This window comes from Lampris incognitus, chromosome 4, assembly GCF_029633865.1.
Source record: "Lampris incognitus isolate fLamInc1 chromosome 4, fLamInc1.hap2, whole genome shotgun sequence".
In the NCBI taxonomy this organism is placed as follows: domain Eukaryota; kingdom Metazoa; phylum Chordata; class Actinopteri; order Lampriformes; family Lampridae; genus Lampris; species Lampris incognitus.
Window position 1 is genome coordinate 54,181,080 of NC_079214.1, and position 72,089 is coordinate 54,253,168.

Sequence of the window (72,089 nt, forward strand, 5' to 3'; positions counted from 1 at the left end):
GCAAGACACTGAACCCCTAACTGCTCCTGATGAGCAGGTTGGCACCTTGCATGGCAGCCTCCTTCATCACTGTATGAATGTGTGTGTGAATTGGTGAATGTGAGGCATACACTGTAACGTGCTTTGGGTAGACTAGAAAAGTGCTAAATAAATGCAGTCCTTATTAATGTTACATATTTACCATGTTCACATACCTGTTGAACCGGTCCGTTCCCTATCCTGAGACAGCAGCGCTTCCGAACGACAGTTCGTATCGTTTTAGTATAATGGGCTACCCCAACTCAGTAGGTGCTCTTTCACTCACCTGAATTTTCACATATTTCTCAACTATTCAGTTATCATACACAACACTTTTGTCTACAGTTACATGAGGCTAACAATCTAATTAATCAGAACACTTGCCTCGAATTATACAGTGGCTTGCAAAAGTATTCATACCCCTTGAACTTTTCCACATTTTGTCACGTTTCCACCACAAACATAAATATATTTTATTGGAATTTTATGTGAAAGACCAACACAAAGTGGCACACAATTGTGAAGTACAAAGAAAATTATACATGATTTTAAATTGTTTTTACAAAAAAAAAAACTGAAAAGTGCGGTGTGCAAAAGTATTCAGCCCCCCTGAGTCAATACTTTGTGGAACCGCCTTTTGCTGCAATTACAGCTGCAAGTCTTTTGGGGTATGTCTCTACCAGCTTTGCACATCTAGAGACTGAAATGTTTGCCCATTCTTCTTTGCAAAACAGCTCAAGCTCAGTCAGATTAGATGGAGAGCGTTTGTGAACGGAAGTTTTCAGATCTTGCCACAGATTCTCAATTGGATTTAGGTCTGGACTTTGACTGGGACATTCTAACACATGAATCTGTTTTGTTTTAAACCATTCCATTGTAGCCCTGGCTTTATGTTTAGGGTCGTTTTTCTGCTGGAAGGTGAACCTCCGCCCCAGTCTCAAGTCTTTTGCAGACTCCAACAGTCTATTTGGCTCCATCCATCTTCCCATCAACTCTGACCATCTCCCCTGTCCCTGCTGAAGAGAAGCACCCCCAGAGCATGATGCTGCCACCACCATGTTTGACAGTGGGGATGGTGTGTTCAGAGTGATGTGCAGTGTTAGTTTTCCGCCACACATAGTGTTTTGCATTTAGGCCAAAAAGTTCAATTTTGGTCTCATCTGACCAGAGCACCTTCTTCCACATGTTTGCTGTGTCCCCCACATGGCTTCTGGCAAACTGCAAACGGGACTTCTTATGGTTTTCTTTTAACAATGGCTTTCTTCTCGTCACTCTTCCATATAGTTGTCCTGTGGACAGATTCCCCCACCTGAGCTGTGGATCTCTGCAGTTCGTCCAGAGTCACCATGAGCCTCTTGGCTGCATCTCTGATCAGTGCTCTCCTTGTTCAGCCTGTAAGTTTAGGTGGACGGCCGTGTCTTTGTAGGTTTGCAGTTGAGCCATACTCTTTCCATTTCCGGATGATGGATTGAACAGTGCTCCGTGAGATGTTCAAAGCTTGGGAAATCTTTTTATAGCCTAACCCTGCTTTAAACTTCTCTACAACTTTATCCCCAATATTCTCTTAACAAACCTCTGAGGCCGTCACAGAACAGCTGTATTTGCACTGAGATTAGATTACACACAGGTTGACTCTATTTAGTCATTAGGTCAACATTCGATCATTCAGCAATCATCAGGCAACTTCTGAAGGCAATTGGTTGCACTCAGAGAAAAGGGGGCTGAATACTTTTGCACACCGCACTTTTCAGTTTTTTATTTGTAATTTTTTTTTTTAAATCATGTATAATTTTCTTTGTACTTCCCAATTGTGTGCCACGTTGTGTTGGTCTTTCACATAAAATTCCGATAAAATATATTTATGTTTGTGGTCGTAACGTGACACAATGTGGAAAAGTTCAAGGGGTATGAATACTTTTGCAGGCCACTGTATGTGTGATGAAAATAATGATAATGATGTCCATGAATAATTATAGGCAGTCAGATTATGTTGTAGTTACATATTTCATTTGCTTATTTATTCTAGAAAATACTTAAGATAAACTTTTTGGGCAGCACGGTGGCCCAGTGGTTAACACTGTTGCCTCACAGCAAGAAGGTCCTGGGTTCGAACCCCAGGTCCTTTCTGTGTGGAGTTTGCATGTTCTCGCCGTGTCTGCGTGGGTTTCCTCTGGGTGCTCCGGTTTCCTCCCACCATCAAAAAGACATGCATGTTAGGGTTAATACTCCTGCCTGTGCCCCTGAGCAAGGCAATGGAAAGAAGAACTGGAGTTGGTCCCCGGGGGCTGCAGCTGCCCACTGCTCCTATACAATAGGATGGGTTAAATGCAGAGAATGAATTCGTTGTAAGAATACAATGACAAAATAAAGTAGCTTTCTTTCTTTTATTTCTTCTTTTTTTTCCCCCAGAATATTTTCAACCGTTTTTCCTAAAAGTCGATTTGCTGTTTGTAGGTTTTGTTGTGATTCAAATGCATTAAAAATTCTCCAGAATGCAGGACATTAAGTGTCCGAAACTCAAAAAAGAAAAAATTACAAATGTACAGGTATAAAATAAACCCACCGTACTTATGCTTCTGGACCTCAATTAAAATGTTGCCCTGGCTACGGCCCTGGCTAGTGCCCCGCTCCTCTGCTAGCGAAATCACGGATTGAATTTTTTGTCTACATTTCTCAAGTGATCACCACAGAAATACTTATACTGCATGAATTGTGCAGAATATTGTAGCAGGCAGACTGGAACGAGGATCCCTCACACGCTTGTTCAAACTAGTTTCAGTTTTAAAACTAGTTTTAAAGTAAACTTGCCTTGAAACTAGCATTTTGGCCATTGTATAATCATTCCACCAGGGGGAAAAAAACTGTCATATAATGAGTGGTAAACAGGCCAGCACAGCGTTAGACATAGATAGGGTACCACCCTTCGATCCGAGTCATACTTGGCACCCCATGAAAGTGCTGCTTATGCATGTATCAGCCCCATCAAAGAGGAGAAAAGGATGGGGGATGGTGTCTTTGTGAAAAGGAGGGGGGCGAGGGTTGCTCTCTGAAGCACACAACCTCATTATTCAGTCTATAGAACAGCACATCCACGCCATTGTTCTTCAAATCAGCCCAAACTCGCCGGGCTCATCCCGAGCCGCCAGAAACAGAGCTCCTTTAGGCTTTAAAGGTGCTGCCAATGAGCTCTCCAAACTGATCAGTCAAGGGTGCATTATTGGCTTTTTTGGCACTCTTCATGGTCAAGTAGGTTGATATGATTTCTCTTCAGAAGATCTTTTGTCATTAGCAATCCTAAATGATAAAAGGCTTGGTGCATATGTAGGGGAAAAGTATTTTACTGAAACGGTGCAAACAGTGTCATTTTCTTCCCCTCGAGGTGGAGCTAAGTGGCTGCTTGTAGAAGAAGTGTGATAATGAGCGATACGTAGCGAGGAGTGTGTGGAAGCTCAGGCGACACGGTGAATCATTGTCAGAAAAGTAAACTGATTTCATCACACAGGGAACAGGGATAGATAGATAGGCTGCTGTGCTCCAGCATGCCTTGGAGTGTGCAGTACAAATAATGGCAACATGGAGAGGCCCGTTCGTGTCGGCCTTCCCGCCAGGGATTCATGTAAATATGCTCTAACTATTCTTCTGCAGCCGCATCAATCATGGCGGATATGACAAGGCCCCTTTGTTCCAGACAAAGAGAGTAAACACAGCTGGAGCATGCTGGAGGAACCTTTCCCTCCCCTATCTTGCCACTACACCTGTCGGACACACTGCATCAAAACCTCATTTAGAGCCCTGATTATTCTAATGACACCAATGTCTTTTCCCACTCTAGTCATTATCCGCTAAGCCCACCCTCCTCTAATTAAAGACCCAGTCAACACATGGTCAAGCATGAAAAGGATCCTCCTACCCCCACGTATAAGGGAATCCATTACCTTGCCATTTATCATTCTGTTTATTTTGTCATTATTTAATTAGCAGTAATTTCCCTCCATTTTCTATTGCTTGATGTCCAATTACTACACTATATCAAGTGAACGCATGTTTCTCTCTGTAAAACGAAGAGCCATAAAACAGTTATTGATACAGAAAACCCTAATCAGTTATACAGATGTTACAAAAACACATTTTTATTTGGGTGCTTTGAGCCGCAGGAGGCTTTGTTTTGTTCCACTACATTACATTTGAAGCTATCATAAGGAGCGAGCGCTATTCAAATTAAAAATGAGGAATTTCTGAGCTATTAATATGGTCTGCTTTGGTCCAATTAACATTTATGAACATCAGCACCTCTCATCTAAAGCCAAAAGGCCAGAAAGCTAAAAGCTTAAATGTGTGATGTCATCAGATTTAACGTTTTAAGCTGCTCCATAAGCAATAAAGGAGAACTTCATGAAAACACACAAAGCTCCTCAAAGTCTCTGTGCCAAAATGTTCTTTATTCCAAACATTAAAGAAATATAAAACACCATACGGGGATTTAATCACGTCTACAAATCAGTGAACTTTCTACATGGAGAGCTTTGTGTTAAAATTGCGTTCTCAGTATAAAATCTGCTCAAGTAAATATTTCGATACTGAGGGCAATTTTTTAGTCAGTGAGTATTCAACCCCTTTGCTCTTCACAGCTCACAATAGCCTTTCTAAAACGTATGTAAAAAAAAAACTAAAACCTAAGATATACAATGTTCACAAATTTCATCAAGTGTGAAGATATCAACATGTGTGCCACAATATGCCAACGGTGACATAGTGTACAATCACACTAACAAGATAAGTTCATATGCCTGTCTGAATACATTATGTACATATCACAGTAAATATCTACTGGGCATGGAAGATTGTGTTTTCCACCAAATTATGAGTGTTTTTACTTTACCTGGTCAACAGAGAACATTACAAATTAATCAAAAGCAGATCCAATCATGAACAAGTTGCACCTTGTTTTAAATAGATAAGCTAAAATCCACAAATGGCTGCAGTTACACTAAAAAAAAGTTTTTCTTAAATCTCTTAACCTACTAAGTGTATGCTCTGTTTAGCCTAGCATAACAACCTTTATTCAGCTAAATGCAATATAAAGTGGTAGGACGAGCAGTAATCCCTCTAACAAGAGTGTAATAGCATTTAGTATTTAACATTAGCAGTTGCATGGTCAGCCAAGATTCCATCATTGCTGCAAAAATAAAAGGTACTGTGAAGTTAATCAATGTAGGCTACATGACCCAGTTGACTTTGTGGGGTTAATGCATTGTTGTTGATATGGAGAGTACTAGAGTGGAGAAAATTAAATTTTGATTCAGCAGACTGGCTGGAATTGTTGTTGGTCTAATGGGAGGGGAGAGCCATTGCATACAGACGCTCCTGACAGAGGTCACCCTGGACTGCACTGTTTCCTTTACTGGCTGCCACCTTCCACATGACTTCCTGTGTGAGATTTGGTCTGCCTTCTCCAAATGCTGATCCCTGTACTATCTGCATTAGCTCAACCATTCTGCAGTATGGTGCTTATGCAACTCTTCCTTATTTCAAGTCTTAGCTATTGTTTGTACAAAGTGTGGTACATTGTGTTATTTGCTTGTCACAATTTCTACATTTGAATAAAAACATGTGGAAATACTTTTGATGATAGCATTTGTTCTTTGGCAGATTCAGATTAACTAAATAAATTATATTTACAGCTGTCTGTAAAATATTGCCATGTAAGATTGATCTCATTAATCGTTAAAGAGTCATAACGCATAATGACCATCAAGACATGATTGACAACAAAGAGTTGAACATAAAATTTGGAGCCATCAGACTGTCTCAAAACGAAACATGGACTTATTTGACTTTGGCTAGTTTTGGTTAGCAACATAGCCCCTGACCAGTGCTTGCAGATATGTGTAACATAAAGAGCATCAGCTAAAGCAGAGGGTGGAATTCTGCAGTGGCACTAAGTTTCAAAACTTGAACTCTATACTTTGGCTGATAGCCACTAAAATTGTCTTGGGGGAAGTGCAGAATGAAAATATGCTTGTCCATCCAAGTGGTTCAATAGCATATTAGCTAGCTGCCAAAAGCAGCCATCCGTGTAGTAATAATCTGTGGGTCTCAGGCTGAACACAGGGTCACTCCCAAAACTCCAATTGAGCACACATTTAAAATAACACAAAAGGCCCCATACAGCGATCATATTTTTGCATTCAGATTTTAAATCAATCTTCAACATACAAGATAGAGGAGACAGAAATGAATAGCCTCCAGTAATGAGTGCTCCCTCGCCACAGATGAAACTCCAAATATCAAATGCACCATTTTTCTTACTAGAACTATAATTTGGTGCAATACACTAGCTGTTTTGAAATATAGACTCTAAAGCTACTGATGATATCTGGACAAATACTGTTTATTCCTTACAATTTCATAATGCAGCCTTTCCTGATTAATAATCAGATCAGATGTGCCCTAGTGTCAGGTATGTCAGGTAGGTAAAGAAAAGTAAACTAGAATGACTCACAAATATTTTCCTTGATTGTGATTGAAACTTTTTTGGAGCTCATTGTTGTCTCCTATGTCGCAAACCTGACCAACCTGGAATACTTTCCTTAAAAGCAGTTTACAAAAAAATGTACTATCTTAAGATAGTTCAATCTACTAGGACAAGATTTTAAATATGAACCCAGGAGATGTATGAAGGGCATCAGTAGTGAAAACTGAAGATAAGATTGGAACATATGGCAATTTGTATCCAAACTGAGTGATGTCTGCCAAATTGGAATAAAGATTTTACTAAACAATGAGCAAAACCCTGAAAACAGTCAATTGCTGTGACCATAAGGCCTCTGGACTTAACTCAAGACAACCTCATTTAACTCCAATGCACTGTTTACAAATCCTGTCAGGAGAAAGAGAAAAAACATCACCCTCTAGGTAGAATAAATAGTCTCTCTCTCTCTCTCTCTCTCTCTCTCTCTCTCTCTCTCTCATCTCTCTCTCTCTCTCTCTCTCTCTCTCTTCTCTCTCTCTCTCTCTCTCTCTCTCTCTCTCTCTCTCTCTCTCTCTCTCTCTCTCTCTCTCTCTCTCTCTCCTCTCTCTCTCTCTCTCCTCTCTCTCTCTCTCTCTCTCTCTCTCTCTCTCTCTCTCTCTCTCTCTCTCTCTCTCTCTCTCTCTCTCTCTATATATATATATAAAAGTTTGTTAAAAGAAACACTCAATAGTAGGGAAAGTGCTCACAAATAAGGAGCAAAACAATCCAGTGAGTCAAGTAAATTCTTTATGAGACAGAACAAGCCTGTTTCATGCCATAAACAATCGTCAGCTACCAATAAAGCTAGTCAGGAAAAAACATACCATTTACTTCGTCATGCACATCACATGCACATCGTCCCAATAGGGAAGGGAGAGGTGTGACATTCAAAAATTTGTGATCACTAGTGGTCCGGGGGGGGGGGGGTATTTGTCTATTGGCATGATTTATTTGTAATTACAAAATAGGTGCTTATATCTATGTCTGCAACTGCTGGCCAATTCATTCCTGTTATTCAACGTGGACATTTCTGGTTTGCAAATGATAAGATATTTTTCAGTTAGACATAGATTGCACAAAGCATATTCAACCAGTAGTTGTAGTAAAATGTGCAATCTATGTCTAACTGAAAAATATTTTATCATTTCTCCCATTAGAGAAATTGAAGTATTCCTTAAGAGGCTCAACTGCTAAGTTCTACAAAAGATGGCAGTCTATTATCTCATATGTAAATTCTCTTACCCCTCTGGACCCCAACTGATTATCAATGAATGCATTCCTTGGGGTGAGCATTCCGAGCATCTTTTTTTATTGCACTGGCCTCCCTATTTTATTTTATTTCATTTCATCAACTCCCTGTGTATGTGTGTGTGTGTGTGTGTGTGTGTGTGTGTGTGTGTGTGTGTGTGTGTGTGTGTGTGTGTGTGTCTGTGTGTGTGTGTGTCTGTGTGTGTGTGTGTCTGTGTGTGTGTGTGTGTCTTATTTACTTATTCAGTTCTCTGTATGCATTATTTTTTTCTTCTTCCCGGTTTTCTTTAAGAATTTGGGATGAGTGGGGGGTTGGAACATGGTGTTGTTGTAGTTCTCTGTTCTAATACACCAAACAATAAAAAGGGAAAATGCTGTGAAACACTGATCTGTTCTTTGTGTCTAACATATATATAAAACACTGGTTTCCAATTAAATATATATATCATTGCATATCTGTCTGTCTGTCTGACGGGGTTGACGTTTAAGTTGATGGGGTTGACAAGTGCTCCCAAAAACTTTTTATACAATGGAGCCATTTTGTGGATAACAACCACATATGCCCACATAAGGCAAACCTATATGTATTGTTTTTATCTGTACTTCAGGCAAGCACGGCTAGAAAGAGACTGTCAGTGGAAGAGCAAAGAAAGGGAAGAGATAAATTAAACAGTGACCCAGACAGCAGAAGTGAGATTCTAGAGAAGGAAAGACAAAGGTGGAAGAAGAGCGTTCAAGACAAAAAAAGTGAGACAAATAGGAGAATTAAGTCCAAGGGAGCAGAGGCATCAGAGAAGGTATTGGAGAGATGCTCAGAAAAGGTCTAGAAAGTGCAGGGCTATGCAGAATGTAGTGCAGCAAGTAGACACACCCCAACATAGTCAACTAGACCAGAGCACTGAAGAACCAAGTATGAGCAAACGTGCTCTTGGAAGTGAGAGGGAGAGAAGAAAAACTAGGAAAAGGCATTCAAGGGAAATAAAGGCTTTGAAAAAGAAAATTAAGAAGGTAACGAAACAGCGAAACCGACTGAGAAAACAAAAATGGCGAAAAAAGAAGGCTCAAATAATTGACAGATCAAATGATGACCAAAAAAGAAGAGATAAAGCGCAAATAGACTCTCCATCGACAGAAACTGCAGATGATGATATCAGGAAGCCAACTTAGAAATCCTAACATCAAGAGAGCTCTTCTCTTCCACAGTGCTCTCTGCCAAGAACTTAACATGAAAAAACAAACTCCTGTGTCACGGAGACAGGCAACTGACAAATCAACTCATCACCAACTGACATTACGAGGCAAGTTTCTAAAGAAATATCACCTTCTTCATAAGATCCGCCAGTTTGGTTTGACTTACAAGTTAATGAGTGAAATGAAACAGACAGCACAGAAAAAGGCAAAATTTCTCCAGGGTATCAGCCAGACTGTTCAGTTCTTCATGAACTCTTCTCGCATGACAACAGATAAAACTGACACCATCACAAAGAACAAGATTAAGCACCAGCGAATTATTCTGACTGACTCCATGATCAACCTCCACAGTGAGTTCATCAACAGGAACCCAACTGTGAAGCTCAGTTACTCTTTCTTCTGTGCTCTGTGGCCCTTCTATGTTACAGCACCAAAGGCATCTGACAGGAAGACATGTCTGTGTCAGTATCATGAAAATTCATATTTAATGCTTTAGGTTCTATGTTCATCGGGTGTTGTAAAGTCGACCAAACTAGAGGACAGCTTTCAATTAGTTTGTAGCTCTCCAGCAAGTGAGGCCTGCTTTCTTTGCACTTTTTTACGGTGCTAAACAAACACACAATTCTGGCCCCAGAGCAAGGTGGAATCAGTGTTGAATGGAGGCAGTGAGAGCGAGTTCAAGAAGAAACAGCTAGTGGGATCCACTTCAACATGAAACTTAACTTGCAGAGTCTTTCAGAGCTGGTCCATCTAGATGAGGGGAAACTATGAAGTGAGACCACAACACATCTACGCTTGGTTCACAATCAAGCAAAAGCATACAGAAATTTATTTGAGACCTGCAGTGAGAACACAGTCATCATACATGTTGATTTTTCAGAATCCTGAAAGTGCAAGTATGCCTCTGAAGTTCAAGCCTGCCATTTTGGCCAGAATTTTCAACAGTTGAATCTTCATACTGGAATGTATTATACCAAGGGTGAAAAGGTCACATTTTGCGGTGTCAGAGTCTAAGAGACAAGATGCTGCAGCGATCTGGACATAAGTGGATCCAGTCCTAAAAGATATTCAACCAAAATTTCCATCAGTTACCACTGGGCACTTTTGGTCAGATGGTCCCAGTAAGCAGTATAAGAACAGGAAGAATTTCTTCCTCCTTTCTGAGGTACCACCCACACTGGGCTTCAACAGAACCATGTGGAATTATTTCCCAACATCCCACGGCAAGGGTGCCCCAAATGGCATTGGGGGAACAGTAAAAAGAACCGCAAACAAATTGGTTCTGCAAGGAAATTATGTGACAGATGGAAAAGGGTTCTTTGAAAAGACCTCAAACAGTCTGAATGGTGTTCAGCTGTATCACATTGAGGAAGAAGACAAGGAAAAATATGACACACTTCTCACGCAACAACTCAAACAGGTTCCATCGACAATAAAAAGACAACAGGTCATCCCACATCAAAATAGTGCCCGCCACAAACCGCTGTCATGCCTTTGCAGTGAGCCATTGAATTGCCAATGCTTTACCCCAGCTACTTTCTGTTTACATGGCTGCACAGAGGAACAGCAGACTGATCTGAGGGCCAGGAAGAAAGGTCCTTTGGCCATGTTGATGGAAGAGATGGAAGAGGGGATGGGGGAAATAGAAGAGTTGATGGAGGAGGAAATGGAAGAGGAGCCACTGAAAGGTCCTGAGGGCACTAAAGTCGAAATAACTATTCACAGCATTGAGGATGGAGACTGGCTAGCAGTGGTGTATGATTACCACTGGTGGCTAGCAAAGGCGATTGATGTAGACACTGAGCACCAAGATGTGAAAGTGGAGTTTATGCACCCCCATGGTCCAACAGCATATGTTACCCCAAAACATGGGAGGATGGATGCCCGTTTCTGTCCAGTCAAAGACATTTTTCTGAAACTAACAGGGAAGGCATGTCCACTCCAATCAAGCCATACAAGAAAGCTCTATAGCATAGCTCCTGATGTAAAGGACTTCATAGAGCGCAATTGTTTTAATAAAAAAACTGTTCCCTTACATGGTTTGTTAGCTCAGACCTTTGTCTATAAATATATCCATTTCAAATTAATGTAGTATTTTTTTAAAAATTAAGACCTAAATATGTTTTGTCCCTTATCTCAGAATCAGTGATTTATTGATTTTCAATCTAAATCCTATCGTTCTAATATGGGGGGGGGGGGCAAATGAAATGCTACCATAAAAAAACAAAAAATTTAAAAAAACCACCACCTTGTCTTTAAATCTCAAACCTCCACTTCTGGTAATTGGCCATTGGATGACCAGCAGAGATCTTGTTCAGACTACAGGCTGAATTCCCTCAATTTTAGTAGACCTGCCCCTGGGAGGGCAGTTATCGAGAGTGGCATCTCTATAATCAAAGCAACAGAAATACCCGTCCACTAATTTGCAAAGCTAACACAGTTCAAAGACTGTCTAGATGCATGCTCAATAACCCAGGTAAGGAATAATCAAGACATTTTGACTCATTTCAGTGAGGACTGCCTTAAACCTGTACTTTGAGTACAAGCAAATGACGTGTAAAATGGCAGACTACAGGAATCATCTGAGATTCAGCCTCAAGTGCAGACAGAGCAGGATTATACCTAAGGGTCTGCAAATGAAATCTTCTGTCAAGGGCCACCAACCAGCAAGATCCTCCAGAAGGCACAGAGTCAGCTGTTGAACAAACAGGTGAGACAAACTGATTTTACCATTGACACTTTCAAAGCCAAATAGAAGCAAATCCAACAGAGACTAAGATTGCCTCTAGATGAGACCACTTTCCAACAGAGGATTGAGTTCATGGAGAAGGCTCGTCTAGCACCAGGGCATTCACGACTGCTCCATTTTAGTAGTTGTCAGCTACTCTCAAAAAGTGGCCGAGTAGTGGATTAAACGCAGGAGAAATATCATATTTTTTTTCATCCAATAACAACAATCAATTTTCATCAAAAAGTTCTTAAATACAACCATCCATCCATCCTTCCATTACCCAAACTGCTTATCCTGCTCTCAGGGTTGCGGGGATGCTGAAGCCTATCCCAGCAGTCATTGGGCGGCAGGCAGGGAGACACCCTGTGCAGGCCGCCAGGCGATCACAAGGCTGCCACATTCACACCTAGGGGCGACTTAGTATGGCCAATTCACCTGACCTACATGTCTTTGGACTGTGGGAGGAAACCGGAGCACCTGGAGGAAACCCACGCAGACACGGGGAGAACATGCAAAGTCCACACAGAGGAGGACCCGGGACGACCCCCAAGGTTGGACTACCCCAGGGCTCAAACCCAGGACCTTCTCGCTGTGAGGCGACTGCACTAACCACTGCGCAATCATGCCGGTACTGCGCCACCGTACCACCACTGCACCACGGCTTAACTTATGTAGGCAGGACCAACCTGGGGGTAGATGAAATAATAAAATCCTCGATTGGCTCTGAGAGGCTGTTTACAAATAAGCCACGATCTGATTGGACTAAACTCCCAGCAAGCTTGTCTGAGCTGGACTTGTTTGACTTCAATAACGACGCAATTGCAGCAATGCTATACAACATTTTTACCTTAAAATAACAGCTTCAAAATCATTTTGATGGTATACTGAGTTGTAATAGAGAGAATAGGGCCTCTTTCATTCCCACTTCATGCCCTGAATGCCTGTTCTTGCACTATAATTTGGATCTGCCGCAAGCGATATTTATTTTCCTAGGAAGGCAAAGTCAGCGTACCATCAAAATGATTTTGATGCTGTTATTTTAGGGTAAAAAAAAAATTGCATGATGTTACTTTAACTGTTGACTTTCAGCAGAGTGTATCCATGGTTGTCGTGGTGACAGCAGCTGTCTTAAAGCCTTAAATTATCTTGAACTCAATGTTTAATTCGTCTGGCCCTTTTGTATGTGTCAGCCCTGTGATGGACTGGTGGCTTGTCCAGGGTGTCTCCCCGCCTGCCACCCAGTGACTGCTGGGATAGGCTCCAGCATCCCCGCGAACCTGAGTAGGATAAGCAGTTTGGATAATGGATGGATAGATGGATGGATTATGTAAATTAAAGGGTGTCGCCAACTAGATGTATTTACATCTTTTGAAGTTACTTTTAATGTGGGGGGAAAACAAATTAGCAGAGCAACTAGCGTCGAATGAGGAATTTTACATTACAACTCTACAGGTTAATGATTGAATATGGGTCACTTTCTGATTGAGGATAATGGTATAAAATACTGCTCCACTGTCAGCTGTGATTTGTTTCCCACATTAAAAGAAACATTATGAGAGATGAATGAGTTGCTGAGCACAATTTAACTTATGTAAATGGTTAACGTAGATATTTAACACATAAGTGCATATTTCAGATTGATTAAAGTAAAATTAAAAGCTTTCACTGCGTTTTGTTCATGTTTTCAACAGCTGCCATCACTAAAGTCACCAGTTAACACTGTTGTTAAACCAAAACACAGGAATAGTGGGAATATTTCCTTCTAAATAACTTAAATTGTGTTTGTTTAACATGGCATAATGTAGAACATTATTCTGTTTATTTAACATGGCAAAACGTGCAAAATGGTTGTGCCAACAAATCTCTTGGGACCACAGCACTCCCAGCTGCATATCTGCTGTAGATGCATTGCTACTACTTTATTACTGCACTGTGCTAAAACAACTGATGAACGATTAGTCTACAACTATGCATACTGTTGTCTAGTTGTTTTGATAGTCGACTACTGTGTGAAACCCCTGTGTTGCACATCATGGAAGGTCGAAAACCAGGCAGCAAAAGAAGTTCTACCTACTTGCTGCACACCGAAGATATCGGCAGACAACAGACTGTACCCTCATTGGCAGGCAGAGAGACAGATGCCAGACACACACCGGCAATGTGAACAAGTGGATGTAGAATCTATCTGACAGACATCCCACCCAGGCAGAGAAAGACATTCTTGCAAAGGGGCTGAATTTTACCGTCACGCCAAGGCAAGTCCTGCTTGCAGAATTGATTACAACCACAGAACCAGCAATCCGTACCAACCACATCACAGACCTGGAACATCTGATACACATTGGACCTTACCCAATTTCCCCTCAGGGATGAATAACGTATTTCTGATTCTGATTCTGAAGTGGAGCGACTGGGGACGAAAGTGTCAGTCTGCCTCGGCAACATGAAGCCACCGCCACATCATCCAATATCATCAGAGAAGAGAGGCATGCATTCACAACTCTTAGTAAGGACAATAGCATAATCATCCTTCCAGCAGACACAGGTAGTTGCACTGTTTTAATAAACCATATAGACTATCATGAAAGTTATGTTACTTAGCAACATAAATATTGATGAGCCCCTGACATGAGATCCAGGTAGTTGTTACAAGAGAAATGTGATAGATTGTCTCTGATGCAGTTAGAACAGGACACTGCCATTACCATGATTTTGTACCATAGATTATACCCAAGGGAAGCTACACCTAGTCTGTATGGTTTACCTAAGATACATAAACAGGATGTGCCATTATGGCCTATTGATAGTATGATTAACCCAGTGACCTATAACATCTACAAGTTTCTGGCATATATTCTTAACCATGTTGAGGCAGAACTGAACATCAATCACATCCGGAACACTATCGATTTTGTGGATAAGTTGAGGAACGTCATCATGGTGGAGGATGAAACAATGGTCTCTTACGATGATATGTCCCTCTTCGTGTGCATTCCCGTTGCAGAAGCAGTGGAGGTAGTGTGTATGAAATTACATGACGACACCACCCTTAACAACAGGACCACCTTTAAAGGTAGAATGAGTAGGATTTACCTAAAAGATCAATGTATAGACTCATAAGAAAATAATCCTTCTAAATCGGGGTGCCCAACTACAGGCCTCGAGGGCCGCAGTGTCTGCAGGTATTTGTTGCAACCATGCACTACATCACCTGATTTAACTAATTCCTTTCCCTCCTTGGTCCAAGAGGTGAGCTAATTAGGTCAATCAGGTGGTGTAGTGAATGGTTTGAACAAATACCTGCAGACACTGCGGCCCTCGAGGCCTGGAGTTGGGCACTCCTGCTCTAAATCATCACTGACCCCACTAGACATGTTTGGTGATATACCTGCAGACACCCTGTGTTTTCTTATTTTTCTTATTTTGCTGTGTATGGGACCTTTCTGGGCATTAAACTTTGGGCAGCAGGACTCTATAAAAACATAGTGACCAGGTGCCAGATCGAGATCATAACCTCTCATCCAAGAGGACGCTACGACGATGGCGGACAGCGCTGAAAAGATGCAAATATAGCAAGGGGAATCACCAAGCAGACAAAGCTCATTCCAAAATGAGAGTGCATCTAGGGTTGGCTTTCACCCGCTGGTGAGCACCAAATGAGAGGATGGGGATGAAGAGCGACGTGGAGTTGTGCCTGGGTGGCGTAGCAGTCTATTCCATTGCCTACCAACACGGGGACTGCCAGCTCGAATCCCTACGTTAACTCCGGCTTGGTCAGGCATCCTTACAGACACAATCTGCTGCGTCTTCGGGTGGGAAGCCAAGCCAGATGTGGGTATGTGTCCTGGTGGCTGCATTAGCGCCTCCTCCGGTCAGTTGGGGAGCCTGTTTGGGGGTGAGGGGGAACTGGGGGGAATAGCGTGATCCTCCCACGTGCAATGTCCCCCTGGCGAAACTCCTCACTGTCATGTGAAAAGAAGCAGCTGGCAACTACACATGTATTGGAGGAGGCATGTGGTAGTCTGCAGCCCTCCCCGGATCAACAGAGGGCAGAGGGGGTGGAGCAGCGACCAGCACAACTTGGAAAATAGGGTAATTGCCCAAGTACAGTTGGGGAGAAAAATTGGGAAAATTTGAATTTAAAAAAAAAAAGAAAAGTAAAGAAGCGTGACGCGGAGTTAGCCTGTACACTGGGATGTGTTCTGGCAACTGCTCCCAGGGGGCGTGTCCTTCTGGTGATGCTGAGCCGGGGGGAGGGGCCAACTTTGAATGTTATGTTTACAAACTGGAACCGACAAATCCTACTCATTCTCCCTTTAACACTTATTCGTATTCTTTATTCGGATCCCCCTTACCTTCCGCTACACAGTGATTGCTCATTTTCCTGGGGTCCACATAAAATTATACAAACACTGACATCATATAGACATACAAACAGACATACAAACATCAACTGACACCCATTAGTCAAGACAGAAATTAAATAATTAAAATCAAAGTCATCAAAATATCAAATAACATCAGAAAAACTATTTAGTTGAAATCCCAAACAAAACATCATAGCAGGTGGCATCATTGCTGTTGTGTGGTCTCTCTCATTAGTTTTTGTTTGATTGATTTTTTTTTTCCAATCGGTATTTGCTTCTGATTTGTTTAATGTATGGAAGTAATGCATTCCACTGGCTGGAGGCTCTACAAATGATTGAGTTTTAAAGTTGATTTGTATTTGGCTTTGGAAGTTAAAGGTGACCCATGCTGGCCTGTCTAGTTTAATGATTGTGTGTTGGACCTGTCTGAACAAGCTGTTCTGTGAAGAAGCACAGTTTTCTGTCAACGTTTGCATTTCGGGCAAATATGAGAAGACTGGAAGTTAATTTAGCCTCGATGGTCAGCCATGACAGACTGTGGTGGATCTTTGTGACATTAGATTTAAAAGACCAGTGAAGAGCTAGTCTTGCAGCTCTATATTGTGCAAGCTGGAGTTTTCTTTTTTTTAATCTTTTTTGCTGCATAGGGCCACACAACCATACAGTACCTCAGGCATGAGAGAACAAGTGCCTGTGTCATCTGATTCCTAATTGATGGTGTTCCATCAGAAGAGGCTTTTCACATAATAGCAATACCTTGCCCCATTTTTACAATTGTGTCAATATGGTCTGACCATGTTCATGACCTTGTTCAATTTAGTAACCCAATTTCTTAATTTACAGTATACCTACCTATTAGACAGGCAACCTGACTGATTTGCAACCTTCTTAGCATTATCACGCTGAATTATCAAAGCCTTCAATTCATCACTTAACCATGGAGCATTGTTACGCTTTACAGCATGTTTCCTTGAGGGGAAGTGCTTATCAGCCAGCTTGGTTAATTTTGCCATAAATGTATTCAGAGCAATTTCAGGATCCCTTTCCATACACACATCTGACCATTGCTCATCTTTAACATCCTTCACAAACAGGTCTTGATTAAACCTCCCAAAAGGCAGGTGAAGTGCTCTTATTTCCAGCTTCACATACCTTGATTTTCCTTGTAATGGCAACCAAGTTGTGATCACTGCAACTGGTGGCTACAGATACAGCTTTTGAGCAGTGCTCAGGAACACTGGTAAAAATGTGGTCTATGCAGGTTGATGACATAGCACCAGACTTATTAATAAACACTCCGGTTGGTAGGTTCACAACTTGTGTTAGGTTAGAAGTATTGGCTACTGAAAGAAGCTTTTTCCTCAGATGGCAATTTGTGGAAAAGTAAGCAATATTTAAATCTCCCAACTTAAACAATTCCTTGTTTTCATCAGATATTTCATCAATAAGAGCACACATTCCATCCAAGTGTCTCATATTACCATTCTGAGGCCTGCAACAGCAACCAATTAATATTGTCCTTGAATGTGGCAGGTGGACTTTCACCAAAAGAGCCTCTATATCACTCACCAATTTATCTTTCCACTCTTTTGCTGGCATTTGACTCTGTATATACAGTGCCACACCACCTCTATATTTGTTCCTATCTTCCCTGAATAGAGTATAATTATGTCTGCTCACTTCTGCATCCTCAAATGAGGAGTCCAAGTGATTTTCACACAGAGCAAGTACATGTATATTATTATATAGAACAATTTGGATTATTTAATGAATTTTGTTTCTCATGCTACATGTGTTCAAATGAGCCAAGGCTTTCCTTGGTAGGCCTGAGGTTCAGTTTGTTATTTTGTCTTATGAACCCTCTGAAAACAAATAAAAGAAAGTAGATAAAAGAAAAAAACTAAAACCAACTGAAAGACCTTGTGATCACTGAGCTAGTTTACCTGTTGACTTCTAAGCTTAATCGCCACTTTATCATGTCTCAAGCCTGCAGTCATCCCTCTCCCGACAGCTCTCAGATGAAGCATCAAGTCCTTACTTTTCTTTTTGATTATGTCTGAAAAGTACCCATTGATATAAATATTTGAGCCCTTCAGCTTTCTTGTAGCAGAGAGGATGGATTGTTTGTCCTTGAATTTCAGCAGTTTGACAGTGATTTGCCTTGGCCTGCCTTGTTACTGAAACTGCCCCACTCTGTGGGCACGTTCAATTTCCATTCTTCCTCCATCCAAACCCAATTTTTTTTCTCTAGCATGGATCTAACTTTCTTTTCTGATGTCTCCCAAGTCTCTCCTTTCTCATCTGTTATTCTGTCCACAATGATGTTGCTCCTTCTTGATTGATTCTCTACGAAGTCCAGTTTTGAGTTCACTTCATCATGTTCTGTTCTCGACTTGTCAATTTCATTTTTGATTTATTTCATTCTTGTTTCAGTGGTCTTTTTATCTGCTCACAGCTCATTGACAAAACCATCAGTAAACTGTAGGTAGGATTTCATGTCTTGAATGTCTTAATTACTTCATCCAGCCTTTTATTAGTCCCCTCAATAGTGAGCTGAACAAATGATTTGAAGTTCTCCTGCTGTTGTAGAATCAGCTCCTTTAAAGAGTCCTTCCGCTGATCTAGCATCAATAATTCATCCGAAAATAGGGACAATTTGGAGTTTCTAGGCATGGTTTCTCTTACCAGGATTTAGCCTACTGTCAGTGATCCTATCCAAATGGGCTTTGTCCGCAGAGATCATTTACCCTACTCGGGTTAGTTCTCAGGCAGGCTGGTAGACAGACACCTCTGATCTTCAATTCCAAGTTGGCAAAATAAACTGCATCCGATCCCAGGACATCAAGGTGCTCTCCAGTCAAATAGACTAACCTCTTCATGGGATGTGGTTAATCTGACTCAAATATGCTATTTCTTAGTTTAATAGCTTAATTTGAAATGCCACTTTAGCAGAGGTAACACACACGTCTCATATTGATGACTCACTGGAAGTGAGCAAGCTGACCAACACTGACCAAGTATGTCTGCTCCTGGATCTGTCTTCAGTCCACGTACTTCACATACAGAGGGCAGTACTATAGGCAGAAACATGGGTGTGCTATGGGTTCCCCAGTTTCACATATAGTTTCCAACTTGTATATAGAGGAAGTGGAAACAGGATGTCCCATCCATGGACACCACAAAGCCATTGGTTCAGGGATGTGGACGATACCTGGGTTAAAATTAAATCTTAGGATGTACCACATTTCACTGACTATATCAACTTGATGGACAACTCCATCCAGTTCACGAGTGAGGATATGAAAAATGACAGGTTAGCCTTCCTAGACTGTGAAATTGCTATTGCTGACTTGAACGTTGATATGTACTGTAAACCAACACATACTGATCAGTACTTAAGGTTTGCCTCTCATCAGCTACTGGAACACAAACTAAGAGTCATCAGGCCACTGTACCACCAAGCTGACAATGTCCCCACTGATACAGCGGCCAGGGAAGGGGAGAAATCCCACATTAAACAGGCACTGAGTAAGTGTGGTTATCCCTACTGGGCATTTGCCAAAGCCAGGAAGACACCCGAACAGTGCACCAGCCAATCAAAGAGAGAAGAAGGACAACAGCTGCCTAAGCATAAACCAGTGGTGATTCTGTATGTGGCAGGAGTGTCAGAACAGTTGAGATGTGTATTTTCCAAACACCGCATCTCAGTTGCTTTCAAACCCCAAAACAAGCTGTGCCAGAAATTGGTCCACCCCAAGGATCGGGTTCCCTCGGCACGAACAGAACTATATAGTGCATGCCAGGAGGATTCCCGTTACTTGCATGCTGGGAGGACTGCCATGACTTGTACATTGGGTAAACTAAACATACTCTGGCCAAGAGGATGGCATAAGACAGAAGAGCTAACATGTCAGGCCAGAACTCCACAGTCTACACCCATCTACAGGCCAACGGCCACTCTTTCAAGGATGAGGATGTGAATATCTTTGATAGGGAGGAATGCTGGGAGTCAAAGAGGCCATCTATTTTAAGAGGGAACGACCATCCTTGAACTGGGGGGGGGGGGGCTAAGAGTACATCTGTTGCCATCTTACAATGCTGTGATTGCAACCATTCCCCCATCCTCTGTGAATAGTACACATGGCCAGTGTGTGAACTATACCATGACTTTCAGGGGAGCTCACTTTTTTTTTATACCAGATTGGAGGTGGGGGGGGTGCTTGTGCATGCCTCACAGAAAGGGCTGACTATGACTCTTGTTGCAAACATTTATAGCTGCAAGCATGTAGGGCTATTTGCTTTATGTCAGCACATCGGCTATATAGGGAATGTGAAGGTATGTCACCCGCGTTGTATGTGGCAATGGGGGCGCCATGTTGTTAGGAATGCACTCTGTCAGGCAGTGTTGTAGTACTCGAGTCCTGATTTTCATGACTCGTGACTTGAGCACTGATGACTCGGACCCGCGAATTTACTGCATTCGGACTCGGAAGTTGGAGACCCGGACTCTTGACTTTTTAATTGATAAAGACTGTTTTTGTTAGATTTTTTTAAATAATAGGCCCTATTAAAATATATTGATAGCTATATTAATACTGTAACATTATTCAATTTCGTGTAAGGGCAGGCATGTGTGTTCCACCTACATGCGGATTCACGTGGCGTGCATACCATCATGTTCAGTAGCGCGAAGGTTGCCTAAAGAGACGCCCCGAATTGTGCGCTTTGCTTACACAGATTTTACAACAAATTCCAGCAAGATCACTGCTAGATGTTCGATATGTAAACGAACTATTGAGGAGAAGACCGGGACAACCTCAAACTTCAACAGACATCTGTCAAGGATGCACCCAGAAAAGTAAGTGATATGCAGTCAGTTGATGATATGGTTGGTGATCAGTTAACGTTAGCTAGCTAGCTAGCTAGCTACGGTAACAATAGCCTCCGAAGTAACTCAACCACTGGTCCAAGATGTTCGGTTAGGTCGTGTGGCGGGTATATCATATCACTAGAACCAAGTGAGATTGTATAAGTAAGTTAAGTAACGTTACTGTTAGAATGCTAATGCAGCATTGCACAGAAAAGTCACAGTACGGTTCGCTTTCGGTACGAGCGTGCCATCCATCTCACTAACGAATTGGTAAGTAACACGCAGCGTCTTCGTGTTATAGGGAGATTAAAACTGATTTTTCTTATTTATCATTTAGCTAATTACCAAGTAGCATACACTTAACGGAAAAAACACACCACTCTGAACTACCGTGTTAGCATTAATCTTAACTAGCAATAACAAATCCGCACATTGCAGGTCTCCGCCATGAATATTCTCCAAGTGCGGAGAAGGAAGAAGTCTAGCCTATATGCATCCACAAATAATGTTGATAAAATGTGCACAACTTTACAATGCAAATAAAAATAATTGTAGGCTATTACTCGCTAAATGGACTAACTGAAGAAAGCTAATGTGGATGCCGCCACTGGTTTTCTTGAGAGCTGGAGACGGTACAAGATTTGACGGATGTGGCATTCCCCCCCCCCCCCGATGTACCGAAAACTACCGAACCGTATCGTGATTGGTGACACCGCATAGGCTACTGTAAATATGGGGATATTTTTCTTTGCATATATGCAGCATTGGGTGTGCCAAATTCTAAAAATAGACACGCGCGACGTAGCTTTTGAACAGTACTATGAACTGGCTCTGTCTTCTAACAAAATCACACCCTCCCTGACCCATACAGACTCACGGAGGATAGAGAGTTAAAGCTCAGCTAGGTAGCATGTAACATACTTAAATCAATAATTAAATGACTGGGTTTTGCTAATTAATCCCTGTCCTGTTAGTCTCATAAATTATGTATCTTTTCTCATACTTTTCATTTATCCAGCTAGCTTACATTAGTTAATCTACTAATATGGTAATGTTAGTTATATAGATAACTAAATATGTAACTTAACTGGTTATGGTTCAAACAACTATGTGTATAATGTGTAACATTTGTATTGTTATTGCATATTGTTATAACTATAACGTTGCAAATTTTTTGCTGTGAGAAAGATTACTTGAAACAGTTTGGCATCAGCCACCTAAAGTGTGTATCCTATCTTCCCCTAGGTTCCAAGAATACCGTGCCTCCACTGCTTCAGATGTGACGCCAGCTGCTCCAGGTCAGAAGACTATCACATCATTTTTAAATGATGGACAGCAAAGGATGTACGACCTCAAACATCCACGTCAGAAGGCTATAAGTGATGCCCTTGTAAAAGATCTAATCATTAAGTGCTGCTTGCCACTCTCCATCGTTGACAACGAGGACTTCAAGCACTTCCTGCATGTCCTGGACCCTCAGTACCGGCCCATAGCAAGATCCACAATTTCCTCTGTGACCATCCAGGAATGGTGGAAGTCAAGAAAGAACAGATAAAGAACCAGCTGGCAGAAGCATCGAGTGTCGCTGTTACCACAGACATTTGGAGTGACCGAAAGATGCGGTCATTCCTTGGAGTGACAGCACACACAGTGGCAATGGATAAAAAAAACAGGAACTCAGCCCTCAGTCATATCTTCTTTCCTGCAAAAGAGTGCATGGGAAACACTCAGGAGAGAAGATTGCAATGATGTTTGAATGCTGTGCTGAAGAATACCTGATTAAGGACAAGATCAACTTTGTCATAACTGACAATGCATCCAACATGAGAAAAGCTTTCCAGGCCAGCTTTCCCCTAGAGGATCCTTGTGATGCTGAAGCTCATGATCCCAGCACATTTGAGGAGGATGATGAAATATGGCAAGACCTGATGCCAGAAGATCAACAGACAGTCAATGACACTTTGGCTGAGAACTGTAAGATGCAGAGACTATCATGCTTCACACATTCACTGCAGTTGGTCATAAAAGATGGTCTGAAAGACACCAGTGGGCTGTCAAGCACCCTAGCAAAGCTGTCCCGTGCAGCCAACCTCCTCCACAGTGGCACCTCATTTAAAGACTGCTTTGAAGCGTGTTTTGGTGATGCAACAATTCCAACAGCAAATGCCACACGATGGAATTCCACTCTGAAGCAAGTGAAGGCTTATGTGCATTTAGACATGCAAAAGCTGTCCAGTGTGTTGGAATAAGAGGGGCACAAAAGCCTTATCTTATCCCCGCGAGAGTATGCTCAGCTTAAAGAACTGATCGAAGTTCTTGATCCGTTCTTAGAGGCAACCAACCTAACTCAGGGTGAGACTACTGTCACCATCAGTGTGATTGTGCCCTGTGTCCTCACTCTGCGCTATCACCTGCAGGAAATAAGAGGAAAAGCCAGATACTGTGGGCCTCTGGTGAGAGCTCTGGAGAGCTCCTTGAAAACAAGGTTTGCAGAGGTTTTCAGTGCAGTCAAGATACCAGGATGTGAGCCAGCTGAAGGAAGAGGCCCCACCAAATTTCCTTTCACCAATGCCTACTTCATAGCATCTGTGTTGGACCCAGCATTTGGCTTCCAGTGGCTAGAACATGATGTACAGCTGGGCAGTGACATCAAAGATGTGCTGAAGACTGAGATCAAAGGTGAGAAATGTTTTGATTAACGTTAGTTAAGTGATTGACTATTTGATTGTTGTGATGTTTATATCATTGAAGGTGTTACAATAAAGCACATAGACATGTCATTTGTCATGTAGGCCTAGTCAAGAACATATTTGTAATGAGTCCCCCCTGCCCCCCTCTCATTTCAGAGTATATAAAGGCAGAGGGTGACAAGCAAGCGGTTTCAACAGCAGATGCAGCGGAAGCAACAGGACCAGGGGAAGGTGAACTTTCAGAGTCTCCTCCTGAGAAGCAGTTGAGAATGTTCTCCCACTATAGGAGGACTCCCTCCTCCACCGAGAAGAAGCCGTCTGGCCAGGCTCAGTTGACTGCATACCTCAACTTGATCGCTGAGCAGGATTCTGACTCAGTCCCGTGCCTCAGGTTTTGGCAGCAAAACAAATCCAAATTCCCTACCCTCTATCAGATTGCCACACAGGTATTCTCTATCCCTGCCCCCAGTGCGCCCATTGAAAGGGTATTTAGTCATGGAGGCATTTTGATGAGGCCTCACCGTGCAAGGTTGAGTAGTTCCATGCTGTCAGATCTTATGTTTTTGAAATGCAACGTGTATGCTTAAAACTAGTCCCACCAGCCTTTTGTTCCTAACCATTCCTGAGAGACAATGTCTTTTGACTAGTTTTTATGAATGTATTGTATGCTGTGGAACTTACTTCTGTATACTGTTTCCACCATTTGCTAATATCATGCTATTCACAGCTATCAATGTGTTTTGAAGCACATCCAATGTTCCGAATGTCAAAGAAATTCAGACTGTTCTAAAAATGTGTGTGTGTGCGCATGCTTGCGCTTGCATGTGTGCGAGTGTGTGGGTGTGCATTTGTTTGGCTATCGTGTCACAAAGTAAATAAACTCCCTTTGAAATGGTGACAGCTGTGTCATTTTTGTTTAATGTAGACCTTTTTTATTTGTATGTCAGATCTTTGACTGTGACCGAGTGGATCACTGGAGCCATCTTGGAACTTGACTCAGACTCAACCTTGATGACTCGGACTCGGACTAGGGCAATAGGGACTCGACTCGGACTCAGGTAATGGGGACTCGACTCGGACTTCACTCGACTTTTCTTTGGTGACTCGGACTTGGACTCGGACACTGGGGACTCGAAACTCGACCTCGAGGTTTAGTGACTCGACTACAACACTGCTGTCAGGCATGTAAAACATCTTAAATTACCTTTTCAGAAAGCAGAAGGGTTTTTGCGTCTCTGCATACTGTGCATCCCAAGCTTCCAACTTTAACAAATAGCCATGGGTTATGAGTCTTACATTCCCTCCACTGCTGGCTGGTCCAGTAAGGTGGGAGAGAGGGGCAGGTGGGGTTAGCATCATCATCGGCCTCTTCCTCTTTCGAACTGCTACCCCCATCTCCAACTTCTTCTGTCGGCTTGTCCTGCATTGTCACACCAGGCGTTGGCGGGTTTGTGCTGACAGCAATCCCAGCAGGTGTAGCATCAGCATCAGTTGTGGAAGACGCCTCTTGCTCTGGTTGCTCTTTGACTGGTTTAGATTTTTTTTAGTAAATCCAAAATTTGCGACTAAGCTCCCTTGTTTTCTCTTTGACATAGCTATCTGTATGATGACTAAAAAATAGAAATGAATAATGGCGATTCAGCACGCAGACTGTGTGGGACTAAGAGAGTTTGTTTTGTTTCTTTCAGGAAGTTTATTTTTTTCTGATTGCGCCACCACACTTCCATGGCAATGGCAAGAATTGCATGCATGCGGTATCTTTGTTAAAAGTGAATTAGTGATCCTCATGTATGAATCATGCAGCAATAATTGCCTAATTCTACACATAATCCACAATGATGAAGACAGAAAAATAGAAATGCATAACATATTGTCAGTATTTTAGAGAACCCCCCAAAATTTCACAAATCATATTTTAAGGGGGGGGGGTTATATCTTATTAAGGGGAGCTCCCCCTGGCTCCCCCGTAGTTTGCACCCTGCAACATGGCCATTGTAACTCTAATTAATGGGCATTTAATGGTCAGTTTGTATATGAAATCGATCATCAATTTTGGCTGTTATGCAACTGTGCTGTTTATAAGGTTGGGGATACTGCAGTCAGCTGAGACTGACAAAGTCACTGAGATGAGCAATGAAACACTTTTCCGACTAAACTTTGTGTCCAGATGAACTGATTCAGTTTTCTGGGATACTTTTACCGCCCAGCACTGGTCGCTAACAATAGGGCCGCCTGCTATTTGTAAACAAGCTCACACCCCTGGATTGGGGGAGTATCCTCTGAAGGGAGGGGGGAAATGTATAATAGTTGCTGAAGGATTTTAAATTGGTCTACATGGAAAACCACAGCCTATTTTTTCAAATTTCTCCTGTCATAATGCACCAAATTGAAAAAAAAGCACCCTTCCATGATACAGGTTTTTTTTATTTTTCCCCCTTTTTCTCCCCAATTGTATCCAGCCAATTACCCCACTCTTCCCGAGCCGTCCCAGTCGCCGCTCCACCCCCTCTGCTGATACAGGGAGGGTTGCAGACTACCACATGCCTCCTCTGGCACATGTGGAGTCGCCAGCCGCTTCTTTTCACCTGACAGTGAGGAGTTTCGCCAGGGGGACGTAGCACGTGGGAGGATCAGGCTATTCCCCCCAGTTCCCCCTCCCCCCCAAACAGGTGCCCCAACCGACAAGAGGAGGCACTAGTGCAGTGAACAGGATACATACTCACATCCGGCTTCCTATCCGCAGAGACGGCCAATTGTGTCTGTAGGGACACCTGACCAAGCCGGAGGTAACACAGGGATTTGAACCGGCGATCCCTGTGTTGGTAGGCAAAGGAATAGACTGCTATTGCTACCTGCACGCCCTACAAGTCACCATCTTTTTTAAAATGTGTATTTTCCAGCAATAAAATGCTTCTTTGAAGACCCTGACTGATGATAATCAAGCAATAAACATTCAAAAGCAATGTTCCTTCTTTGAGTAAGATAAGATAAAACACAGACATAACTGCATTCAACATTCTCATTTGGTACAAAATTGTATTATTTTGATAGAAAATATTAAAGGAGGACAGTGCTGATTTTCAACCTTATCTCCGTTTATTTGGCAGTAGGAGTAATGCCAGATGGTATGGCTTTGTCTGCAAATGCTCTCTGTATCGTCATGGCAGCTTGTGGTTCATACCCCAGATAGTCCTCATGGTGATGTAGCTGCAAGGACAATGGCGGACAACAACAACAACTACAGCCACTGACCCCTCTGCCACCAGGGCAAACTCTGGGAAGTTGCTTTGGGTGTAGCCAAAATTTGAAGCCAAAAGTAAAACCCTATCCACCTTTCAATAGAACTGTTTCACAAACATGGCTGCTGTACTTCAGCTTCGCCCTGGAGTACAGATCGGCTCTCCCTCAAACTTTCTGCCCCCTTTGATTCTGATTTATTCACCAACCAGGGAAAATTCAAGTGAGCCCTGGATTCAGTTTGTGATCACTTATTTTGTGTACCTACCTACACTGTGTATAACACAATACAGTTGTCGTCATTGACATATCTTTATGTTTCTGCTGTCAAACGACTGCATGGCTACTTAAAGGTGATTTGATGAAAGAATGGTAACAGGCCTGAAAATACTGTTAGCCTTGATTAGCCAACTAGCATTGTGGGGAGAGGAGAGAGTCTCCATTAAATGCAACAGGCAAGTCCATGAATACTGGGATGGCGTCCAACACTTTACCTGTGCCACCATCCATAGGGTTAGTGGTTGTGTCAGGAAGGGCATCCGACATAAAATTCTGCCAAATCAGTATGCAGACTGACAAGACCGTACCGGATTGGTCAAGGCTCCATACGGGATCGGTCGAGGCCCGGGTTAACAATAGCTGCCATTGCTGCTGTGCCCTCACAGGGTACTGATGGAAACTATAAAATCTGCTGCGGCGACCCCTGAAAAACAGGGAACAAGTTGAAAGGTGAGGAAGAAGAGAGTCTTCACCGATATTCTCCAAGAGACGAAGATAGTCAAACTACAAAAAAAAAGAAAGCTTACAAAGACTTCGAGTAGCTTATAATGACACAATGGAAATACTAGTAAAAATACCTAGATGGTGTAGTGCAAGTGAAATGTTTGTGGCTGCAGGAGTCAATACTTTGCAGGCTGTTCTAAGAAATCTCTTGTATAAATTTATTTGCCAGCTCAGTGAGTCTGATAATGTAATCATCATGAGTTTAACAAATCTAAGATTCAGTGCCACACGCTACCAATCCCAGCAGTGGGACCACTGGTATAGCTGCCTTCTTGTAAGACACGGATTTGTTGCTTTTATGTTATTTTATGTGTTTATCTTTTATGGCTTTATTTTTTTTATTTAATTTTTTTTTTTTACTTGTCTTTGTCTGTTGTGGACCCTGAGTCTGCATTAAAGTTTGAGTTGAGTTGATAGTCAAACTGTTGTATGGCAGCATCACTGCCAAACTATCAACTGAACACAACCACTGTATCTGTGGCTGCCAGCACCACTGTGCAAAAATAGACTTTTGTGTATACGTTGCTTGATATTTTCCACATCATGTTATTTGTATGTGGATCGGCTGTCCTCACCAGCCACATGGTGTCGAGACAGACATCATTGGGCACAGACAAAAAAAAAAAAAAAGTCATTTGTGGCAGAAAAGTGGGGGGGGGGGGGGGGTCAGTGGTCACATGGGGTTTTTAAGCACTTTAATGGCCGACCCTATAATTTCATCTGTAGTCTGAATCTGCTGCAGTACTTGTTCAAACTACAAAACTTTACTTGTAAGGCGGGGGGGAAGGGGGACTGGTAACAGTGTTTTTAAGACAAATGTTGCATACCAAGTGAAGCTTTGGATTCATTTAATCCGAGAAATTTGATATATCTTTTACTGTTTGTCTTGGATGTGTGTGTGTGTGTGTGTGTGTGTGTGTGTGTGTGTGTGTGTGTGTGTGTGTGTGTGTGTGTGTCTTTGTTGGTGAGAACATATATCTACTCAACCAAATCTGTTTTGTGTCAATACAGGAAGGATGGTATGGAAACAAAGAAGTGAAAAGCTGTCAGCCAATCTCGACTCAAACATTGCAAATGAGGGGCTTTCCATGTAAATAATTACATTTTGCAAAAAAACAAACATTCGCACACGCTGTGATTTTATTCTGCAATAATAACGTCGCTACATGAACGACGGTGTAAAATAAAAAGCACCGTAAATATACATAAAATATATAGGAAATCGCTCCACATGCCTGCTGCTTTCTTATACTGAGCATGGCTTTATTTTACATGGGCCACCATAGGCTCCGAAATACATAACTTCATCTGCTGGTGAAATGTTTTAGAAGTGCACATGCTTTGTAGCCGGCCAATTACCCCACTCTTCCAAGCCGTCCAGGTCGCTGCTCCACCCACTCTGCCGATCCGGGGAGGGCTGCAGACTACCACATGCCTCCTCCCATACACGTGGAGCTGCCAGCCACTTCTTTTCACCTGACAGTGAGGAGTTTCACCAGGGGGACGTAGCACATGGGAGGATCACGCTATTCCCCCCAGTTCCCCCTCAGGCGCCCCGACCGACCAGAGGAGGCACTAGTGCAGCAACCAGGTTACATACCCACATCTGGCTTCCCACCCACAGACATGGCCAATTGTGTCTGTAGAGACACCCGACCAAGCCGGAGGTAACACAGGGATTCGAACCGGCAATCCTCACGTTGGTAGGCAACAGAATAGACCGCTACACTACCTGGATGCCCTAGTACACATGCTTTTTGTATAAACTAAATCTATAACAGAATTTCCAAACAAGCTGCATGTACACTCACTGGCCACTTTATTAGGTACACCTTGCTAGTACCGGGTTGGACCCCCTTTTGCCTTCAGAACTGCCTTAATCCTTCGTGGCATAGATTCAACAAGGTACTGGAAACATTCCTCAGAGAGTTTGGTCCATATTGACATGATAGCATCACGCAGTTGCTGCAGATTTGTCGGCTGCACATCCATGATGCGAATCTCCCGGTCCACCACATCCCAAAGGTGCTCTATTGGATTGAGATCTGGTGACTGTGGAGGCCATTTGAGTACAGTGAACTCATTGTCATGTTCAAGAAACCAGTCTGAGATGATTCGAGCTTTATGACATGGCGCGTTATCCTGCTGGAAGTAGCCATCAGAAGATGGGAACACTGTGGTCATAAAGGGATGGACATGGTCAGCAACAATACTCAGGTAGGCTGTGGCGTTGACATAATGCTCAATTGGTACTAAGGGGCCCAAAGTGTGCCAAGAAAATATCCCCCACACCATTACACCACCACCACCAGCCTGAACCGTTGATACAAGGCAGGATGGATCCATGCTTTCATGTTGTTGACGCCAAATTCTGACCCTACCATCCGAATGTCGCAGCAGAAACCGAGACTCATCAGACCAGGCAACGTTTTTCCAATCTTCTATTGTCCAATTTTGGTGAGCCTGTGCGAATTGTAGCCTCAGTTTCCTGTTCTTAGCTGACAGGAGTGGCACCCGGTGTGGTCTTCTGCTGCTGTAGCCCATCTGCCTCAAGGTTCGACGTGTTGTGCGTTCAGAGATGCTCTTCTGCATACCTCGGTTGTAATGAGTGGTTATTTGAGTTACTGTTGCCTTTCTATCAGCTCGAACCAGTCTGGCCATTCTCCTCTGACCTCTGGCATCAACAAGGCATTTTCGCCCACAGAACTGCCGCTCACTGGATATTTTCTCTTTTTCGGACCATTCTCTGTAAACCCTAGAGATGGTTGTGCGTGAAAATCCCAGTAGATCAGCAGTTTCTGAAATACTCAGACCAGCCCGTCTGGCACCAACAACCATGCCACGTTCAAAGTCACTTAAATCACCTTTCTTCCCCATTCTGATTCTCGGTTTGAACTGCAGCAGATCGTCTTGACCATGTCTACATGCCTAAATGCATTGAGTTGCTGCCATGTGATTGGCTGATTAGAAATTTGCGTTAACGAGCAGTTGGACAGGTGTGCCTAATAAAGTGGCCGGTGAGTGTATATTATGTGTATTTAGTGTCTGCAAAACCAAATGAATTGCAGAGACACAGTTGGCACTTCTAAGTGCAACCTTGAAACCTCCATGTAAAATGCTCTCTGTGTCCTTTCATTGTCTGGAGGGAGTTGAAAGCATTCTGATGTGGCTTTAGGGAAAAGTCTAGTCTTCAAATTGGAGTTTGGAGCCACTGGTAACTATCCTTAACACCACTTGACAGAGACAGGGAAAAAAGGATGGTCTTCACTGCTGCAGAGAAGTCAGGCTTACAAATAATTTTCATTAATCTAAAGAGTTTATGAATAAATTTGCATTGATTCCAGCAAGTTAAAGCATAATGCATTACATCAGAGTTATTTGTATTGTTTTTCCTCTGCAGCATACGGTGAAGCCTTATCAAATTTCCTCACATGAGCGGATGGTAATTCAGCATGAGAAAAATGAGTTGTTAGAAATGTAATAAATCCATCCTCACTTTCACTGTAAGTGGAGAATTTTCAAGACAGATTCCCATTCAAATCGGGCCCAAAGACCTCTTCAAATCAGGGTGATGGGATTCTGCAACAGGACTCCTGGTTTGGAATACCAGAATTACTCAATGAGAGCAACAGCCTGCTCACACTGTTGGCATATGGCGCTTCAAACAAGCAGTGCCATATGGACACATATGGCCGTCATTTCAGACATAATGACAACACAACCAAATTTAGGGTCATTTTTGAGGGTATTTGTCTCTGAAGGAGAAAACAATTCTGGTGAATTTGGCGTTCAGTCACACAGTCAAGCCAATCTGTGATAGCTGGCTTCAAATGCAAAGATGATTGACTTCAGAAAATTAAAGAGATGGTACAACGACAACCGTGAATCACGGAGAAGAGCAAGGCAACATATCGCCGTACCACACAGCAGGGACACTGGACCGCAGGATTTTCAAAGTTCAAAATAAACATTCACCAAAACACAAGTGTTAGTTAAAATACTCTGCATACACAGACGAGCACAAAATGGTGATACATACCAATATCAATGTTCAATCAGCTCCCGGACCCAAACATGACCAAATAAATACAGCCTTGATTGCTCATCATCTAGAAGTTGAAACCAATTGGCCCCTGGCAGAGTCAAGTGTGCAATTTTCTCTTTCAAGCTGTGGGGGACCTAAAATCACCTTTTCACGAATGAGCAGTTCTTGGTGAGATGGAGAAAATAGCACAATTTATAACCTGTCTGGTAATCACTGCTTTGCATATAGAGGAGGGACGGACTGTATAAGCCTTCAGTTATTATGCTGTGATTTAATGACTGTACACCAGTACTAGACTTTTCATGGAATGCCTAGGTTTTGTCATGGTTGTCAAAAACTTTCTCAAGTGTCACATTTGTGTTTCAAATAAATTGTTGGTATGCTGACTGCAATGTAGTCATAGGAGGATGAAGACACACTTTGGCTCATTTTCTTCTCAGTATATTGCTCTCTCTCTCTCTCTCTCTCTCTCTCTCTCTCTCTCTCTCTCTCTCTCTCTCTCTCTCTCTCTCTCTCTCTCTCTCTCTCTCTCTCTCTCTCTCTCTCTCTCTCTCTCTCTCTCTCTCTCTCTCTCTCTCTCTCTCTCTCTCTCTCTCTCTCTCTCTCTCTCTCTCTCTCTCTCTCTCTCTCTCTCTCTCTCTCTCTCTCTCATCCTTCTCTCTCTCATATTCTATGCCTCTCTCACCCCATTCCATGAGGCTGGTAGTGCTTCAGGCTTGAAACTCAATTTCTCAGCCATTGAATAGACAGCAATTGCACAGAGCTAACTCAATTGTGCAGATAGTGCAGCAAAGGCTCTTGAATAGATTGGGGCCTCGACTTTAATACAGCATCACTCATGTCACACACAGAAACACAATGCTATTCCATTTCATCCAAAGCACTTACAAACAGGATGTTTAGAAGCAAGCCGTACTCATATTGTAAGAAATAAATGTCACAAAAATGTTTAACAAACAGTAGATTTATATGCACAAAGCACTCTATGCTGGAGTGAATACCCCGGTTTGCCCTATACCCTCATTATTATTGTCACATAGTCATAGTTTTTGATGAAAGCACTGACAGAATGTGATGGTTGAAATGAGGTTTCATTTGTTTCTTGAGGCTATACCATTCCTGCAGTATGGATTTAACTTAAGTGCATGTAGCCATCAGAACATTGGACCTACGCTTAAAAATGTTAAGCAACAGGCATCCAGGTGGCGTGGCGGTCTATTCCGTTGCCTACCAACACGGGTATCGCTAGTTCGAATCCCCGTGTTACCTCCAGCTTGGTCGGGCGTCCTACAGACACAACTGGCCGTGTCTGCAGGTGGGAAGCCGGGTGTGGGTATGTGTCCTGGCTGCTGCAGTAGTGCTTCCTGTGGTTGGTCGGGGCGCCTATTCGGGGGGGTGGGGGAACTAGAAGAAATAGCGTGATCCTCTCACGTCCCCCTGGTAAAACTCCTCACTGTCAGGTGAAAAAAAGTGGCTGGTGACTCCACATGTATCGGAGGAGGCATGTGGTAGTCTGCAGCCCTCCCCGGATCAGCAGAGGGGGTGGAGTAGTGACCGGTATGGCTCAGAAGACTGGGATAATTAGCCAATTACAACTGGGGAGAAAAAACGGGGAAAACTCCAAAATAAATAAATAAATAAATAAATGTTATGCAACATTATTAAACAAGCGGGGTATCCGTGGTCATTGATATGCAATAATGGTGTTACACAACAATATCTTAGAATGTGTATTAGATGCAGTGACTTCATCAAATGTTATTATTTGATTTAATATATGTTTTTGTTTACTTTTAGGTAATGAAACTCAAGATTCTTGTATTGGTCATATCTATTTAAGTGACCTTTTTGTCTTCTGCTGATGGTGGCCTGTCTTGATATAGGTCATGTTCTGCACAAAAAACAAAAAACAAAAAACAAACTAATTTTCAAAAGTTATGCTTCAAGTGTGTAACAAATTTGCTTGAAACTCAGGCTTTCATAATTGCCAGTATACTTTCGCAAAATTGTTTCCATTGATTTTGCCAACATCAGATGTGCACAGCTTGATAGCTACCCAGAAACTAAAAAAGATCATTATTTTGGGCTCAAATACACAAGCAGAGAATGGTGTCAATAAGCTGCAAGGTAGCAAATGTATTAATTCAGCAATTTATGACTTCTTCTTTCGGCTTCTTCGCTGTTTCTCAGGGGTCGCCACAGCGGATTTTCTAGTTTCCATCGGTACCCTGTGAGCGCACAGCACCAATGGTGGCCATTGTTAACCTGGACCTCGACCGATCCGGTATGGTCTTGTCAATCCATATAATGATTTGGCAAAATTTTACATCAGGTACCCTTCCTGACACAATCACTAACCCTATGGATGGGGGCATGGGTAAAGCACTGGATGCCATCCCAGTATTCATGGATTTGCACCCATGCCTGTCACCAAAATTCAGCAATATATGACTCCTGTGTATAAAGGTCTGAGCTAGAGACAATCCTGTACCATCTGTAAACTTTTTACCTGCAGAATCATTTTTAAAGATGCAATCTTGTGCTGTACACTCGATTTAAGAGCAAAATAACCCGAGCGCTGCATCTCCGTGTTTAAAGCAAGTTATTTGCATTGCGTTATCTACCTTTCATGATGTTGTCACAAAGGAAGTTGTTTTTGCTGAATACTTTGGTCACATCTTTGGCGATTAAATTATAAATGATAAGCCACACTGTAGTAATACATATAGTCATATAATTTGCAGCTGGACTTTTTTTTTCATAGAATACGAATGCAGCTACAAAATAGATAATAGATTGTATTAAAATAGATAATATAAAGGCAGAACAATTTTCAGTGTTGAGACAGTTTGTTAACATCTTTATTTGTATTCCTGGAATAAAATGCATTTTATTTTTCCTTGGTGTTTAATCTCATATCTGAAAACAGACAGAGTCTATCTACTTCTTCTGGGTTCTCTGAGAGCGTGGTCTGAGGCGCACAGGCAACATATCAAACTTAATTACCTCTCAGGTTGCCTCATCAACTCGGAGCCACAATGAAGACGGATTATTTCTGTTCGGCTGAACCTTTAAAGGCATACACACCACGTGGCTCTGCATCTCATCTCAGCGGGCCATTTGAATTACACCCCGACTGCTATCATAGACCCTTAACATGAAAATGGGGTTTATTGAGTAGCATTTCATCCAGGAACGCTATTCCTCATCCTAATATACAGGGAAGACATGTAAGTTTTGAGGAAATGCGGCAGCATAAGGTTGCAATTTGGATTACATGCAAGAAATAGCAGCGTGTTTACCATGTCCTTTCATGGTAATCTTTCAGTTTTATGTTGCAAATGCCAGTTGCGCTCCTATTTTATAGGGTATTACTTTTGTTTTATGGAGCAATTTTCACATCCTGCCCCTGATGATAGTGGCCTTACTCTCTGTCAGCTCCGGTAGAGCGGGCCTCGCTGATGAACACGCAACATGAAAGGGTGATTATGGCGTGCTAAACTAATGATTGCCGATGAGAAGCTGTTCTCACCATGGAGCAGATTCATTTCTCTGTCACTAAGACTTAATGGCTCCTTTTAAGAAAGATGAAATCTGGTCACTAGGGAAAAACCATCGAGAGGCTGCAGGTAGCGCACTCCGTTTGTCTGAAGTCCCTGCGACAATGACGCTTCTGCATGCAGATATGGCATCCTATGTGACCGCCAAACAAGATTCGCCGGTCAGTGTGCTTGTCCCTCGGCACCTACAGCTGTAGTTTTGAAATCCGATCCATCATCAGTAACTACATAGGAATTTATCGAACATGTCAGGGTAAAGTGGTAGACTGAAAGGACTATTAGGCACGTCACCAGTGAGTGATCATCACAGCATTTCTACACCAAACCAGGGGCCGATGGAACCCGTCACCATGATCACACGTACGGTGGACTGAGACTGGCACTGAGCAAAAGGGGTGGTTGATTTAAATTTTTGGCTGATTTTGATTATAATCTTTAGAATATGGTCCATGATGGACCCAGCTGAGCAACCCCACAGCAGGATGGCTTAACTATCCGTTTCTGACGTTTCATTATTTATGTGGCTGCAAACACAGGGCTCACATTACAAAAGGGGCTCTGAATGGCTAAGGACCAGTGTTGGGAACTATAACAGGCAATGCCGGAGCACATTTGTTCCATACAGAGCAGGGTAAACATTTATAAATGATTTAGGAGGACAAAGTAAAGCGGTAAAGCACAACAGCTGTACTGTGGAGCTCTGAAAGGGTCCCCGGACACATCTCCGACTCAGCATTATTCTTCATACTGAACACTATGGAAGCAAACTGCAAGTTCTCAGACCCTCTATATCAGTATAGTGAAATCTTATGGTTAAAAACCAAGAAAAAGGGTCTTTTTAATTGTCTAAACCTTGCTTTTATTATTTTTAGCAGTGCTGATGGTAGTTCAGTAGAAGAAAACTGCTTTATTCTGTCATTGTATTCTTACAACGAATTGTATTTTTGTAACGAATTTGTTCTCTGCATTTAACCCATCCTATTGTGTAGCAGCAGTGGGCAGCTGCAGCGCCCGGGGACCAACTCCAGTTCTTCTTTCCATCGCCTTGCTCAGGGACACAGACAGGAGTATTAACCCTAACATGCATGTCTTTTTTTTTTTAATAAATTTATTTCTGATTTTCTCCCAATTTAGTGGCCAATCGATCCCTATTTTAATTCAAACACCCACCCTCGTATTGCATGCGTTCGCCAACTGCATCTCTCCAGCCGGCAGTCTCGAAGGAGACCGCCTCCCCACTTTCGTGACAAGGCGACTCCAGGCCGAACCACTGTTTTTTCCGACACACCCAGAGACGCATTCACGTAACGAACACAAGCTGACTCCGCCCCCCTCCCGAAGACAGCGTTGCCAATGATTGCTGCTTCATCGAGTCCGGTCATAGTCGGATCTGATGAGACCACGGCATAAACCCCAGTCCCCAGTGGGCAACTGCATCGACACAAAGCCGATGCTTAGACTGCTACACCACCGCGGACCCCAACATGCATGTCTTTTTGATGGTGGGAGGAAACGGGAGCACCCAGAGGAAACCCACGCAGACACAGGGAGAACATGCAAACTCCACACAGAAAGGGCCTGGGATGGCCTGGGGTTCGAACCCAGGACCTGCTTGCTGTGAGGCAACAGTGCTAACCACTGGGCCACCGTGCCGCCAGAATTAACATAATAGAATAACTTTTTAAACTTTTTTTACTGCATAATGGATGGATTGCTGAGGGAGTTGGGCTCCATGGTCACAGCATGAGGATGTTTTGGGGAAACTATTTTGCTTCATTTGATCATTGGGAGGAATGATGTGTTAGCCATTTGGTTGAGCACACCATAGTTTTATAACACAATAGACACATTTGTTTCTACTGTACAATGCCATGTTCCTAATTTCCTTTTCAAAATTGCATTGAATTAAAAAAAATCTATAGAGAAATTTTAGAGAGAAATACACCTGCTGACACTGATTTTCTTGGACTACAAACAAAGTGTAGCAGCCGTTGTGGCTCACATGCCATCAGCTCACCAGTAAATAGTCTGCACCCCTGTAAAAAATGCAATCCTCACACCACCCCAGCATTACTGAAGGCAATACTACATCACCACATTGTTCTACAGTTATATTGATCATCTGTCTGACAGAAGCATCGTCACATCAGCACCATATGTCCATCTTTGTACCTAGTGGAGTTGTTTCTAACACGTACATATTTGCTGCTGCACCAGCGTTCATCCTACTGGGTCAAAAAAAAAAGTCAACAGTGGTATACGGAGACTTGAGAGTGTCTCCAACCATGGTTAAGATGAAAGTCAGTAATATGTAACCTGGTCCAGATGGATAAGATAGTGATTCATTGATGGAGAAATGCTATGGCTTACAGCTTTACACAGGCCCCAATAAGAATTACTTTGAATTACTTACACTATCAGCATCCGTGATAACATTTTCATGGTAGAATCTTAATTGTGGAGTGTTTTCCAAACTGTTGTAAGAATGAAATGAAGAACAGAATAATTACAATCATCAAGTACAATAAATAAAAAAATAAAAAATTAGCACTGTTAGATAAACTGATAGCTTATGTACAGCTGACAAGATATATCATACTACCAATAGTCTTTCCACATTTATGATTGAATAGCTGCTGTATGTGCATACGGGCTGCAAGGCAATCAGTGTCCAAGGTTTTGTGTATCATAACATTTTTTTCTGAATAGGATAGAGTGGAAGAAATCATTGTGAAGCACTTGACAGCCAGAATCAAAGAGGCTTAAGTGTCACATTGTGTAAAGTCTAAAAAGACACAAGGTTGTGCCGACATTGTATATGGAAATGTGCCCATTGCGTGCAAGGTAACAACACATTATATTCCTTGTAATTTTTAGCGCTGAACCACAGGCTCTATTTTGAAGTATTTTCAACAGAACCTACACAATAAATAAAACTACTTCAAAAGTTACCATCATCTTTTGAATGTACAGGGATGGACAAGTATTGCTTGGCAAATGTTTGACAGTTCCATCAGGTGATTATGAACCTTGAACCATCAGGTGATTCATATATGAACCCTTTGTAGTCCCAATCCATAATTCAAGCCCTCCATACTGTTAGCGTATATTGTGAGAGACTGTCTACACTCATTAGGGTGAGTAGTGCCTCTCTTTTCAAATCATGAAGAGGCAACTAATGCTCAGATCCCAAAACACAGGAACAAGATACAATACATTATTTACAAGTATTGATCTCTCCTATCAAATCAATGATAAGACGGGACAAAAAAACACTGCTCGTTTGAAAGTCACGCTCAACTCCTGGTCCTCTCTGTTTGAAGTGTTTTGGCCTTTCAAGGAAACATCATCTGATCAAAGAGAAACCGCAGCTTTAAAGATTGGGTGGAGGGGGTGGGGAATACCGCCAAACGGGATTGGCCCGAGTCCATATCAGGGTACCAAGGGGGAAATATAGATAGATAGATGGCAAGATGAATGGATGGATAGATGGATGGATAGATAGGTAGGGGGCAGAAAACCATGTGGAAATACTGTTGCCCAATAGCACTTTGGCATTCATTTTTGGCGACACCTGTTCCTCCTCCCAAATTTTCCCAGCTAATGTAAGGAATTCAACCCGTAGCCATCTTGTGACAAACATCTCTGAACCCACATCCCCACACAAATATTTACGCCTTGACTAACTGGTGTGATGTGACTTTGATGAATACTACTGGTTATAAAGCATGACATGAAGAACCTCAAGGTGACCAATCCAATGTGACATAAATCACTGAGTAGCTGCTTTGCGGTCCTTCACACATTTGATACCGAGGTTCTTAAAGACAGGGTGGTATGCTGATACCTGTCGTTTTCTCATCCATTTTAATGTTTTATATGTGGGTCTGATCAGTGCTATGAGCAAATGGTTCTGCTCATAGCACTCTTTTTTTCCTTTTTTTTTTTGTGTTTGTTTTTTGTTTTTGTTTTTTAGTCAAACTGCGTTGTGCCTCTTTGCTTTGCATGCTGCCCTCTTGGCCAGGCCTCTCTTGCAAGACATTTTTAATCCCAATGACCTGGTTTAAACTAACTGAATAAAAATGGTTCTGTTTAGCCTTGTGGAGGGTGTGGGACTAAAATACTACACAAATAGGGAGGTGGCTATGAGGTGACCACCTACTATCCCCAATAACATATTTACTGCCCTGTGATGGACTGGCGACCTGTCCAGATTGTTTCCCCGCCTTCTGCCCAATTAATGCTGGGATAGGCTCCAGCGTCCTGTGACCATAATTAGGATAAGTGGCTTGGAAAATGGATGGACATATTTACTTTATCTTCCCTCATCTAAGATAGGTAATTACATATACATATAATAAAAAAAGGAAACATAATATCAGTTCCTTTGTCAAATTAAAGCAAGTGGATGTTAATTTATCCTCAAGTGCATTTTTAGAAAAGAAAATGTCTTAAATGGCCACTGGTTGTGTGCAAGAAGAAATGATTAATGAAGGATGACATCTGGTTTTACTGTCTGAAATCTACCGTCTTAATGCAACATGTGGCTTTACTTTCAATGGATCTCGCTCTCATTGTCGTCCCATTGTCATCATTGTAAGGCATTCATCAGTTTGATGAATGCTTTACTACCCTTAAATAGATTCAGAGTAACCTCAGCATCACGTTACAACAGTGAAATAGATGTTAACTTCAACTTTGAATTGTTATAGTGATGACAAAATGAATACCTCGCTCATATATGCAGTCATTATTTCCTTGAACCAAACACACCATCTCTTTGTGATTGAAGCATATTTCTATTTCTTATGCCTTGGCAGACAAAACAAATCCATTTCACATCCTATTATTCCATCAGTCTAGACATTTGAGCATAATAACTTTAATTTTGTTATTTTACTGTGTGCTTCACAGACCATGTCTGAGGTTCAATTGCACAAGAAATATCACATGCTTTTATTTGTCTAATATAATCAGGCAGCCATTTTTATAAGAAATAGTAATGATTTATTTCTGCTTCTAATAGCCTATACATCACTGACAGGGCATATATTTCATTTTCGTGAAGCATGAGGGGAAATAGAAATCTTAATGATTTGCCCTTGCTAGCATAATTTTAATTATGGATTTTCCTCTACATGATCGATTTGGAGAAAGCCATAGTAATACAAGTTGTACATTCTACTGTATTAAATATTTGATATCCATTAAATTTTTATGATTAATGTCCTGGAAAGAATCAGTTTCTCTAAGCCCCTTGGTTTTATTGCTGACTAAATTAGGGGTTTTACTCCCTAACCAAGAGATATAGCCATATATTGCACCAGAGCTTGCCTGCTATGAGAAATGGAGCAATTTCGTATTGATTTCAAGGGAATTTTATATTGAGAGAAACAGTCCGCAAAGAAAGATCTTAAAAGGTGTTCAATGTTTCATGTGGCCGACACAGTTGTAGCTTTCATGATATCCCGCACATATCCATTTGCTGTGCCCATTCTTTCAAAATTGTTTTGTCTGTTAATGAGTCAGGAGTGTGCTTTAATACTGACATTCATGTTCTTTCAAGTGTCATGCACTCTAGCTCACTTCGCCCTTCCACACACTCTGGATCCACTCATAGTCCTGCAATAGGCTATCACATACACCATGCATACCGAAAAACAAACGCCATAAGGATAGGCACAGAGCAGGCATCCGGGTGGTGTGGCAGTCTATTCCGTTGCCAACCAACACAGAGATCGCCGGTTCAAATCCCCGTGTTACCTCCGGCTTGGCCGGGCATCCCTACAGACACAGTTGGCCGTGTCTGCGGGTGGGAAGCCGGATGTGGGTACATGTACTGGTCACTGCATTAGCGTGTCCCGGTCGGGGAGCCTGTTTGGGGGAGAGGGGGAACTGGGGGGGATAGCGTGATCCTCCCATGTGCTACGTTCCCCTGGCGAAACTCCTCACCGTCAGGTGAAAAGAAGTGGCTGGCGACTCCACATGTATCGGAGGAGGCATGTGGTAGTCTGCAGCCCTCCCCGGATTGGCAGAGGGGGTGGAGCAATGACCGGGACGGCTCAAAAGAGTGGGGTAACTGGCCAAGTACAATCGGGGAGAAAAAAACAAGGGGGGGGGGGGGGGTCAAAAAAAAAGAAAAAAAAAGGCTGGCACAGGGCGATTTGATGTTTTCTCCTAGCGGTACAAGTAATGTTTTATGTATATATTCTACTTACCTAGCTCAAGTTATTCATCTGACATTGAAGAAACTGAAGCCATTTTACCATGAAAAGCATAATTCTCAGCTCATTTGTTTATTCAAAGGACAACGGAAACATAAATCAAATTTCATTTTCGCTTGCACCCAGATTGCATGATAAACCAGTTCTGTCACTACTGAATCACTTTTGCGACAAATGTTTCACAACCACGTATTGTTTAACAACTTCCTATCAATCTTCAGCCCAACTAAATAAAATATAGTACACAAAACTTAACAGCGAACAAATCCCGATGCAACAAGGCACCCTCATGGGCCTTTCTAATTTTTTTATTTTTTTTGCATCTTTATTACTCTGTTCTTTTTACACTACATATTATAAACCTATAAACTTCACTGGGAGGATATTATAGAGCAAGTAAAATCACCATGGAGCCTAACACTATATTTCATCCATGGAGAAAGTTCAGCGCAGCATATAGCCCAATCTTTAACTAAGCACCCTGATCTTGTATCTGATCAAAGAGGACTGCAGTGCTCTGCTATCTCTGAACAAGGAGGTGTCGGGAGGGCAGTGCTGTGTATGGGGAGATATGAGAAGAAGCAACGACAGGAGAATAATGAGTACCAAAACCCTGATTCCTCAGTTTTGTAAATCCTAATGATTTTGGCTCCCGTTCAGAAGAGAAAGGCCCTCTCAAAGCCAACTTTAACTTCCCTCTGCAGAAATGGTGTGAATCTCATCCGCTGAAACACTTACAGTATCGCTCTGACCACTGATTTCCCCTTTGCCAAAGTACAACCTAAAAAAGTTAACTCCATGATTTCTACACGTCCCAGGGCTTCAATGCCGAAGTATTAATTGCCAAAGTTATTCACCCTTTTATGTGGATAGCAGCCGATTTACCACATCGGGTAATGTGCACTTTTCACAATTTCTGTGTTCAGTTGCCTAAAGTGCCTTGGATGAGTGAGAAGGACATTCCACACAACTCTACTCATCAAACCTCTGTCAACTGGGGGTAGTGTCATATCACTGAATGGTTCTCGAGTCCACCTTTGAAGTGTTCACATCTGCGTGTTTAGTTGCAGCCTTGCTTATGTAACTGTTCTTACTGGGGACGGCTTTGACAGGCTGCTCTCATTTTTGGGACTGCAGCAACACATGGAGGTATAATTCTCAATGTCACAGAGTTCTCTCTGTTCTGCTGCAGAGCCAGAATAGGGTTTTCTTTCCTTGTTGCACTCTCCTCCACGCTGACACTGAATCTCACAGCAGTCAAGGCACGGTGAAAGGTTTTCCTCTTCCCAATCACAGCTCCTGGTCTAAGTTAGATTACTAGAATGGTGTCTGTAAAAGTCAACCCAGTACATATATCAAAGTGTGGTGGAGGGCAAAAGCGACCCACTCTAAGTCTTATTTCTGCCAGCAGCCCCCAAACAACAAAGTAGAGAGGTTACTTGAGGGCATTAATTGTCACTTCATCCTTAGCCTTCAGCATCTCTGACAAAATATTTATCTTGCCCAGGCACAAGCAGTATTGAGGGCTGGGTAGATATAAATTGTGTTTTTATGTTGTTTCATTGAAAGGGGTGGGTAGGGACTAAAACGCTATTTTAGAAAATCTTACTTGGCTACATTTACTGCTTACTTGGGATTTCTTTCCACCTCCCCCTCTTAATATTACTCCCAGATGACATCCTGCCTGCAATGTTCTCCTATCCGCAAGTTCATTATCATCAATAAGTCAAATATATTCCATCTTTCATCATCACATCATGCATCCCAACCACAGCACCTTCCTTTTTTTTTTGCAATGTAAACCAATTTACATCTTCCCTCTATTGCAGATAGTATTAAACAATGCCCTAAGAGTAGAGGTTGTCTGAATGAGAATGATTTATTAGGAAGAGAAAAGTCTTTGCGTCAGTTTGCAGAGCTCTGCAGTGTAAAATAATCTCATTTATATTCTATATTGCTCGGGCTGCCTCGCTTAATATTCCTGTCAGCACTTAGACTATGCCTTCTGTTGGCTTCGGCTGCAATAAAGCCACTGCATTTGAAAAGTGTACAAACAATATTAAACACAATTTATCAGATTAAAGCTACACAATGGGCACACCTCTGATGCAAAGCGACAGGGTCAAGTGAGCCGCAAAGCTCATTGTGTGACCGGGGATCTGAGTTGTTATCATGTAGGCGCTGTCAGGATCATTCTAAAAGGCTATGTGAGAAAACATCCGCTGCCATTTTCTCCTCTGTATCCATCGTAGTTCCAGTTCATTCCAAAGCGCATAATTTATGCAAGGGGTAAATAAGATATCATAGGGTCATATTATATTAATAAACATTTTGCCATCTCTCAGCTAACCGAAGTTGCGATTGACTTTAGACACAAGGAAAAAAAACATGTGGAAATTAAACATGCCTGTGTAATGTCTATGAAGGTGTTCTGAGGGGGGGGGGGGTCCCATGTAAAGGAATGGCTGTGGGGCTTCACATTGCATGTCAGTAATGAGCGGTTACTACCGGGGTGATGGCAGAGAGATGTTTAGGAAACTACCAGTAATTACCATTACCTTCAGTTACTAGTGGTATTTACCGATACAGGAACCCTATGAATTCCCTTGCAAACATCCCAGCATGGTTTCCTGGCTTGAAAGAGAGATAGTGGTATGGAATATTGTGGAAATGGGGCAGGGAAGTAAAATGCTGCCTGTTTCTCCCGAGTTATACCGTTAAATTCCCTCTAACCGTTCCATCCAAGCCTGTGGCTGGGTGCCTGGAGAGAGAAATGGTTGTCATTGTAATGCATAAATTGGGGGCCAGGCATGGTGATGTTGCCTGTTAATATTTGATGTCCACAATGGCGTTTTACAGGGATACTGTCACCTTTGCTGTGGTCACAACACATCCATTAGATATTTTTCGACCCCATCCACAACCGAAACTGAATTGAGCTTATGTTGTTTCTTTTTTGAGAAATCAAAACTCCCTTGAATTTTAAAGATGCTGCACATGAATGATGAATTGTTCTGTACTTGTCTATTCACATATCAGTCAAACATGACAACAGTCTATCTCTCTTTTCCTCTCTTTGTTTTTTTTTTTTACCTTTTCCTCATGCTTCCACATGGAGTAAGCTGATGATTTTTTTTTCTCCAGGCACAATTCTCTTTCCTTAAATAGCAAGGTCGGTTAGCACTAATTGCTCCTTATGAACTACAAGACTGTTATTGGGGGTGTTCCCCCCCCAACCAGCCCCTCAACATCATCATCTATCACTTCCACGCAAATAGCGTATTATGACCACAGCTAAATAAATTAAGGATTGGTTTACAATGCCTGAGAGAACAGAAGAATCATAACCATAAATCACCAATGGTTTGATGTGGAATTTATTCACTTTACTTAGTTAAAGCTACACTATGCAAGTTTGGCACAGTAACAACACATGTTTATCCTTGCAAAACCAGCCCATTAGTTTAGCTTCGATCACTGTGGTCTGGCAAGGCTCAATATACTTTTGCTCATGTTAGGGGTGTCGTCAATAGGTGTAGACCAAAATTTACTTTGCAAGTAATTGGACCGGTCTTCAATCAATCAGAGCTGCAAACACCACCACTGCTAGCAGGTCAGTCACAGTAGCTAGCTTTCATGTATGAGAAAGGCCTCTAATGTTTTTTTAGGGGGGGGGGTCCCCCTTTTTCTCCCCAATTGTACTTGGCCAATTACCCCACTCTTGCGAGCGGTCCTGGTCGCTGCTCCACCCCCTCTGCCGATCCGGGGAGGGCTGCAGACTACCACATGCCTCCTCCGATACACGTGGAGACGCCAGCTGCTTCTTTTCACCTGACAGTGAGGAGTTTCGCCAGGGGGGACGTAGCGCTATTCCCACCCAGTTCCCCCTCCCGAACAGGCGCCCCGACCGACCAGAGGAGGCGCTAGTGCAGCGACCACGACACATACCACATCCGGCTTCCCACCCGCAGACACGGCCAATTGTGTCTGTAGGGACGCCCGACCAAGCCCGAGGTAACACAGGGATTCGAACCGGCGATCCCTGGGTTGGTAGGCAACGGAATAGACTGTCACGCCACCCAGATGCCCCCTTTAATGTATTTTTTTTCTCATTCATTTTTCACTGAGGTAATTCGCTTCGCTTCTTATAAAAACTAAGCCCGTACAACACATCTGGGCATTTGAAGCATTCTCAGCCGAAGGCGAACTTATATTATATTTTGGGAAAGTACTTGGGTCACGATCAGTGACGGCTGGTGGTGATGTTGGGTGGGTGGGCGAACAGATATAGTATATCCATCTATAGTTCACACTGCAGCAACAGCAACACATCTGCGATACCAAGTTAGAACAATGACACTATATACCTTGTTATAGCAAGTGCTCTACAACAACACTATAGAGAAGTACAAGAATGGCCTGATGCCAAAAAACTCTATCTCTCTCTCTCACACACACACACACACACACACACACACACACAACCATTTGACTATTTTTCTCTGTACACATTAGCACATGCCATTTTTAAAAAGAACAACATATGCAGGAATGGTGGGATGATAGGCTACATGATAGAACAGGATGCAGAATCATGCATCCTACAATGTCAGAAAAGGGCTCACCTAAGCATGCACAACAACACGTGTCCCAACTGAAACGACTGCCAATAAATATTGCAACTGTTTTTATCACAGCTGTTCTGCAACACATTGTGTCAAACGTGTCCCGAACAAAACAATTTGGTAAGCACGGCAAAAATAACGGTCATTATAGAAGAGAGACAAGCCATATGTAGACAGGAAAGCTAAACGTGTCTGGTGGTCTTTTAAGAGCTCTATGGGCTTGGGCCTACCTTATTTGAAGAGACGCTCACATCGACGACCTTTCTGGGGTGCAAACAGGTTAATCACCACGTCATTGATGTCCGGTGCTCTGAAGATTGTTCTCGGATTGTTCCCTGAGCACCATCACGCACCGGCTTACACACGCCACGTCGGTTGTCTCGTCAGCTTGCACAGCCACAAATGGTGCCTGCGATATTTCATTGCCAATTTTTGTCCATAAACAGCTAACATACAATCAAGCAACCCATTTTGGCTCGTCTTAGACGTGCACTTGGCAACCGGTGTGTTTGACAGGTGATCGGCTAGCTGGCTCTCCAAAAAGGGAACCGGTCAACGAGGTCCAGAAACACGCCCAGCTGGAGTGAAGACGGAGATTCGTCGGACCCCCGCAGAGCTAGCTCACGTGCCCCACAACATGTAATACAGTCCACAATCCGTGATGATGAACGGCTGTGTTTCTTTACCAGCTCGTTGTGTCTCTGTATAGGAATGCGGCGGCCCTCGTCAAGTTGACAGGCGACGTTAACTTTAGCCAGCATTGCTAGCTTTACGCTATTTCCAATGTGACTTGTGCTGCATTTACCTTTCCTAATTTTGTCGAATAAATGTTTGAAATCCACAATTCCTTGTTGGGTCCAAGCCGGTTCTCCCCCAAAAAGCACGCATGGGGAACAGAAAAGCTACACTTGCCGTTAGCCGTTAAAACCAAGTAACACAAAACTTGCGATTTTGTCGTTTGTGTTATTCGAACATCGTTTGGACGACGTGTCCCCAGTCTCTTCACTTCCAATTTTTCCTCCAAAGACACTGAAGAAAATGGGTGAGAAAGTAAATAATCCACCTCGTTCATGCTAACGCCCGCGGCCGCCATCGCCATAGTCGCTCACTTTCCTCCCTTCCCACTCTCACACAAGTAGCACGTCACTGTATGTACTGCCTGTGCTGTCATTGGTCAAAAGTCAGTGGCTTGCGGGCTGCCTGAAATTAGCCCAAATCATCAGCACATCAAGGGGGCGTGCCAAAACAAAGTGTCACGTAACACGAATATGAGTGGAAGTTGATGCAATTGGGTTTGGGCTGTAAAAAATTAGCCCGTTTAGATGTATTTTGTGTTTTTCTTGTGACTATGCAGTAATGTTGCTGCTCTTAAGTTACACCAAATTTAAAATAATCTGTTCTGAGGTTTTTTAACAATAATTTTCTCATTTTTATTGTAAAAGATAGGGAGGGCTTAGCCCTGTTAGCCCATTTACGATGCATGATGTTTCCCCGAGTTTATGAGAACACAAGTACAGACAAGTACACTTATTGACAAAACACCCTAGAGTCGTGTGTGTCATGCACACGCACACGTATGACAATGGACACGCATAATGCACATCGTAATTCCTTCAACTACTGGTTCATTAGCACCTGTCATACATTTGACTTTTGTTTAATTTGAAATATCATCTATTATAATTTACATTTTAGAATCTTATATTGACGAGTGCTGTCGATTGCATTTCTAATGTGTTAATCACATGATATTCTGCGACTAATTGCAATTAACACAACTAAAAATATATAGCAAAATGCATCTACATGGTTATGGTAAAGAAAAAATGCATGAAAAAATATTTGGGGAGAAATATTGATAAGTTGGACTTACTTATCAGTCACAGGAGTGTTCAGTAACATTGAAGGGCAATCCATCAGGTGAATACTTTGATGTTGGTATTGACTTGTACTTCTCACCTGCCGTCGCAGAATCTCGGCGAAGGAATCATTGTCATGGCAACCAGACAGAATCTGATTGACACATCTACCAACTAATTGGTGTGTTGCTTTTCTTCAGTGGGATTTCTGGTTTGATGTGTGGGCCGGGCTTTTCTCTCTCTCGCTCTCTCTCTCTCTCTCTCTCTCTCTCTCTCTCTCTCTCTCTCTCTCTCTCTCTCTCTCTCTCTCTCTCTCTCTCTCTTCACGCTCTTATGAAAACCGGGTATTGTGGGGACATATATTTTTACACATAGAAATTTCTCCGGAAACCAGAACGCATAGCTTGAAATCAGGACTGTCCTAGTCAAACCCAGATGTCTGGTCACCCTAATCATTATGCGGTGGGCCATGTTTTTGTGTTGCAGCAAAATGCTGTGATGTTGTGGCAGAATGTGGTGGTCGTTTTAAGATATTGCTGTTGTCAATATTTATTCCTGCTGTGTTCCTCACTCCTGGGCCAGCGCACATATTTGCTTATTAGCAGCAACGACTTCACTTTCTCTTCAAACTCATCATTACATACCTACTTTGTTTGCATGTGGGTGCTACGCTGAAGATGTAAAACACCATGAACCATATCATTTTCCTAGGAGGGTTGGATCTGGCAGTAGCCTATAAAACAAGCAACTAAATAGCATTCGTGTTTGAATATTCATGGATTAGTTACTATTCTAAATAAATACAGAATTCATATGCGTGAATGAGAGAGAGGGCAGCAGAATGGTGAGGATGCAAGGAGTAGAGATGATGAAGGTGTTTGAGTTTAAATACTTGGGGTCAACTGTTCAAAGTAATGGGGAGTGCAGAAGAGAGGTGAAGAAGAGAGTGCAGGCAGGGTGGAGGGGGTGGAGAAGAATGTCAGGAGTGATTTGCGACAGAAGGGTACCAGCAAGAGTTAAAGGGAAGGTTTACAAGATGGTTGTGAGACCAGCTATGTTGTATGGTCTGGTGACATTGGCACTGACAAAAAGACAGCAGGTGGAGCTGGAGGTGGCAGAGTTGAAGATGCTAAGATTTTCATTGGGAGTGATGAAGAAGGACAGGAATAGGAATGAGTATATCAGAGGGACATCTCAGATTGGATGGTTTGGAGACAAGCAAGAGAGGTGAGATTGAGATGGTTTGGACATGTATGGAGGAGAGACGCTGGGTATATTCGCAGAAGGAGGCTGAAGATGGAGCTGCCAGGGAAGAGGAAAAGAGGAAGGCCAAAGAGGACGTTTATGGATGTGGTGAGGGAGGAAATGCAGGTGGCTGGTGTGACAGAGGAAGATGCAGAGGACAGGAAGAGATGGAAATGGACGATCCGCTGTGGTGACCCCTAACGGGAGCAGCCAAAAGTAGCAGTAGTAGTAGTTACTGTTCTAAATACGCCAGTAGATAGAATATCTAGAAAGACATTTGATTTTATGTGCAGTTAATCTTCAGGATTGTAACTTTAATCAGGTAAACAGAGTGAAAACCTCTCATTTTCCTGACTGAGAAAACAACATCTTGACAAGCATACAAGTTGAAAACAACATGTACAACACTAAAACCAGCCAGAAAGCACAAACCTCCACCAAGGATGAGCAGTTCCACTTAGTAACACCCCACACCCGTATTTTGCACTTATTTCCTCCACTCCTGAACAAAATACACGGGCCAGCTGAACAATGTGGCAAGATGGCTACAGTAGTTTAAATTGGTATTATGAGCTGCATTGTGAATCATCCATCCTCTCTCCGATAGGGAGTTCCACACATTATGCCATAGGGAAATCTGCCAAATTATTATTTCAAGAGTCTCAAAAAGTAAACAATTTCCCCACCAAAATCCAATAAATTTGTGCTCGGCACAAGACACATCTGCTGACAACATTTCATGAGAATCCATTTATCCATTTTTTTTAGATATCTTGCTGAAAGACAGACAGAGAAACTAGAAAAATATAACCTGTTTGGCAAAGGTAATAAAAATGAAAATAAATGACTGTTGTCAGAGTTCTTTGTGAGGACTCAAAAGGAGATTGTTCAATAGCATTGCAGCATGATCCAGCCAAAATATATTTTGGCCAAATAAAGCATAGACTGTTCACAATTCAGCCTGCCTTGAAATCCTTCATAATCATTTAAAACTTACCAAGAAGCGCACTGTTTTAAACGATGTTGAAATGAGCTCCAAGCAGAGAGGGCAGAGCACGTGAAGGTCCTCTTGTTTGATTTGGCTTGGACCTTTGGGATAAACAGTCTTCCCCTGATTTTGTATGGTAATAGTCATCAAATTTTCAAAGCATTTGAAGCCATAAATAATAAGGAAGTAGGCTCAAAAATGGAAATGGAACTGAAGGTTGAATTTGAATAATTTCAGAAGTGAATTGCTCAACAGAATTGCTGTGGCAAGTTTTAATCAAATGTGAAATTGAAATGTTTCCTTCAATGAAGTGCTCAATGCAACCGAGGCAGTAAGAGCTTTAGGTGACTGTTGAACTGAATTATTTTTCTGAAAGGAAATGTTAAACACAGTTGTCAAGGCAAAAAGTTGAGGTGGTTGGACAAGGACACGAGGCTACGCATCACCAGTGATTCTCAAGCATCCCACCTGCCTGCCAGGTGATGCATCTCCAAGTCCTGAGGAGCAGCTGTACTACCACCAGCACAATGCCATGTCTCTGGGCACCACAAGAGACATGCATTCAACTACACACTCCAGACAAGCCACTCAAGATAGGCAACAAATTTTAAAAAAAGAAAAAAAAAGTACGCAGCCATTATGAGCCAGTCAGTTCTCAGTTCCTGTCCTCTTTAGAATGCATTCAAGGAGGCCAAACCAAGCGCATGATTTTTGTTAGGGCCTTTGATAAAGATCTCTTATGTGCCTTGGAGAATTATGCAAAGGAAACAAAGGCGCAATACAGTAACCGACTTGCTCCTTTCCTCCCTGTTACACAGTACTTGCTGGAGTGGTCTCATAGTTAGCATCATAATAAAGCTTTTAATTGACTTAAATAAGGATACGAGAAAAAAACCCGAGGAGTGTCCAGGGGGATGGTTTTGTGTTTGGCTGAACCTGATGCAGCGGTTGTGCTCTGTTCATCAGCGGTGAATACATGGCTGAAGAACAGGGGCTCGCTGCTAATTGGCAATGTTCGTCTGTTGGTGGCTATGGTCCTTCAAGGACCCAGCAGCCTCCCATTGGTATTCACTCCAGGCACTGCTTGGCACTCAAAATAGTGACGCCACACCATTAGATAGAAGGACCCAGGACCCTTCCATTTCCTTAACAAGTGGGACTTTCTCTCTGTGCTGAGCCAGACTTGACCCCCCTCCACCACATGTCAAACGTCCTAGGAGCACATCTTTTGCAGGAGAGATGACTCTGGAAATATTTTCAGACTGCAGACCAAAACGGCATTGACACACAGGGATTGGTTCTGCAGTTTTAAAGGCAGTTGCGTAATCAGTTGGAGAATCACTCTGTTACACAGTGTTCATGATTTTTATCACTGTAATTGATTTAATCTGTTTTGATCTATAATTGGAAACACAGCAGTGCCAGAGATATGGCAGCCCTTTGAATGCTTTGGGTCTGTGATCAATCTTTTATATCAAAGCAGTCAAAACACTCAGATTTCAGTTAATTATTGATATTATTCGTTTTATCTTATCAGTTTAATTGCACTGAGATGTTGTCAGCGTTCAAAAATCAAAACGGCTCAGCATATCAGTGACATGGTACTACGCTACATACTTAATTGGAATTGCACATCTAATAGATTAACAGATATAGTGTAAATTAAGTGCCAAAATTGAGCAACAAAAATAACAACAATAAAAACCAATAAGAAAAAAGAGCTTAGATTGATGGAAACAGCTCTCAACACCATTCCATAAATGACTATTAAGAAATTGTATAATTAAGAGCAGAAAATTGAAATTCATTGGAACTGACGGGGTCTGGCAGACCATGAAATTTGCTCTAAATTTTTCTTCCCTGTTAAACGTGTAAAGAATGTCTGCATTGTCCCACCAAAACCAATGGCATCATTCCTGTTGTTCAATCAACACCCAGCCGTAAAACACAATTTATGTTTTTTTTTTTTATTGTGACCTTGTACACTTCAATCAAAAGTGCCAAGACCCCTTTAATGATTACATACAAAGGACACAACTCTTATTGCTTTATTGACACTGAATGAATATATATATATAAAACTTGGTGGCACGGTGGTGTAGTGGTTAGCGTGGTCGCCTCACAGCAAGAAGGTCCTGGGTTCGAGCCCCGGAGTAATTCAACCTTGGAGGTCATCCCGGGTCATCCTCTGTGTGGAGTGTGCATGTTTTCCCTGTGTCTGTGTGGGTTTCCTCCGGGTACTCCAGTTTCCTCCCATAGTCCAAAATCGGACTTACTAAAGTGTGTATGTGTGTGTGTGTGTGTGTGTGTGTGTGTGTGTGTGTGTGTGTGTGTGTGTGTGTGTGTGTGTGTGTGTGTGTGTGTGTGTGTGTGTGTGTGTGTGTTGGCCCTGTGATGGACTAGAGGCCTATCCAGGATGTCTCCCCATCTGCCGCCCAGTGAGACTGCTGGGATAGGCTCCAGCATCCCCTCGACCTTTAGAGCAGGATAAGCGGTTTGGATAATGGATGGATGGATGGGTGGATGGATATACAACTTTGTGGCTACATACCTGTTTGAACAGTTATCACTCAAAAGAGTTTTGCAGCTCCGGTAGCCATGAATGCAGTGCAAAAAGATGAACTGTACCGACACCTATGGTGAAACTAGGACTGTGTTGCAGAAAAGAATCACTGAATACAGAGTATAAAAAAACTTTTAAAGTTAGAAATTAAAATTGGATAAACATAGTCACTATGATACCAGTGAAATAATATTTAAGTAAAGAATGTGCCCATATCCTTACCAAATCAGTTTGTGTGCTGTCATGGTGTCGTCTGAATCAGTCGGATTTATTGTCAGATCCTCAGCACCAGCATTTCTCCTGATCACATTATTAGTAGGAGAACTACTTTTTTAAATATATATATAAAAATCAATGCACAGGGCACTGATTATAATGTGTATTGAAGTAAAAAAAAAATCAAATCAAAACTCAACTACCTTATAATGCCTGATAGTAACGACTTCATACAGATGGCTGCTACACTGAAGATGTAAAACGCCAGTTATGCACACAGTATTGAGACCCTACCCTTTTGCCCTGTCAGTCCTCATGTGCCCTCTGAATGGAATTTTGAAAATCCATATTTTGTGTAAAGAATGGTTGCTTTCATCGTTTAATAAAAGGTGCAAACAAATACCGTTCTATAATATGGATGACAGGCTGCTTGACTGATAAAAAGTACCCCACACAAACACAGAACACTTCAAAAAGTGTTTTCAACCAAAACCAAACTTGCTTAAAGTGGCTTTCATTTTAATTTAAAACGTTTATATTTGGCAAACTCTTTCTACACTGCAACAGATATCAAGTAAGTAGATGCATTGAGAAATAAACCAACCTGGTGTCTGTGGACGCCCTGGGTGCTGTAAACTGAGACAGAAGTGTTTCTTTGTGCCTGCTTCTTATCAGCCAATCAGGAGAGTGTTTTGCAAGCCGGCTTCTCAGTTTGGTTCTCACTTGCTGTCAGTCAAATAGACATGAAGCAGAATAAACTGGGACTTGTAATTCCCGCAAATGAAACAAATAAAGGCTAAGTCTGTGAATGTTCTCATTCATCCAGGTCATGGTTATCCAAAGGAGTTGAATCAAGTGCAGCTGGACTTGGTATATATCCGTGAAGACATTTCGCCTCTCATCCAAGAGGCTTCATCAGTTCGTGCCTTTCTGACTAGACAAAGCTAGTCTGACTGGCTGGTGATGAGACTCGGAATTTATCCTCTTTGGAGTCGTCCTCATCGTCTTCACGAATATATACCAAGTCCAGCTGCACTTGATTCAACCCCTTTGGAAAATAAAGGCTATCACGTTTCAAGCATGGGAAATACAAAGTGTGACGTGGTGCATGGGAGAGGCCCAAATTACGTGAGTCTCACACTCAGACTCACACTCAATGCGTAAGGGTCGGCAGCCCTGTAATCACTTGTTTTGAAAGGAATAGTGAACAAATGTTGTGATGTTATGGGACAATGGGTGTTTGTAAGAACAGTGGCAGTTTTAGCGAGTTTTACCTGAAGTGGCAACAGGGTGACATGCGGTTCCAGCTGGGGGGACAGAGGTTATCTCCCCCAAACAAATCTGAATTTCAGAGACTTCATTTCCTGCACTCTGGTGTTTTGTTTTGTGTTTTTTGTTTTGCTTTTTTTTTGCTTTTTTTAATGCATGTGAATCACATAATAATGAGGCAATGTAAAATCAACTTCTTAAAATAAGTTTAAGCAGCTATCAAAGATAATATTTATATATTTTGTCACACATGCAATAAAGACTCGCAATTATAGTTTTGTTTTTGTTTTTGTTTTGCTGAAACGTTTTTATCGAGTCTTTTTATAGAGTTTTTCATTGTCCCCTATGAGAATGCTGTCTGCAGCAGCATCACAGGAAAATACAAAATACACATCATAGTAAAAATACACTATACAAGTCACAAATATACAGATTCAATATACGGTCTAATATGCACAAGAAAAAAAAGAAATACACAGCAAGTATATACAATAATACAGCAACATTCAAACCCTCCCATCCCCTCACCCCCCTCTACACCCCCATTAACCCTGCCCCCATCACCATCCCTCTCACACACACAGAGAAATAAAGCACTGAATTGCATATATTTCTAACATCATATGCTCTTCTATCTTTGTTTTTTGGCTATGGCTATGCCACTTTTCTGCTTCCTTTACATTTTTTTGCTTCAAATGTCTGCTGCTCTGTATTCAAGATGAAAAACAAGCATGGAACCATCCAGACCCACGGCGCACCTGTGCTGTGTGTGAGTAGCTGCGAGCGTGTCCTACTAAACGCCCCCTCTCAGGTCGTCTATGAGTGAGGGAGTGAGGGACCACAACTTGTGACGCATAGCCCACAGCGGCAGTTGAGCGCACGCGCTGTGGGAATAGTTTGTAGGTTAAAGCCATGCCATACGTTGCAGTGGGTACATGATTCATGAGAGAAGCTGGCAGGCTGGGAGCTGTAGCTAGGCTATGAGAAGGCTATGAATAGTCAGCCATCGCTGCTGCAGATTTCATGATACCTATTTTAACACACAGGGCTGCAAACTCTCACGCATTGAGCGTAAGACACATGCAGTTGAGTACTATCACGCATATTTCACACCGTAAAATGCTTGCAAAAAAACCATTTTAAAACATAGAGCAACGAGAAACGAATGAAAACGTCTTACCTGACACTTAGCGCCAGAGGGCGCAGCATCAGTGGACTACGGACAGCCAATAGGCATGCCAGGATTGAGATGAGACGAAATAGCAGTGACATCGATTGGTGGGTTTTCTTGGGTCGGGTGGCAGGCGCAACCATTTTTTTTCTTTGTTTATTCAGGGGGCAAAGTGAATTTTAAACTGGTAAGTAAAGATGTTTACACCTACTACGGAGAAATATCATGAACTTTCCGCACCATCCATCCATCTGAACCACTTATCCTGCTCTCAGGGTCGAGGGGATCCCAGCATTCATTGGGCGGCAGGCAGGGAGGCACCCTGGACAGGCCGCCAGGCCATAACACACACGCACACGCACATTAATACCTAGGGGCAATTTAGTACGGCCAATTCCCCTGACATGCATGTCTTTGGACTGCGGGAGGAAACTGGAGCACCCGGGGGAAACCCACGCAGACACGGGCAGAACATGCAAACTCCACACAGAGGACGACGACCCCCAAGGCTGGACGACCCCGGGGCTCGAACCCAAGACCTTCTTGCTGTTAGGCGACCGAGTTAACTACTGCGCCACCGTGCCACCCCCTTTCAGCACCAATTCTTTTTTAATATTGTAGCGAATTCGGGGAGCAGTCCGGGACCGCCACAGCCGGGACGCGAACCCGTGGCTCCTGCTCCGCAAGCGACAACGTTAACCAGTGGACTAAAGGGTCCGACCCGTTAGTCAAGGACCAACGTGTCTACTTATCCATGCACGTTATAATACCCCCCCTCCTTCGGGAAGCGTGTCCCCGCGCTTCAGCATATCAGCTCCCTCACGCCTCTGGGCGCACGTGCTTCCGATGACCTCACGGTCTCACCATCACACTTCTGACACCAATGTAGCGAATTAGGGGGGCAGCCCGGGAACCGCAACAGTAGGGACGCGAACCCGTGGCTCCCACACCGCAAGCGACAACGTTAACCAGTCGACTAAAGGGTCCGACCCGTTAGCCAAGGACTAACATGTCTACTTATCCATGCACGTTACAATATACAGCAATGGGGTAATACACAAAGCCTTAAACCTTTTCACTCAGGCACCAGCTTTTCACGAACAAGACTAGACCCCTATCTTTTCACTAGCGAGTCAAGTCTCAAGTTCTGAAACGCACATTTTCATTCGCATTTCACATTCAGGAACACAACATGAAGTGTCTGTTCCAAAGGATGATGTTTTCACGGAAAGATTTTTTCCCCCCACTTGCTGGTTTTTGTATGCATGTTATTCACCTCAGGAATCACTGAAATTTGAGCGTGATCTGTCGTAAATAACAGTATTTGTTGCGTGAATCTGGACGTGTGATTGGTCGATTTTCTTTATGTTCAGACAGAGGTGCTTCGATTGGCCAGTTTTGCATGACACCAATTGGTCTTATGTTGTCAGTACCGCCCCCTAGCGTTTCAAATTGTCCTATTATAAAACGACAGAGTGCACTGACTGCACTATAATTTAAACTGTCTCTGGTAACGTATCTCCAATCTTTTGTTGAGATTTTGCAGGGAGTTCAAAACTGAGAAGCATTTATAATCATAACACGTATATTAGTATCTATTTTCTTACTGATTGTCACATTTGTTTATGGCAATCATATAGAGGCATTGTGGAGTTAGAAAACAACGAGACAGGAGACGTGAGAGTAGACGTAGTCGAGGTAGTTTACTAGCTCCAACTTAGCATGTCATACGTTCGACAACGACACTGAACTGTGAACCGGAAGCGGAAGTGCATTATCTGACCCCTCGCCTCTTCCCTTAAAGGTACACCGTCCTCTTAGGTGAATGTCTCTCGTTATATAGATGTGGGTCACCACACAGGCCCCCCCAGAATTCACCTACAAAAAACAATGCAAAACAGCAAAAGTGCAAGTCATGAACATAAAAATAGATTCTACAACAGAACAGTCAATGACATAGTGCAAAGTCACGGGGAAAACAGGTGACGAGTCGGGGGGCGGACCCTGCGGCCATAACGGCTGCGCTTCACAGGAGGGGAAACAGATGGGGCCGAAACCCGGGCCATAGGCGGGGCCGAAGCAGGAACAGAGGCAGGTGCCGGGGCCAACCTAGGAGGGCGCCCCCGCCGCGGGGGTAGGGCCAATTGTATTGGCTCCCCAATGTCCAAGTGAGCGGGCTTGAGACGGTCTATAGCGACCCACTCCGGCCTGCCCCCCATGTCCACCACAAAGTTCTTATCCCCCGCCTCCAGGACGCGGAAGGGCCCGTCGTATGGGGGCTGCAGCGGGGATCGATGGCTGTCGTGCCTAATGAAGACGTACCTGGCCGATGGCAGATCCTTGGGGACGTAGGACCGGGGGAGGCAGTGTTGAGACATCGGAACGGGAGCGAAGGCACCGGCAGCGCTCTGGAACGCACTGAGGTGAGAGGCGGCCGACCAGGGAGCCATAGCATCCGGAAGAAACTCCCCCGGAACCCGCAGGGGCTGGCCATACACCAGCTCAGCGGAGGAGGTCTGGAGGTCTTCCTTCGGGGCCGAACGCAGGCCGAGCATGACCCACGGGAGCCGGTCCATCCAGTCGCAGCCAGTGAGGCTTGCCCGCAGAGCGGCTTTCATGTCCCAATGGAACCGCTCACAAAGTCCGTTGCTCTGCGGGTTGTACGCCGTAGTGCGGTGGATCTTCACCCCCAGGTGCTCAGCGACCGCCGTCCAGAGCTCCGAGGTAAACTGGGAGCCCCGGTCGCTCGTGATGTCACCAGGCGTGCCAAAACGGGCCACCCAGCAGCCGATGAACGCCCGTGCTACCTCTGCTGCCGTCGTGGAGGACAAGGGAATAGCCTCTGGCCACCTGGTGGCCCTGTCCACAATAGTGAGGAGGAACGTATAACCACGGGAGGGGGGCATACAGGGGGCGCATGATGTGGGCGGCACGGGGCAGGAAACGGTTATAAAAGTTCACCATGCCCAGGAATTCCTGCAGCGACTGTACAGTGCGGGGGCCGGGGAACATAGTGACAGCCTCAACCCTGGCAGGGAGGGGAACGGCCCCCTGTGGAGTGATGTGGTGCCCGAGGAAGGTGATGGACGACTCCCCAAACTGACACTTAGCTGGGTTGATGATGAGGCCGTGTTCGCTGAGCCTGTCGAACAGCTGTCTGAGGTGCGTCATGTGTTCCTCCGCCGACGCGCTGGCCACGAGGATGTCGTCTAAGTACACAAACAAAAATGGCATGTCGCGGAGCACAGAATCCATAAGGCGCTGAAACGTCTGCGCCGCCCCTTTAAGGCCAAAAGGCATACGTAAGAACTCAAAGAGCCCAAAGGGTGTGATGACAGCCGTTTTTGGGACATCCAGTGGGTGGACCGGCACTTGGTGATACCCCCGCACTAAGTCGATTTTGGAATAGATGGCAGCGCCCGCCAGGTGGGTAGAGAAATCTTGTATGTGCGGTATGGGGTACCGGTCGGGGGTCGTGGCATTGTTTAGGCGACGGTAGTCCCCACACGGGCGCCAACCCCCATCGGCCTTAGTAACCATGTGAAGAGGGGAAGCCCACGGGCTGTCAGAACGGCGGACAATGCCGAGGCGCTCCATAGTCGAAAACTCCTCCCTGGCTATTGCGAGCTTGGCCGAGTCGAGGCGTCGGGCCCGGGCGTAAACTGGGGGGCCCACTGTGGTGATATGATGTTCCACGCCGTGCTTGGCCACCGCCGAGGAGAAGGTGGGTGTGGTGAGCTCGGGGAAATTTGCGAGCAGGCGTTGGTATGGATCCCCGGTGGAGAGTGTGTTAGCGAGGCACAGCGCTCCAGCGCCCCCAAGCGTGCAGGGGTATGACGCAAAAGAGACGGCATCAATCACGCGACAGTTTTTAACATACACCAGCAGGTTGAAAGCACAGAGGAAATCCGCACCTAGGAGCGGGGTGGATACAGCAGCCATCACAAAGTCCCAGCCGAAACGTCGGCCGCCAAAACACACGTCCACAGGTCTGATACCGTACGTCCGAATGGACGTGCCGTTGGCGGCGTCCATCTGGGGGCCGTGACTGTCGGTCATCGTGTCCACAGCTTGTGCTGGTAGTATGCTGCGTTGAGCGCCAGAGTCAACCAGCAGCCGCCGGCCCGACAAGGAGTCTCTGATGAACAACAGCTTGCAGTCACGGCCGGCGCCCATAGCCGTTAACGAGCGCCGGCCTTGGCGTTTCCCTGAACCCTGTAACTGCAGGGTTTGCGACACCGTTTTGCTTTTGCCCCAAACCTGGCATGGTAATAACAGAGCCCGTCGTCAGGTTGGCGGCGGGCTGTCACCGCAGCCGCGGTGTCCATATAGTCGTACACAGGTGGTGGTGGGGCGGTCTGGTGGGGTAGCAGGGCATGCACAAACTGTTGCCGGTTGGCCAGGAAAACCCTGTCTGCTTCAGCAGCCAGAGAACGGTAGTCCTTGGAGGCGGCGAGAGGAGAACTGGCCAGTGCTGTGCGTACAGGTGCGGGGAGCAGCCTCAGAAAAATGTGTGTGAAAAGAAAGGCCGGATCAGCCGATCCCAGCACAGACAGCATTTTTTTCCACTAACTCAGACGGTTTGCCGTCGCCGAGGCCATTCGGGGACAGTAAACGGTCTGCCTTCTCCAGCTCCGACAGTTCAAATAGTTTCAGGAGGAATGTCTTTATAGCATCGTACTTGCCAGCAGCTGGCGGAGCTTCCAAGAGTGTCATTGCTCGCGCCGTTGTCGATGCGTCTAACGCCGCCACTACGTGGAAGTACTGCGTTGCATCCTGCGTTATCCCTCTCAGCTGGAACTGGGCTTCCACATGTTGAAACCACGGCCGTGGATTATGCTGCCAAAAGTCAGGTAGCTTCACATTAGCGGCGTAAATGCTAGCGTTAGCAATAGCCATGTTGTTAGCACCGGCGTCGGGAGCGGGTACCGCGGCAGCATTATTCCCGGCGTCTTCGTTGTCAGACATACTCGTATTAGTAGTTCGATCACGTCGGGGTCACCAATGTGGAGTTAGAAAACAACGAGACAGGAGACGTGAGAGTAGACGTAGTCGAGGTAGTTTACTAGCTCCAACTTAGCATGTCATACATTCGACGACACTGAACTGTGAACCGGAAGCGGAAGTGCATTATCTGACCCCTCGCCTCTTCCCTTAAAGGTACACCGTCCTCTTAGGTGAATGTCTCTCGTTATATAGATGTGGGTCACCACAGCATCAAAATTAAATCCATACTGATAAATAATCAGGGAAAAACTCCATGTTAGGTAATACAGCCATATCCCCATGTGTGTATAACAAATGAATGCAGTGTAATGGTTATAGGGATACGTAATTCCCCTTATTGAGCGAGTAGGAACGTTTGTTTACAGCTGCTGTTTTCTCGGTTCGTGTTTACAGTGACACACTTCCGCTGCGCAGGTTTTTTTGGGTTTGTTGTTATGGTGAAGGAATAAATGTTGCACGTTATGTAGCCGAAAGAGAAAGTTGTCACGACTCCTGGTTGAGCTCCTCTACAGCAGCATGTCTTTGTGTGTCGTTGCCAGGTCAGGTCAGTTTTCTGAAGGGTAGTTTATAGTAATGTTTCCCCTAAATTCAGTGAGGGATGTTTCTTTGTCCATAGCCTCCACCCCTCTAAATATGTGCAGCCCTGCACAGGGGGAAAACAATTTTTAAGGAAAAGGAAGCACAAGGTTCAAATACGTTTGGTAAGCTAGACTATGACATAGGCTAACAATTCATGCTAAAGACTGAAAATAAATATCTCATATCTGTCTCCGAATATCAATTTTAAGCAGACTTGCCTCATCATGGACAATTCTATGAATGCGGCAACCGGAACGTTTTTTTTTAACCGCATTGAAATGGCTTGCGTAAATGCTATGACGTCACGTCAACTCTGCACGCTCCGCTCACAATGAGTTTGATTTCGCGGGCCGCTACATCGACCATATCTTAACACCATTTTCCTGCACTAAAAGAAACCGTTAGTCTAATTCACACTAAGTGACTCCCGAGTCACTTTCAGCCATCTTGTCTCTTCCAGCAGACACTGAGCACGGTGCCTCCTGGGGCATGAGGAAAACAATAAGACGTTGCTCACATCTTTCCTATAAATGGGCACAAATGCCCGGAGCTGCACCCGAGGAGGTAACACCGAGGGTGGTCTGACAGGACGCGCAAGCGGGGCAGGCTAAGCTAACTGCTAGCCCATGCAGACCACCGGTTCCGATAACACCGAGGGCGGTCTGGCGGGGGCCTCACCTCGTGTTGACTGTGGTGTTGTTGAAGTCGTCGTGTGGAGTGCGGGGAGGTGTGTCAAGTGTGTCTGGCTGGGAGGCCTTGGTCTGCTTCATCCGGTTGCCACAGGGACCACGGCCCCTGTCTGGAGCTGCGCTCGAGGAGGAAACACGGAGGGCGGTCTGACAGGACGCGTAATCGGGGCAGGCTAGGCTAACTGCTAGCCCATGCAGGCCGGCGGTTCCAACAGTCATCCTGGCTGGCGTTCGTTCCCTTGGACAGTGCTTTTCGTCAGTCTGTATGTATGTGTCAGTTTGAATATGTGTGTTAGTTTGGATATGCGTGTTCTTGTAGTTCTTGTGTGTGTTTTTGTCTTTGTGTTGCACTGCAGTGGGCTGTGGGAAACGGCATTTCGTTTCATTTCATTCAGGCGCAAGTACATGAGGTGAAATAACAAAGTGTTCCTGAGTGTTCCTGTTCCTGATATGCCCGAAACTTTTCTTACAGACTTGCAATATTACAAAGCTATCAACTCGTGTGATTTTGATGTTAGATTTCTCTATCCCTTTAAGGTGGATTCGCCCAAGAAATTTGTCAGACAAAATAGCTCCCTTTGCCAGCAAAAGAAAATCACTCGGACAGCGATAGTTAGAGCTATAAAGAGGGGGTGGGTGGGTGGGGGGGGTTAGCGTTTAGCTTTGGCACCTCATTCTGTATGAGAATTTGTTTCACAATAAACTTGTTTAAAGGAGGAGCACTAGCTACTCTGTGCTATGTCATCAGTATTCTGGCTCCTCGACAGTATGCATTTTCCTTATTTCACATAAAGATAAACCACTTGGCATTTTGACACTTATGCCTACCTATTATTATTACCCCCCCCCCTTCAATCGCATCCAGCCAATTACCCCACTCTTCTGAGCCGTCCCGGTCGCTGCTCCACCCCCTCTGCTGATCCGGGGAGGGCTGCAGACTACCACATGCCTCCTCCGATGTAATCGCCAGCTGCTTCTTTTCACCTGACAGTGAGGAGTTTCGCCAGGGGGACGTAGCGTGTGGGAGGATCACGCTATTTCCCCCAGTTCCCCCTACCCCCTGAACAGGTGGCCCGACCGACCAGAAGAGGCGCTAGTGGAGCGACCACGACACATACCCACATCCGGCTTCCCACCCACAGACACGGCCAATTGTGTCTGTAGGGACGCTCGACCAAGCCGGAGGTAACACGGGGATTTGAACCAGCGATCCCCGCGTTGCAAGGCAACGGAATAGACCACCACGCTACCCGGACGCCCCATGCCTTCCTATTCGACTTCACAATCTATTCAATAGCGTTCAGACTGTAAACCTTCATAATCTCCCGAAATCTGGTCTCACCCTTTTGCAGACCACAGGTGAGAATTGATCATGTTTAGGGGCTCAGACATTAGACATCCTTTGAGGGTACATGGGTCGTTACATACTTTTCTGATCAGCACTGCGTTAGCGTCAACCCACAGCTAAAGGGAGTTGGATTATGCCATTGATCGAGTGCTTAAAAAGGTACTTAGCTGTGCAGAACTTGGCTGATTTCATATTTTATATTCAACCGAGGAAATCACAACATCCCCTAACCTTTGACTTCCATCATCTGAAATTGTGTCACCCAAGGGATATTACATACTCCGAGAGTAACTTAAAGTTCAACAACGGCTCTCACGTGAAGATTATCAAATCTTGACCTTAAAATTTCCATTAATATGTATGTTTTGAAATTGAAGTTCGGTTTGGAGCCCCTTTTATAAAGGTCAGTGCTTTTATGAAAATGAAAAAGTGCGGTAGACTATTTTTCCCCCCCTGCAATGAAGAAAGGGATGGGGTCCCCCCCCCACATTTACTGGATAAATGCAAATAGCTGGTTTTGTTTCCTCTTTTGCAACAGCTCATCACTGAAGATGATTTATTTTCAGCTGAACCGATTCAGATCATTGCATTTCATTCTTTTACGCAGCAGAATGTTACCTAAGACAACCCATGAAAATAGATTTTTTAATAAATTATTTGAGAAAGAATAACATTTTAAGCTGAAACAACTGAAACTAAATTGATCTTGTTCTTGTTTTTATACCACCTTTGAACTTAAATGTATGCAGAGCAACTACAACAGCCTCAGATGCAACATCAGTGGTATTGTATATGAGAAAAATGTAATTTCTTCTCTGTGCAATCACGTTTTTCCATCTGCCAAGGGTCAGGTAAGAGCTTGCCACACTATCTGTACAGGGTTTTCACCTCTGCATCAACCGGCTCATCACTCTGTCATGAAGTACAAGAGCTGTCAACAGAGACATCCCCTGCTAGTTAGCTGCCGGGGATGGGTGGTGCAGCCTACACGCCTGCCTCATCAAATAACCTCGGGTTGTGCTCTACAACAGTGTTAAGTTAATGGAATGAGGCCGGGTAGTGTACCGCCAACCAGGTGCTCATCAAATGGGTTTAAAATGGGATTAGAGTTGAGTTTATGAAGGTCACCAAACTGACCTGGCCCTTGCAGAGAAGAGGTTTTCTTAATAGCTCACTAGCACCCACCACGCACACACACACACACACACACACACAAATGCATACACGCAAGCATTAACCACTTTATTTATTTATTTATTTTGTCACTGTACAGTTGTTTTTGGTTGTCTTCTGCATTTAACCCATCCTATTGTATAGAAGCAGTGGGCAGCTGCAGCGCCTGGGGACCAGTTCCATTGCCTTGCTCAGGGGCACAGGCAGGAGTATTAACCCTAACATGCATGTCTTTTTGATGGTGGGAGGAAACCGATGCATGAGGAGGAAACCCACGCAGACATGGGGAGAACATGCAAACGCCACACAGAAAGGACCTGGGACGGCCTGGGGTTCGAACCCAGGACCTTCTTGCTGTGAGGCCACAGTGCTAACCACTGGGCCACCATGAAACACCGTGAGACATCTTTGCTTAAACCCCCCACCACCCCCCAAAAAAACAAGACAATGATGAGGGGGAGAATTTTATTTTCTGGTCTCGCAGAAACTCTTGATCGTCTTTTCTTTTCCTTCTTTGTAGTTCTTTTGTTATAGATCACTGAAACAAGTCGTTTTTAAATCCTCAACATGGAGAGACTTATAGAGACATTCATGGCTAATTAGGATCTCCATGTCTGACAGTCTTTCTACACTGAGAACAGTAATGTGTGCAGACTCTTTCATCAACAGCGATGTGGAAGACGTGTCAGGGGTGCAGCAGAGGTGTGTCGTATGTACACCACTTCATATGTAAACATCGCAACTGCACTACGATGCCCCACTTAGTAGTTTCAAACTCACTAGAGCTCTCCTTCTCTCTCCACCTCTCCTTTTCTTACACATGAATATGCTGCTCTCTCTCTCTCTCTCTCTCTCTCTCGCTGTCCTGCCATCATTTTTCTCTACATGTACTTTATTGAAAAAAAAAAAAACAAAAAAAAACAGCGGAGATCAACTGCACCTGATAAACCAACCAGGTCCATACACCTCAGAGTGTCTGAGGGGAAAAAAAAGGAGATCTTATATTTAAAACATTATTATACATAATGTACACGGGTCATACATTTTTAAATCTTTGCTCCTGATTCACAGCTATGATGCAGTGCAGCGATGTGCTCTCCATACAGAGCTACAGGGCACCGTCTCTGGATTTTGTAGTTCACACGCATTGTGGCAGAATAATAAGCATCAGTACACAAAAAGAAAGAGAGCGAGAGATAAAGGGGAGACAATAAACAATTTGACATCTCCGGGGTGCTACCGGGAGCACTCTCCTTGTTGTCTTTGGTCCGCATTGCCGTTCCTATTATGATTGGGCTGAGAGAAGAGCTTTGCTCAGGGTGGAGAGGAGAGAAAATGAGAGCGAAAGCTCACAGATCCTCAGGGTTGATGTTGATTTGAAGGGAGAAAAAGAATAATGGCCTTTGATGTGGAAAATAAAAGCAACGGCTTTGTGGCTTTGATGGGCGAATACCAGGAAACAGCATTCTAATTGGTGTTGTAATCTCCGAGGAAACTTGGGCAGAGGAGAGGCCGAGGCTTTGCTTCCAACATCCACCGTAGATGTTGTTGTTGGTCGAACGAGGACGCACTGCGTCACGGATACAAAACACGGCTGTTGTTGAGTCCATGTAAGTAAGAAGTGGATGAATTTGGATTGAGTAGGCCGGGCATTCACTAGAGACCTGTAAGAAAAAAAAAAGTGCTTCCTGTATTTTTTTTTGTATTGTTGTCTGTCTGTGAATGTTCTCATTCATCCAGGTCATGGTTATCCAAAGGAGTTGAATCAAGTGCAACTGGACTTGGTATATATCCGTGAAGACGTTTCGCCTCTCATCCAAGAGGCTTCCTCAGTTCGTGCCTTTCTGACTAGACCAAGCTAGTCTGACTGGCTGGTGATGAAACTCAGAATTTATCCTCTTTGGAGTCGTTGTCAGAGCTGCTATAGTCGTTGTCAGAGCTGTATTGTTGTCTGTGGAAAGGTCGTACTTTGAACGCTCTCAACCAAAACCAGGTAGCTGACCTTTTTTTAGGACCTCGTGTTGTGAACACTCAAGCTGTTTCTAAAGATGAAACAATTTCAATTTTTGCTGGAGTGCACGGTTCACCAATGTCAATTCGAGTTCCACCAACCAGTATGAATGACGGAAGGGTGTCCGGGTAGCATAGCGGTCTATTCCATTGCCCATCAACTCAACTCGGGGATCACCAGTTCGAATCCCCGTGTTACCTCTGGCTTGGTCGGGCGTCCGTATAGACACAATTGGCCGTGTCTGCGGGTGGGAAGCTGGATGTGGGTATGTGTCCTGGTTGCTGTACTAGCGCCCCCTCTGGTCGGTCGGGGCTACTGTTCGGGGGGAGGGGGAACTGGGGGGAATAGCATGATCCTCCCACGCGCTATGATCTCCCGGCGAAACTCCTCACTGTCAGGTGAAAAGAAGCGGCTGGAGACACCACACGTATCGGAGGGGGCATGTGATAGTCTGCAGCCTTCCCCGGATTGGCAGAGGGGGTGGAGCCGCGACCGGGACGGCTCGGAAGAGTGGACTAATTAGCCAAGTACAACTGAAAAAAGGGGGGGGGGCAAATCCAAAAAAGAATGAAGGAGGGGCAGGACAAGATGAAAAACGAAAGCGAGAAACCAAAGTCGTGTTTATATTGCAAAATAGACGCCCTGTTTATGTGATATGTTATGAGCTTATCATCACAATTTGACTATAAAGAAAGTAGGAAGAAGATTTCCTGTTTTGAAACCTGTCTCACTGCGTGGCAACAACTACAAAGCAGTGCCTTTCCAGCATTCAAGCACCTGCTTTGCACACTCAGTGCTATCCAAACACTCACCTCCAGCACCGGCAATGTTTATTTGAAAGAGGTCTCTGGTGGACATGCAGCCTTATTCTATATGTATTCAGTAAGCATGAGACTTATAAGGGCATATTTCACTAAAGAGCGGCGAGCAGGTCAGTAGGAGGAAAAATGAAATGATCCATGTGTGTGGGGGGGGGGGGATCACAGGGGTCTGAAAACTGAGTCGTTTTTATTTCGCACTTGAAATTGTTAAATTATAATTGTATTTCTTATTTTTTGTTGTTTTCATTTGAACCCACTCAATTCTTGTTAGTCGTATTTTAACATAAGCACCCCCTTACCTACTACCCCCCACCCCTTCTCATCTCTGTAGATGGACTAGTCTGGCTAACCATTAGGGTAGAAATTATGAGTTCCTGTCAAGGTCCATGAGTTGCATTGTATGTAAAATAGAAAACGATCATACGTTTAGCAATGAGCAAAGACTGTGTACGTTGTGGAATGATGAAATGGGATTTTAAAAGGTTTAAAAAAACAAAGAGTTACAAAATTAACCAACACATAAAAAAAGAAAAGTACACATAATGCAATGCATGTTTTTTTGCCCCAGTATCTATCTATCTATCTATCTATCTATCTATCTATCTATCTATCTATCTATCTATCTATCTATCTATCTATCTATCTATCTATCTATCTATCTATCTATCTATCTATCTATCTATCTATCTATCTATCTATCTATCTATCTATCTATCTATCCATCCATCCATCCATCCATCCATCTATCTATCTAAATATCTATCTATCCATCTATCTGTCTGTGTGTGTCTTCCTGCGCTGACACACATTTCCATCAGTATTAGCCGCAGTAGGCACAAGGGCTTTTATGCTCTCGGTGGTAACTAAAGTGGTAACTCAGTTCCACTCTAACATACGCTGAGGGGATTTGAGAGTTGGGCCGTTGGTGTTCTTGTGAGGTGTTTCGTTACAGTGTCCATGAGAGGGTAACAAACATGAACAACTTGTTGGGTCAGTGCTTTAGCAGATTGATTTAAGGCACAGGTGTTGCACAGAGGGAGGCAAAGCAGGGGTGGGCAGCTTGGTCTTTAAGTTGTTGTGTGACATTTTGTCAGTAGCCCAGCATAATTCCTTGTGGTTCTCTTGATTTCACAACATGCAACCTTGTTGATCACCTTTATGATCAACTGAATCTAATTGACTACTCAGACTATGCATACTAAATATGTACCTGAGCCAGTCACTCGCTGGGAAATATTCATTTGCAGCGTTGACAAAAAGCAATATCAGACAACAGCATCACTTGGATCCCAATCTCAGCAAACACGGTGAGCTGGCAGAATTGGCCGTCAATGAAGAGAAAAGAGGCTTTGCATTTTTTGCCTGTACACAACAATGGAGATATCCATACTAATTAAGTGTGTCCAATAAAAAACATTGATAGTACAGCAATGAAATAAGCCATGTAACCAGTGAGGCCTTAGTCTCTGGGAATGGAGAGAGCCACTGTAAATGAGGAGCAGTTGTGTTATCCCAAGCCCCATTAAAATTTCATCACCCCCGCACATTTCCATGAATGGCATTATTCAAATTATGCTAAATCACATCAAGTTGCCTTATTGGCAATGCAAAGTTACCCATGACAATGACTGAGGCAAGATTCCCTAAGTCTAGAATGGGGTCTGCATGTCATTTACAAAGATGTTTCATATTCTGAACAGATGCAGAAATGCTACCAAGTCTTGGCTTTGGGCCCCGTGTATTTGGAGTTGTGAAAATAAGGATAATAAAACCTGCACAATTGAGACAAACCTCAGCTTCAGTCAGCTGTACTGGAGGTTTAGAAATACCAAACAATCAAACTAGCTTGGAGGACAACACTTCTAAAAGGCACAATTTATCTGCCTGCCTCATATTTCTTTTCTAAGCACCTTTTGATCATAAATCAGGATTTGTGGGACTAGTGAATTTGTAAAATCTAATATATGGGGACTTTGACCTGAACCTTTGCATGCACAGATCTTGCAGATGACGCTTTTTCTACTTATGTTGTATGGATGAATCACAAACAGTGTTGGCGAATCGCCTGTAATATAAATTCATAATACCACTTGATTTGTTATCACACCTTACTTGAACTGATATATTTGGATAGAGGATTCACTTGCTCCCATGCTTATAATAAGTCACAAGCTAACACGGCAAGTGCTGCTTGTCTTAACCTAGGCCATGGGAACATCATTATGATGATACAAGAGTGATTTCATGATACCTGGCCATTAATAATACATGATAAATAGCTGGATGAAGGGAACAAAGCAGTGTGTGATATTAGGTGACCCTGTGTTATTAGCACTGAGAGGAACCATTAGCAAGTTGCCTTAACCTGCCTTAATGAGGTCTCCCTGCTCTGGGAGAGAAAGGGATGATCAGTGCATATGATAAAGGAAATAAGGAGTCAGTTATAACAGAGAATACATACAGAGGTGCATGTTAACTAGGTCTCCATCACTGTACTTATGTTTCTGTCCATTAAAGTGGTAAAGAAATGCTTATCTCTGTGTGTCAGCTCAAGTGATTTAATCTCCATGGTAACATGCTCTCCACCAAAACCCACACACACACACACACACACACACACACACACACACACACACACACACACACACAAAATCATTAATTTTTGTGTTTGACTCTATGTCCACACTAATCCGGGGAGATTGGAAAATGCCGCTATCATCATTTCATGTCAAAAACAGGTCAAAAGTTTTCCGACCATACTAGCAATTTCAGATTTAAAAAGTCACTTTTGATTTTGGAAATAATTACTGTCCACACTGAAATACCAAAACTGTTAAAAAAAAAAAAACACCAACTAAAGGACCACTTACTATTATGGTTTGCTTTGGAAAACAGTTGGGAGTGATGTAAAATATATGCAGTTTTTAGTAAATGGGCTATAACATGCAAAAATACTGGTATGCTCCTTTAGGTCTCTTTATTGGTCATGCACAGGCCACTTAAACCATTCGCTTTGCTTGAGAGCACTTGACAATTATATGTTGGCATTTTAGAAAAGCTCCATTTCCCCATCCAAACTACAATGCGAGACTAGCATTTTCAAATTCATCCACTTTGGAGAGCATTTTCAAAAATATATATCTTCAGTTGTAAAAAATGTTGGCTTAGTGTGGATGGAAAGCCAACAAAGAGAAAAAAAGATGTATTTTCATATTTATCCGAGTTAGTGTGAACATGGCATCTGTCTGCTGCTTCTTACTACAACTAGCTGCTTGGCTCGGCTGGGTGCAATGTGTCACAAGTAGTGGGCGTGGAGTCATAAAAGATGTGCTGTTGAGTCTAGGGCCTTGTAATAACTATTGACCAGTCTCTAATCTTCCATTCTTTTATAAAGTACTACAGAGAGTTGTTCATCAACAACTTTTGACCCATATAGAAGAAAATCATCTATATGAACCGGTCATTCTACTCAAACCTCTCTGACCAGAGTGGTGAACGATCTTCTACTAGCTATGGATTCTGATTCCACCTCTGTGCTTCTACTACTGGACCTCAGTGCAGCCTTTGACTCCATTGATCACTGTATACTATTAGACAGAATAAATCGTAATTTTGGTGCCTCTGGCTTAGCTCTATTTCTTGGCTCAAATCCTACTTATCTGGAGGAACACATTGTGTCTTCTATAATAATATTACAACAAAATTCTCTGACATCTAACATGGTGTACCTCAGGGCTCGGTTCTTGGCCATCTAATTTTCTCTATATTTCACGGCCAAATTAAAAACAGTCATGGAATAAATATCCATTGCTATGTGGATGATACTCAGCTTTATGTGCATATAAGGGCTGATGATCATACTGAAATGACTAATTTAGAGGCTTTCTTTGGCTGCTGTGAAAAACTGGATGTCACTGAATTTCCTGCTTTTAAATTCGTATAAAACTGAGATGCTGGTCATTGGCCATGCTAGACATAGACACCAATTTGATCAAGTAACAATAACAATCAACAACTCTGTGATTTCAAAGTGTGGCAACCAAAAATCTTGGTATTATATTTGATCCCAGCCTTTCATTTGGTAAGCACATTAAAGAAATCACCAAGACTGTTTTTTTCACTTATGTAACATAGCTAAATTTCGGTCTCGTCTGTGCAGAGACTCTAATACATGCATTTGTTTCATCCAGATTTGATTGCTATATTGATCTGTTTTTACGTCTGCCATATGCTAGTACTAAAAGTCTTCAGATGGTTCAAAATGCTACAGCTATAGAATCCTAACTAAATCTAGAACATTTTACCATATTACGTCAATTGTTGCCTCCCTTCATTGAATTCCTATCCATGTTAGATCAGACTTTAAGATGCTTCTACTGACTTATAAAATCCTAAATGGGCTTGCCCCATCATACCTTTCTGATCTCCCTAAACTTTACATTCCAGCTCGAGATCGCCGCTCTAAAATTAAAAGGCTCCTGTGTGTACCTAAAGTTAAAAAGAAGTCAGCTGGTGGGCCTTTTGCTATTGGGCCCTGTTCTTGTGGAATAACCTGCCTGCTGCCATCAGAAAAACAGAGTCTGTTGAGTTCTTTATATCCAAACTTAAAACTCATCTTTTTGCCTTAACCTACAATTAGTTGCCTTTAAATTGAATACTTCACGACCTGTACTGCATGGCGGGTCAGTTTCTGTCTCAATGAATTTACCACACACGGTTCTGCCGACGAGCTTATGGAGTATAGATTATTGACTATTGCAAACTGTTCTCTTCTCTCACATGTCTTTTCTCTCTCTATGAATGATGTCTTCTCCTTTCTCTTCCCCCGTGTATGTGAATGATGTGATGTGAGTCTCCCCTGTGTGCATGTGTAGTCTGTCCTCCTATCAAATCTACATGGCCTACTAATATGAAGATTGCCGGTTCAAATCCCCGTGTTGGTCAGGTATCCCTACAGACACAATTGGCCCTGTCTGTGGGTGGGAAACCAGATGTGCGTATGTGTCGTGGTCGCTGCACTAGCGCCTCCTCTGGTCGGTCTGTTCAGGGG

General features: G+C 43.4%; 1 pseudogene; it reads left to right on the forward strand.

The window, feature by feature from the left end:
• The first annotated feature begins 9,149 nt into the window (after positions 1-9,149).
• On the forward strand, positions 9,150-55,066 carry LOC130112075 (uncharacterized; annotated as a pseudogene).
• The last annotated feature ends 17,023 nt before the right edge of the window (positions 55,067-72,089 follow it).